The following is a 72,089-nucleotide window of genomic DNA, read 5'->3' as shown; positions in this document are numbered from 1 at the left end:
GGATGGTGTCCAGGATATAACTTTTAATTAAGAAAAAATGAACTGCCACATGCTTAAACTATTTAACAGTCATGAATGATAACAGGCAAGGATTTGTACACATTCTAAATTGCTACAAAGAAAGAACAAAAACAACTTATCAGCAATTTGAAAAGATTAATTTACAAGAACAAAACATAAAGCATGTTTAATTTCTAGTTTGAGATCTAAAACAAGAAAACACTCATTCAGAAATAATTCCAGACAAACATTTCAGATTTTACCGAAATCAGAACCGTAAGACCTCAACGTTTTTGTGTCGTTAGCAGAAGATTCTACAGCAAATAAATTCTAAGTGTACCAGTTGGGAATAAAAGTGGTTCACTCAGAAAAGGGATAAGCAGATTAGAGAAGAGATGACAAAAGCCTGGCTATGTGACAGAGAAATCCCTGAGAAGTGACAAATGATGCAAACAGGCTCTGATGTGACTAGCAGCTGTGCACACATTACTCAGAATGCAAATGCAAAATGTGCCCCATTTGGGTACAAATGCAAAGTGCTGTCTAGAGAAAGAGAAGGGTTTTTCATCATGAGATAACAGAAAGCTTTCAAGGTGTGCACAGGAGAGCCAGCAACGTAACACTGAGTTTATTGATACAGTCCTGTCAGGCCAAAATCAAACTGAAGGTTAAGAAGGACCTCACCTCTGGTCTGGAAACTGGAACTATTTGTTGTTGCTGAAATGAAACAGTATTATGAAACTAAATTGAACAATCCATAAACATACATAAGATTCATAACCTGTCATGGTTCTATGTTTTTTGTTTTTATTTTTTTGTTTTTGGGTTTCAGTATTCCACATCAAAACATCATGTAGTGTACGGGGCATTAAAGTGTCACTGCCCCAATTCCAAGTACCTATCCCTGTACATTACAGAAGTCACGGGATCTGTCCCTTCCGGGTGGGGGGGGCGCTCTCTTGCTGCCTTGCAGTGGGTGCTGGAGGGTGCTTTCCAAGCCGTTCCAAGCTTTTCAGGTTTGAATCGGTCCCGGGAACTCTCTCTCTCTCATCTTGTCTGATTTATTAATCTCAATTGCAATTAAATTGTATCTATTGTGTTATCTTGTATTCCAATATTATAGTAAAATAAGTTTTCCTCCATAGATTGTTGCCGCTGTTCTTTTCCTCCCTTCCTTCCTTCCCATTTTTGTGGGACTGGGGTGGGGGGGGGGAGGGCAGAGGCCTGTCGCCCCTGTCACGGACATAGATTGATCTGGTCAAATCCGTGACAGATTTTTGGCGCCCAACGTGGGGCTCAACTGCTTTTTAACTTTTTGAACGAATCTCTTTTTCTCTCTGCTCTTAGAGAGCTTCGTTAGGGAGCATTATCAGTAGTTCAGGTTTCTGTGCTGGAAAACCTGACCTTGAAAGATTAGGCGTACTGCCAGTGTTCTGGGATATTTGTAAACTTTGAGCACTACTTAGTCTGAGTAGTGCCTTTTTTCTTTTTTTTTCCCCTCCTCTTGTTAGCTTCAATTCATTAACCCTTTTTTAGCAAGCACCAGCGATGAACCCACTCGTTATCGTGGGGGTGCTGGGTAAAGGATTTAAAGCAATGGTGTTAGTCACAACCTACTGGCCAATAATCCATCTCACACTTGTGTGTTTTGGAATTGCATCCGTATATAACTATCTAAGGGCACTGATGGAGACACCTATGTTTTACCTATTTGCAATGTGGTATGATTTGAATTTTGACATTTACATCCCAGAAGGAATGGCTAATTTCTCAAACAACTACATCCCAGAAGGAATGGCTAATTTCACAAACAACTACATCCCAAATGGAATAGCTAATTTTACAAACAACACGATGTTCAGACCAGTCTCCAGGTTTTCTTCTCGGTTTGTCAAACGTTTTTCGAATCTTGAATTAATACTCATGTTGGTGTGCATGTCATTAAGTTCTCTGATTGTATTCATAATTGTGAATAATAAGAGGAAGGAGTCTCTTCCGAAACCAGAGAATGATGACTGGCAGGGAATATGGAGAGGTTTAGGAAAGGTCTTAGAAGCATGGGGACCCGCAGTGTCATGGGATTTTACTCTTGAACACCTGTGGGATCCTGAGAAACTAAGCCAGTATTTGAATCAGGGACTATGCGGCTTACATAAATCTAAGGAGGTACAACTTATTTGGGGTTTGGCTTGTGCTTACCGTGCCCTATATAATACCATTCGGGAGAGAGAGAGTTTCCGAGCTGAGGTTCAAGCCAAAGGGGAAAATCCCCAAGTCAAATCTAATCAATCAAAGGAGACACCAGTAACAATACCGGTTGCTCCTGTGGAGGGCAAGAAATGGAAACGAGTGTCTTCGCGTCTTGAACGAAAAAGAGAAGAGGAGGAGGAGGAGGAAGATCCAGGCGAGGGGCCCTCCTCAGAACCACCACCATCGCGAAAGGCAAAAGCGAAAACTAAGAGACATGCAGAAGATAGTGATGAAGAGGAAGTCTCTATTACTACTCGCCGGCCTCTAAAGATGACTGAAATCCAAGGTTCAAGAAAGGAGTTCACACGGCGCCTGAATGAAAGTATTGTTTCCTGGTTGGTTCGCTGTTGGGACAGTGGGGCCCATAGCTTGTCTCTGGATGGTAATGAAGCTCGCCAACTAGGTGCCATTGCCAGAGATCCAGCTATTGATAGAGGAATTAGTCGGTGTTCAGATGAGGCTGCCTCCCTCTGGGAACGAGTGTTAACAGCTGTGAAGGAAAAGTATCCCTTCAAAAATAGCTTGAAGATTGCAATGAAAAAATGGGATACAGTTGAAAAGGGTATCCAGTATTTGAGGGAAATAGGCGTGGTGGAAATGCTGTATGACCCTGACTTTGTTCCTAACCACCCACAACAAAACCGCGACCCTGAAAGAGTGAGGACAACACCTGAGATATGGCAGAAAATCGTGACAACAGCGCCGGACAAATATGCCGCTACACTAACGTCAGCGTGTGACAGATACCAAGAACAACAGAGAACGCCCTTAATTTATGAATTAATTGTTACGCTCCAAAACTACGAACAATTGCTGTCCCCAATTCATTCTGCCGTTGCTGCAATATCAAGAATGACGGAGCAAGTGTCTCAACTGATTAACCGTGACAAACCTGTAACAGTATCAGAGACGCTGGATGAAGATCAGGATAATCAAATAAGTCTAGCGAAGGAGGTGAAGGAGATGATGAAATTTTGGCGAGCCCACCTAACTAAAGACGATGAACCTTCCTTCTTACGTGCACGATCAAAAATCTCAGCTGTTAGAGGCAGACGCTCTCCGGCTCAAGCAAGGAATAATACACCGCGAATTACCTTATGGTATTACCTACGTGACCATGGAGAAGACATGGGGAAGTGGCACGGTCAACCTACTCCTGTACTACGAGCCCGGGTGAAAGAATTACAAGGCAGATCTACCACCAGTGCAGTTGCTCCAGTTACCACAGGTAATGAATAGAGGGGCCCTGCCCTCAGTCAGGGGGGGGAAAGGGATAATAGAGTATATTGGACTGTGTGGATTCGATGGCCTGGCACATCAGAACCACTGAAATATAAGGCCCTGGTGGACACTGGTGCACAGTGCACTCTGATGCCCTCGAGTCATGAAGGGACAGAATCAATCCATATTTCTGGAGTGACCGGGGGCTCTCAAGAATTGACTGTGTTGGAGGCCGAGATAAGCCTCACTGGTAAGGACTGGCAAAAACATCCTATTGTGACGGGCCCAGGGGCTCCATGTATACTAGGTATTGATTATCTCAGAAGGGGGCATTTCAAGGATCCTAAGGGGTATCGATGGGCCTTTGGAATAGCTGCTGTGGACACAGACAACATTAAGCAGCTGTCTGTTTTGCCTGGCCTGTCAGAAGATCCATCTGTTGTGGGGCTGCTGCGAGTAAAAGAGCAACAGGTACCAATTGCTACAAAAGTGGTGCACAGGCGTCAGTACCGCACCAACAGGGATTCTTTGCTCCCTATTCATAAGTTAATTCGTCAACTAGAGAGCCAGGGAGTGATCAGCAAAACTCACTCGCCTTTTAACAGCCCCATATGGCCAGTGCGTAAAGCCAGTGGAGAATGGAGGCTGACGGTGGACTACCGTGGCCTGAATGAAGTCACACCCCCACTGAGTGCTGCTGTGCCGGACATGTTAGAACTCCAGTATGAACTGGAGTCAAAAACGGCCAAATGGTATGCCACCATTGACATTGCTAATGCCTTCTTTTCCATCCCTTTGGCCAAAGAATGTAAGCCACAGTTTGCTTTCACATGGAGGGGCATTCAGTATACCTGGAACCGTTTGCCCCAGGGGTGGAAACACAGCCCGACCATCTGCCATGGGTTGATTCAAACTGTATTGGAACAGGGCAGCGCTCCTGAGCACCTGCAGTACATTGATGACATCATTGTGTGGGGCGATACAGCAGAAGAAGTCTTTACAAAAGGAGAGCGAATGATCCAAATTCTTCTGAGTGCTGGTTTTGCTATTAAGCGAAGCAAAGTGAAAGGACCTGCCCAGGAGATTCAGTTCCTAGGTATAAAGTGGCAAGATGGCCGTCGTCACATCCCGACAGATGTGATCGACAAAATCACTGCTATGTCTCCACCCACTAGCAAAAGAGAGACACAATCTTTTCTGGGTGCAGTGGGCTTTTGGAGAATGCATGTTCCAAACTACAGCCTCATTGTAAGCCCCCTTTATTATGTGACGCGAATGAGAAATGAGTTTACATGGGGCCCTGAGCAGCAGCAGGCTTTTGAACAGATTAAACAGGAGATAGCCCGTGCCGTGGCCCTAGGGCCAGTACGAACGGGGCAGGGTATAAAGAACATCCTCTACACTGCTGCTGGAGAGAACGGTCCCACTTGGAGTTTGTGGCAAAGAGCCTCAGGAGAGACCAGAGGCCGACCCCTGGGATTCTGGAGTCGGGCATACAGAGGGTCTGAAGAGCGCTACACTCCAACTGAGAAGGAGATCTTAGCTGCTTATGAAGGGGTTCGGGCTACTTCTGAAGTAGTCGGTACTGAAACACAGCTCCTTCTGGCACCTCGACTGCCAGTGCTGAACTGGATGTTTAAAGGAAAGGTTCCCTCCACCCATCATGCTACTGATGCCACTTGGAGTAAGTGGATTGCACTGATTACACAACGAGCACGGATGGGGAACCTCAGCCGTCCAGGAATCCTAGAAGTCATCATGGACTGGCCTGAAGGTAAAAAGTTTGGAACACCACCAGCAGAAGAAGTATCACGTGCTAAAGAAGCCCCACCATACAATGAACTACCAGAGAATGAAAAGAAATATGCCCTGTTCACAGATGGATCGTGTCGTATTGTGGGAAAACATCGCAGATGGAAATCTGCTGTGTGGAGCCCCACACGACAAGTTGCAGAGGCCACTGAAGGGAAAGGCGAATCAAGCCAATTTGCAGAGGTAAAGGCTGTCCAACTGGCCTTAGATGTCGCTGAACGGGAGAGGTGGCCAATGCTCTATCTTTACACTGACTCATGGATGGTAGCAAATGCCTTATGGGGGTGGTTACAGCAGTGGGAGCAAAATAACTGGCAAAGAAGGGGTAAACCTATTTGGGCTGCTGAACTGTGGAAAGACATTGCTGCCCGAACAAAGACTATGGTTGTAAAGGTGCGCCATGTAGATGCTCATGTGCCCAAGAGTCGGGCTACTGAAGAACAGCAAAATAACCATCAGGTAGACCGAGCTGCCAGAATTGAGGTGGCTCAAATAAACCTGGACTGGCAGAACAAGGGTGAATTATTTCTGGCTCGGTGGGCCCATGAGACCTCAGGTCATCAAGGGAGAGATGCAACATACAAATGGGCTAGAGACCGAGGGGTGGACTTAACTATGGATGCCATTGCACAGGTCATTCATAACTGTGAAACATGTGCCATCATCAAACAAGCCAAGAGGATGAAACCTCTGTGGGAAGAAGGGCGATGGCAAAAGTACAAATATGGGGAGGCATGGCAGGTTGATTATATCACCTTGCCACGATCTCGCAATGGTAAGCATTATGTGCTTACTATGGTGGAGGCAACCACTGGGTGGCTTGAAACATATGCAGTACCCCATGCTACCGCCCGAAACACCATACTGGGTCTCGAGAAACAAGTCCTGTGGCGACATGGCACCCCAGAAAGGATTGAATCAGATAATGGGACTCATTTCAAAAATTCTCTTGTAAATACTTGGGCCAAAGATCATGGCATCGAGTGGATTTACCATATTCCCTATCATGCACCAGCCTCTGGTAAAATTGAACGATACAATGGATTGTTAAAAACAATGCTAAAAGCACTGGGTGGCGGAACATTTAAGCACTGGGAGAAGCATTTGGCAGAAGCCACCTGGTTAGTCAATACCAGAGGATCTATTAATCGTGATGGTCCTAATCAATCCAGTTCCCTACATACTGTAGAGGGAGATAAAGTCCCTGTTGTACATGTAAAGAACATGTTAGGAAAGGCAGTTTGGGTTCTTCCAGCTTCTGGAAAGGGCAAACCTCTCCGTGGTACAGTTTTTGCCCAGGGACCAGGATCCACTTGGTGGGTAATGCAGAAGAATGGGGATGTCCAGTGTGTACCACAAGGAAACTTGATGCCGGGGGAGTGCAGTTACTAATTCTATGTATATGTATATAGCCATGTGTGCATTTTAATCATTTTTTGTTTGTTTGTATATATGTATATATATTTTAAGCATGATGTAACGATGTAGAATAAGGGGTGGAATGTCATGGTTCTATGTTTTTTGTTTTTATTTTTTTGTTTTTGGGTTTCAGTATTCCACATCAAAACATCATGTAGTGTACGGGGCATTAAAGTGTCACTGCCCCAATTCCAAGTACCTATCCCTGTACATTACAGAAGTCACGGGATCTGTCCCTTCCGGGTGGGGGGGGGGCGCTCTCTTGCTGCCTTGCAGTGGGTGCTGGAGGGTGCTTTCCTAGCCGTTCCAAGCTTTTCAGGTTTGAATCGGTCCCGGGAACTCTCTCTCTCTCATCTTGTCTGATTTATTAATCTCAATTGCAATTAAATTGTATCTATTGTGTTATCTTGTATTCCAATATTATAGTAAAATAAGTTTTCCTCCATAGATTGTTGCCGCTGTTCTTTTCCTCCCTTCCTTCCTTCCCATTTTTGTGGGACTGGGGTGGGGGGGGGAGGGCAGAGGCCTGTCGCCCCTGTCACGGACATAGATTGATCTGGTCAAATCCGTGACATAACCTCAAAATACAGCAGAGGCATCTACACTCTGCCGCTGTGTTACCCTTCCTCGCATCTCGCTGTGTGAACACATGCTAGAATGGTACGTTTAAAAACAAAAACAACAAAAACCAACACACAAGCAACACAGGCTGCCCAGAGAGGTTGTGGATGCTCCATCCCTGGAGGTGTTCAAGGCCAGGTTGGATGGGGCCCTGGGCAGCCTGGTCTAGTATTAAATGGGGAGGTTGGTGGCCCTGCATGTGGCAGGGGCGTTGGAGCTTCATGATCCTTGAGGTCCCTTCCAACCTGGGCCATTCTGTGATCCTGTGAAAAAGTCATAACCAACACCAAAAAATCTCACAGAGTCCTATTAAATAACTTATATATATATACACACATATATATACAGATTTCTTTTTTGTTATTACGCCTTGGTGGTTGTCTTCATATTTGAAATTTCCAGAAAAAATAAATAACGAAAAGAAATAAGCATTAGATCAGGAGGCCCTGTAACCTAATTTTCTAACACCAAATTTGAGAATTGGGCACTCTTCACACAATACTAATCCATGGCTTTCTGGAAAACTTCAGGTGTGGTTCTGAACAGATGGTTGTACTGGCACGGGTCAAATTTAAGTACTCAGAGATGGTTCAATTGGTACAACCATACACACAGAACAGTTCAGGTGGGAAATGACCCCAAGGCCCATCCAGTCCCAACCCCCCACCACGGGCTGGTTGCCCCCCAGCAGCTGAGGCTGCCCAGGGCCCATCCAACCTGGCACTGAACACCTGCAGGGATGGGGCACCACAGCTCTGATCAGCTTCCCTTTCAGTGAAGAGCTTCTTCCTAACGCGCAACCCAAACCCCACCGCTCAGTTCAGAACCGGAGGAGGAAGAGAGAAAGGAGGCCGCATAGCCCCCAGCCTCGGCCCTCCTATCAGACACGGCCCGGCCCCGCCGGGAGCCCTCGCAGGGAACAAAGGCGACAGACAACCCCGCCGACGTCCCTCCCCACGCCGGGCTTCCGGGCAACCGACTCGGAGACCGAGGGACCCCGCACCCCTCACGGGAGGGCAGCGGGCTGCCGCCTCAACGCTACCCGTGATTGAGAGTGCACAAAGGGACCAAAGGCTGCGGACCGGGCGAGCGGCCCCCCGTAAGGCGCCGGGAACCATACTACCTCAGACCCACCGAGAACCGCGCCCGCCCCAGGAGCCGCACACATTACTCACCTACGCCCAACTCACCCCACCGGGTCGCCGGCCCTTTAACGACCGACACCTTCCTATTGGGCGAGCTGAGTGCCCATCAGTCCTTCCCGAACGACTATTGGCTGTTGAGGCCCGTCGCTTGTTCTCTCCTGTCCCACCCTCCTAGACGCGCCGTAATGCCCCGAATAAGCTTCTGAGCGCCGTAACTCCCCCGCGGGGATACCGCTCGCGCAGCCCCATACAGCATTGGCTGCGGCCGCTGCTTGTCTTACCGATGCCTTCCGATGATTGGCTAGCTTCTGCCAGAGCCCGCCTAGCACTCTATGACTTTCCGGCGGCACGTTTCTTGTGCTTGGTGAGGCGTTGGGGCTGTGCGGTTGGGTTGTGGTGAGGATGGGTTCCCGCGGTGAGGCTCGTCCGTGGTAGGAGTAGATGTTTTGAAATTTGCTGCTTATGTAAGCAGCGATATTACTTCAGGATAGCGAGCACGCGAGTGAAATGCAGCGGAGCTGTGCTGTCGCGGCCCTTTTCTGTCTCCGCAGCCTCGCGCCTTTCCCTGTGTGCGTCTCGTTGCTGTCTCAAGGCAGTGCTTGCAGATGCATAATTAATATCTACACCTACACACGTTGCTGAAAAGCCTTGAATGTGTTCTGCGCTCACACACACATACAGACACAGCTGGCTGCAGGTCACTGCGCTCACACACACATTCAGACACAGCTGGCTGCAGGTCACTGCACTCACACACATTCATACAGACCCAGCTGGCTGCAGGTCACTGCACTCACACACATTCATACAGACACAGCTGGCTGCAGGTCACTGCACTCACACACACACATTCATACAGACACAGCTGGCTGCAGGTCACTGCATTCACACATTCATACAGACCCAGCTGGCTGCAGGTCACTGCACTCACACACACACATTCATACAGACACAGCTGGCTGCAGGTCACTGCACTCACACACTCATACAGACACAGCTGGCTGCAGGTCACTGCACTCACACACATGCATTCATACAGACACAGCTGGCTGCAGGTCACTGCACTCACACACATTCATACAGACCCAGCTGGCTGCAGGTCACTGCTCTCACACACATTCATACAGACAGCTGGCTGCAGGTCACTGCATTCACACATTCATACAGACCCAGCTGGCTGCAGGTCACTGCACTCACACACATGCATTCATACAGACACAGCTGGCTGCAGGTCACTGCACTCACACACATTCATACAGACCCAGCTGGCTGCAGGTCACTGCACTCACACACATTCATACAGACCCAGCTGGCTGCAGGTCACTGCTCTCACACAGGCCTGTGAGGTTTTATCAGCTCACAGAAGATGACAGTTCTGCTGCTAAACTATGCCCACTGTGTACTGTAAAAATTTAAGGAGGGAAATAGTGGAGAGTGGGGCAATAAGACTATACCACTTTGTTGGCGATTTTTTACACTGTATATTGTATTTAATAAAACCTATGCATGACCAAGGCTTAGTTTATGTTATTACATTATTTACGTATTTTAACAGTGCTCATAAATATGATGCAATTGTGCTTTGAAGGTGTTGGAAGCTAGTTCAACCTGGATTTAAGGGCAATAGCTGGAAAAAATATATAGAACGGAACTCATTACCAGCCTGAGCCTCTGGCAATCTGCAAAAATAATTAGTGCTAATTATAATAACATATCCCTTTTTCATACGGAGCACAAAAACACTAAATATGATTGCTGCTCATTTATATAAATTGAATAAAAGTGTGAGATCTCATGGTAGCTGTTCTCGTAATGTTAGATAGATCTCCTTTCTCCCCAATTGTTACTCCACTGTTACAGAGGCTATTTGGTGTATACCAGCTTCCTCCACAGTACAAGTCTCTAGACTGTCTTCATTCACATGAACTCTCTTGAATTTACATGTAGCTGACTGAAACAGAAGAAAACTGAAGACAGAATTATACTTCCAGGATCTGTTTCTTCTGCATGTCACTGGTAACTGTGAGAACTTATCTTCGCAGCTAGAAGTAGTAACAACAGTGGAGGATTAAAGGCAAGAGGGGAGAAAATAACCTGAAACTTATGGTTTCCAACCATAAAGTTCCACATAATTGTGCAGGGATAAAGGAAATGTGCTGGTCAAGGAAGGTGACTTAGGTGTTTAACGGTGAGCATGTTCTGTGAATATTCCCCTCGAGGTGTTTAACTTACTCACGAACTAAGAAAACCATTGAGTGTAACTTCTTAAAAATGATACGGTATCTTTTGTAAGATACTGTGGTACAGTCTGTGATACAGACTGTGCAGGTCACGGAATTTTAAGTTCTGGAGGAACATAAGAACTCACCTAATGGCACATCTGCACCCTTTGCACTCGTGTATTTTAGAGTGGCAATGTCTAAAGTAGCATGGAAGCCCACTTCAAAATAAATATATAATCATTTTCAATATTTAAACTATTGAAAATATTACATATCAATCTGATCTAGATGCATCCAATAAAAAATACCAATTTATACACATACTATACAGTAAAAAACATACAGCTTTCTAGCAGACTAAATTAATTTAGCTTGATAAGAGCAAACTGATTTACAAACAATATGCAGATAAAAAGTTCAAGGATAGTGAAAAAAAAAAAACCTGCCAATGCAGTTTTTGTGCCTGCTAATTGCTTTCTTGGTCATATCCCAATACTCAAAATGTTCGCCAGTTGGAAAAAAAATGTTAGCCCAGTTGGAAGCATTGTAAATACTCTGTATTTTGAAACTCACTGGAAACAAACAAGCAAAAACAAAAAACACTTACAGACACCTGAGAAGGATTCAGTTGCTTGGTGCTTTATTTCACAGAAGAATGAACATCTCAGCAAACATACAGTAGTGTCATACTTCCACATATCAGCAGAGCCCAGGCAGCAGCAGGATTTTAATGATCTCTATGCTTTATTGGATGTTAGAAGGGAAAAAGTAAACTGAGCACAATTTACACATACAAATATTGTCAAAATATCCCTGGTTTAATTCTGTTTTAATTAAAATAGATCTTATGCTGCCTCCTGTTGGTCAACCACAAACAGAAACACCTCAAATTAGACTCCACATTTCCAAATGCTACCAGCACATCCTACATCCTACACCTTTCCTAATACTTATTATTAATCAGAAGAGGTATGCAGATTTCTTAATGGAGTAACACTGGGAACAAATCTGACCCAATAAATCTTACTCCGTTTTTTAAATATAATGAATTTTTAACAGCAGTAAACTGACTTACTACTAACATATTTAGAATATAGAAAATAAATTAATTAATACAGAAATAATAATTATCAGGTCTGTGCAAACATAATCAATATAAACACCTGAATAATTGATATTTATTGTAACTAAACCAGTACGATAACATTAGCAAAGTGCCATAATGTTTTCAGTGCATTCTTATAAAACTATCCAATATAATCATTACTGGGTATTAAAATCTCACATGTATATTATCTTAATGTATATTGTACTGATCATGCTTATAATGTATTTTGTGACATACAGTAAACAACTATTAGAAATGTTTTGGTTACATTATTTAGGTGCAAATAATAGCATATACTTTTACATGCAATTTGTATCTTTTAAACATTTTAATATATTTCAGTGAGAACGCAGGTAATCATTATCTAGTAATGCATTATTTTCAGAGGAATGTACTTTTTTATTAAGTTCTGTGAGCTTGGAAAAGTCAGAAAAGCTGCAGAAATCACCCTGCACTAATTTTGAGATCTTTTTAAATTCTGCAATTGCTGTGTAGTCAGCTAAAAACATATCTTTGATCCAGACCTACAGAAGTAATTCATGCAAGAAACCCATATTGTTTTCAGTAGTGCAGTTGACTTTGCTGAGATTTCATCCATTGCTAGGTATATTACAAATCCTGTGATAAATAAGTCATGACATTGTATCTTAAAGCCTTGTTTTTAACCACGACTTTGTAACATACCTTCTTCTGCATTCAATTCCACTATTAGATTCAGCCCTCCATATGAATCAGAATCAGTTGAGCTGGAAGAAACCTCTAAGGGCCATCTAGCCCAACTCCCCTGCCATGAACAGGGACTCTACAGCTCCATCAGGTGCTCAGAGTCCCACCCAGCCTGGATGTCTGCAGGGATGGGGCACCACCATCTCTCTGGCCAACAAGTGCCAGTACTTCATTACCTTTAATGTAAAAAAATGTTTCTCTTACATCTAGTCTATATCTCCCCTTCCTCTTTCAGTTTGAAACCATTTCCCCTTCTCCTATCATGTTGAAATTACAGCAAATAACTTTGTCTTTTTTCCCCTCCATGAGTTTACCTACATAACAGAAGAAAATTCATTCTATTTCACAGTAACTTTTTGTAATAAATAGTAAAAAGGAACGGATGCTACTAATTAATTTCCTTGTCACCAATTAAGAGAGTGAAACACCACTTGAAATTCATGAACGATTGGTTGGACTGGGAACTGATTTTAGTTCCTGTGCAAATGTAGCGTAGAATATTAAAGAAGAATGTCTTTTTTCCCAATAAAGTTATGTTTAGGTTTATGTATGTGTGTGTGAGAATAACAAGTAATTTACCACGTACGCTCTGTTGGGTGTCATGTGGCAGAGGTATATGCATACAGCAAGTATATCAAATAAAAGAAACTGTAAGAAAATACTTGGAAGAAAGAACATCACCTGAACTTGTGACTGACTCAGTGCTGTTTATGCAGCCCAGCAATTTGCTCACAACAGAAGCAACAGAAAGTAACTTTAAGTTCTCTAATCTCTTCCAACTTGCATAGCTGTTTATACCCATATGAAATGGGCATAATGTTGTCATTGCATAAATTACATGGTCATTACTTGGGTATAGAAAGAGCACAAAACTATAAGCTAACAAGAATTGGGCCTCTGTGCAGCAAAAGAAGACAATGACAGCACCTCCTACTTGGACACAAGCACTACGGAGCAACAGAAGATAACAAAGAAGAAAAACTGCTCACTCCTTCCAATAACCAGTGATAGTTCAAGAAGAGTGCAACTTCTATCCAAGGAGATTCTGCTCCCTCAGCTGCTACCCATAAATAAGGGTGAGGAGGGATGGTCCAGGCTCCAGCCTTTCAGCCACTCAGGTGCACTGCTTGCACCCAAGCTCCCCAGGTTAGCCATGTCTTCTCACCTGATGCTCAACCACTGGTTCAGGTTATCACCTGGCAATTCTGTGCAGCCTTGTACTTCTGATGTAAAACGACAAGTTGTGATAATTAAATGAAGTCTATGCTACCTTGACTAGCCTACTAATGCTAAAATTCCTATTCTCTTGTATTCATATTTTTTCCCCCCTTCATAATTTAATAAGCTGGAATAGTATTCTCCATCTCTCCTAAACTATTCAGTATGTATCATTTTTACTAACAAGCAGTAGGCATGCTCTGATATAAAAACGATTGTAAAGGTTACCAGTCTTACTCTACTTATAATATGGAGATTCACTATGAAAGATCAAAATAAATGTGGAAATTACGTGAAATACTACTACAAGAAACTATTTACTTCTACAGAACTGACACATATCTTAATACAAATTACTGAGGGGGAAAGTTCCATTATTAATATGTTATCCAAATGTGCATAATTTTCACTTACATCCTGATGAAAATATTTATAATATTATCTAACTTTTGAAAGATATCTGATAAATTATACAAATGACAAAATTGTAGATTTCCACTGTTTACTGTTTGAAAGAGAAATGCGTTGCTAGGCAATATTAAGTCTTAAGCATTAATATTGAGTTTTACTTTTGCCAAAAGTACATGCAGCAGAGATGTGGTAGCAAACTTACAGTGGTTGTCTGAAGCCGTGTAAAAGATCATTAGGTAACTCACTAAATTTTGTTCATTTTTAAGCTGCTTGGAGAATACATGCTTAGATGTATAGAACCATTCTGTCTGGCATAACACAACTTAGTGGCCTGATTAGTACATAAGGGCTACTAAAATCTTATTTAAATATCTGGAAAGAAAGAGAATTCTCTGGCTGTGGAAGATTACAAGTGAGTTTATGAAACCTAGATAATTCCAGTGTCCTGTTGGACAGACACTTTGTATGCATCAGATCAAATTTGCTTCACGGTAGTATTAATACTGAAAATCCATTACAATTTCAACATAATAGATTACTATAGTTTCTCTAGCAATATATTGCATAGTGTTTGCCTTGTAATAGTTTATCACTTATAATTGCCATGAAGATGAAAGTGTTTTAATTCATTTAAAATACTAGAAGTTTTAAAAAAAAATGATTTATTTCCCTTAGAAATGCTACCTACTTTAAGTATGGGTTTGTGTTTTTTTTTTCTAACTTTGTATTCTGTGTATTACAAGATACGAACTTTCCCGGTAGTTAACTGAAGCAACAACTAAGACTTATTTTTGCAACTTTCTGCTGTAAGAAGCCTACTGGCTGCTCAGCAGAAACCGATGCAGACTTCAGAGATGGAAGACTTCTGTTAGAAAACATCCTGAAGTGTTTTTTCTTGCAGTGATTGAGGTGACCATCTGTGCAGCAAAGTTCCCACCTGAATCATCCACCCTGTAGAAATCTTGCTCACCCTGCAAATTGTTATCAAAGTTTGTCTTGCCACAGCGACGGGATGAAAACAGAAAGTACAGCTACTACTAAGGCACAAGGATGGAAAAAAACTGGTCCAACTGAAGAGCTGATGTAAGATGATGAGAATTTTCAGTCTCTTCAAGTTAGACACCTGGTTTTACTGCTGTGAAGATGCTGCAAAGGTCACTTTGGCTTTTTCCCTTGCTCAGGTCATTCTAATACGATAAAACTGACAATGAGGTTCTCTAACAGGTTTGTAAATATAAAAAAAAAGAGAAAGAAAAAAAACAAAAAAAGCCAGCATGACGCAGATTTCTTTAAACTTCAGTTACATAGGGAAAACAGTATCACTATCAGTTTCCTCACTCAGCAATTTATCACCTGGGGCAACTGATTATTACAGAAATAATGGCACATATTACAAAATAAATTCCTCATAACTTTTTTTCTGAAAAGTAGTATTTTCAAATTATTCAGATAATTATAGAGAAGACTTGTATACAAAACTAACTAATTTTTGATATATAATGGCTAGGATGGATGGGAATTTTATAGACCCTTTCAGAAACATTTTTATAGCAGACAATTTAAACTGAAGATTTAAAACAAAAATAAGACATATTTTTCTGCAAACTAATACTGAAAAAAATCTGTTCTAAAATTTGTGCATTTAAATAGATCATTTTGACTCAGGAATTTCAAAATTCTCCAGAGCAAATTGTCATTACAGATGACCATGGGTCCCTATATTTATTAAACTGAATGACCTGACAATAAAATTCAGTTAAGGCTCTTGGCATTGGGGAAACTTCTTCCCACTCAGACCTGTTACTGTGGTAGACTTGAACTTCGTCTGTGATTTCTTCTGGAGCATAATCACCACCTAAGATATAAATTTTGTCTTCTGTCCCAACAGCCCCTGCATTAAAGCCAGCACATTCAAAAGATCCTTCCCCTTTCCAAACACAGGTTTCTGGGCAAAAGCTGTAGACTTTGTAGGTGGAGAGATCACATATGTACAACGTGCAGTTCACTGGAACAGCTTTGATTAGAGTTGCATGGAAAAACTGCCCAAATTCTGCTACAAGCTCCGACCACTGATCAGTCATAGCGTTATACTTAAAGAAACAGTCAAGAGACGGATTAAAGGCATCAGTAATCTCCACTTCTGAGCCAAGGACGTAAATTATATTCTGACATGCACTTGCTTCTGGATAGTAGATACCTCTTGGTAATTGGCTTACAGATTTCCAGTCTTTGGAGAGAGGATTATATGATTCTACATCTAAAAGACTGCGGGTTTCTTGAGCTCCTCTGGTCTTTCCACCTATTACAAACAACTGGTTTAAGGTGACAACAGATGTGTGCATTGTCCTTGGTTTTCTCATAGCTGACACTATGGAGAATTCATTGCGGACTGGACAGTAGCACCAGGTTTGGTCAGTGGCATCATGAAACGGTTCAGCGATATGAAGCCTGACTGTCCTGTAACAATTCCCGTTGCATCCTCCAGTTATAAATATTTTCTCTCCGTAGCTAGATAAGCTTGACCCTGGAAGATCAATCATGTGTGTATGTGGTAGTTCTTTCCATTTATCTGTTTTGATGTTGTAGCAAAATGTATGCCTGTTTTCTCCGTCTTCATCAGTTTTATGAACAAATATGTATTTTTCTGTTGTTGAAGGACGTGCATCTGGAAATAGTCCGCTGAAGTCTTGCACACTTTTGACTGCATCATTGATTATTACTGAACAATTAGCACTTTTAAGTAAATACTCTTCTGAGTGCAGAAAGTCTTGCAAAGTCTTTTCGGGTAACTGGTGTAGCCTCACTTTTTTGATCAAATTAGGCAGATATTTCTGTCGTGTTTCTATGTTATGTTTGGTCCATTGAAGAACAGCATTCAACACTGATTCTTCCTCAGGGACATTTAGTTCATCAGCTTCAAGACATTTTTGCAATATCTCAAAATTCATCTCCAAAAAGTCACTTGATCTTAGTAACAGGGAAAAGTGGTGCTGTACAAAATCTAGTGCATGATCAAATAAGCGGACAGAACCATAACTTTCTGACAGAGAAAGCAACTGTAAGCAATTGACAAGATCGATACTTTTTATTAGAAAGTCACTGCAAGCTTTGGAAAGGAGTGAAACCTGAAGAAATGATGACAGCTGGAAGAGCATTTCCACGTTATCATTTGTTATCTCTGTTTTTCCCGTGTAAGCATAATCAAGAAAAGCTTTCACTGCCTTGGGTGATAGATTACTAATAGTAACATTGCCATCATCTCGTTCTTTCATATTAACTTCAAACATGGCTCTGTGAATAAAATATAGAAGATATACATAGAAATTAAGGATCTAGCAAACAGAACAGAAGGCAACAATGGTGTAGGAAGGAGGAGAAAACTGGGGGGCATAATAAGGTGGGATAACTATAAATCTAAAATGTGAAGGTTAACAATAATAAAAATACATTGACTTTAAATGCCATCAGATGAAAGGAATGGTGATAACGTACTCAAAGCAATGGTTCAGAAATGATAGCAGCTGTGTTTTCTATGGATTTTCAAAGTGAGATGAAATCTACAACTTAATGGGGCTGAAAGCTGTTAGAGGCAGCATCAGTTTCAACAGTTTGAGAAAGGCTGATTTTAAAAATATATAGCAAAAAAACCCGTTTTGATTTAGGTCATGCACTGTGGATAAATACAGAAAATTAAGAGGAAAAAGGCCTTCAAAACTGCAGGTTGGAACAAATGGCAGCGTGGATGATGGGTGCATTCTTCAGGAATAAAAGTGGGTGAGTGGTGAGAGGAGAAAAAGTATGAGGAGCAGCTTTCATTTTTTGTTTTAGAGCTGACAGACAGATATATGGATACAGGCAGATGTCATAAAAAATGAGGTTTTGATATAGCATTTGATGACAAAATGTCCTGTACAAAAAATAGATTGTGACTGACTACCAAGACAATTGTTGAAATTGTGAAAGAAACATTATTGATCGGTAGATCTGTCTAAATTTTATTGCAACTTTGAGTACTTTATTACTAAATACATAACAACCACATTTTAACTACTGCGCACAATCTAACATTATGAAACAAAATGATTAAGGTATTGCAATCTGGCAAGAGAACCATTCTGCCATGTCACTTGCCCTTACCCTCCTGGAGCATAAGCATCAGTGTCCCAGATTTGACCAAAGAAGATAGTGGAGAAAGATTTAGACAAATGATTCCAAATACTGAGTATAAAATTTGGATTAATAATAAATCATTGGTAGTTCCCATTTAAAAATAATATGAGTTTTTTTATCATAGCTCTCTTACACGATTAGTATATGGATAGTATGTGATACTTAAAATCCCATACTTTTATGAAGCCAAAGAAAATGAAAACTGCTGTGTACAGCCATACTCTTTGGAAAGTGAACATTCAGTAAAGCAAAAACTCGCCTCCTGAACAAGAATCATAGAATCACATAATCACAAGGTTGGAAAGGATCTACAAGATCATCTAGTCCAACTATCAAGAAGGTATAATTGCAATAAGAAACCTACAACCTGAAACTTTTCTACATAATAAATACTCAGTCTTTTGAAGCTATCATACAAATCTCTAAGTTGCAAAGTAACATGGAAAGGATACTGGGTGCCTACGAAATAAAGCTTCAGTTACAAGCAATAGCAACTGAGCAATGCCAGCAGAAAAGCAGGAACTTTGAATCAAAAAGCTAACAAGTAGGAAGCAAAATGTTGCTGAATCTTGGGTATACACAGTAAAACCAAAATGAAGTCCACAGGAAAGAAAGACAATCTTTTAGACAAATAACTTTTTATCTAGTGGACATAGGTACTTTTTATGCTCCAAAGGTAATATATAAGCCTTGCATTCCAACTTATGAATTTTATGGCTGCTAACACCTGCTATACACAAACTTGTCTGGCAAATTTTAATCCCAAAAGCCTATTGGTAGTGAAAACACTACTCCAGCTCTAAAAATTACTACTGGAAGCCATTTCTTGCTAATATTCCTTTCTGTCGGAGTCTCTGTGGAGCCAAGCAGTACTGTACGTTAAAGCAAAGCAAGATCTGTTGCTGCAATGAAGAAATATCTCATCTGCATTTCCTCTTTAGTCAGCAGTCCTAAGGACACAGTCTAGTCTATGTCCTGTGTCATATATGGCAGATTTATGCAGACTGTGGGATGTTCAAAGGCCATTTGAAAATAATGTATCACTTACATACAGGCAACTGAATTAAGTTCAGTTTCAGGACCCTGGATTTTCATTTTTAGAGCATCTTACTTTTGTGTTTCATTAAAGAATATATTTAGAAACAGATTTGTAGTTTGGGTTTGCACATCTCTCTCTCTGGATGCCTACCTGTGCGACCTGGTGTAGGGAACCTGCTTTGGCAGAGGGGTTGGACTCGATGATCTCTGGAGTTCCCTTCCAACCCCTACAGTTCTGTGATTCTGTGATTCTGTGATCTCAGTTTTGCTAATGAAAAGGTTAGCAAAGTTCTTCATAAATTCTGTATATGACAAATCTGTCCCTTGGGAATGTATAGCTTTAAGTATCATAAGTAAGAAGGAAGATCACAGATTTGTTTCACACTGAAAGGCTGAAATTTTAATTTGGAAAAAATACCAGGTATCTGCTTAAATAACTCTGAAGACAAACTGTGCTATTCTGATTACTCATCTTATTATAACAAAATCCAACCCAATTCCAAAACCATTAACTAGTTATCCACAATTGTTCAGTGCAGTACGTATCTGGAATCAATCTGTTATGCTTCCCAATATAAAGTACACAGACTGTTCCACGCAAAGTCAAATCTTGAAGATACACAATTTATGTCAGTTCTGCCGAACAGAGGAGTCATGCAGTTTATGGTTTAACATTTATGTTCCAGTGAACAGTGAGCAGTCCCAGTGAAATACACAGACTGCTGTCTGAATCTCAAACTCACAGGACTCTCAGATCACTCTGGAAATCTAACAGTGCAAGTATTTACTATCTGTACTACAGTGTTTGACAGCTTTGATGAAAACTCTGCAGACATACAAAAGTTGTGATGATTTCTCTTTTAATTTTTGTAATAGTATTATTTCCCTCCCTTCCAAAGAACTTTTAGTCCATTTCCTGCTAACTCATGCCAAAATTATACTTACCTGAAAAAATCACTGCAAGCTGCCAGTACACAACGATGACAAGGAATGACTTCATCTTTCACAATAATTTTAAAGTCAAAAAATATATTTTGTTCTCTGAACTTCTGTAGTACTTTTAGAATTTGTTGTCCATGACCTTCAGCCACTAAGGAATTAATTTTATTTTCAGGAACAGAAATTCCATTGCAAATAGGTCTGCTAATGTAATCTCGATTGGCCATGTTTTCTTCAATCTATTCATGAACCTGAAATGGAAAAATAAGTAATTGATTTTATGGTCGTTATTTTTTCTTTTTAATAAGTATGCCATAAACCAAAAATCCTAGTACTGAAATTGGTTTGCGAGTCCCATGCACTAAATGTAAGTGACATTTACACTGAATTGTATAATACTTTCACTTTGCAAAATATATACAAACATACTTTGAAAAGTAATGTATCCAACATAGTAGCCACCTGCAGGAATTTTTTCAACAGAATCCACAGGAAGCACACCAAGGAGCATGGTACAGATTGTAATGGTCATTTAAGACAGACTGTTCCTAGGCTTACCCTCAAAAAATCTCAACTTCTTACAATTCGATTTCTCTTTCATGGCATTAAGAAACTTCAAATATATTTTATTTACACTTATCCTAAGAGCTATTCATACTGCTACAGGTGCATAAGCTGACCTTTCAGGAAATTTTAGTCCAACTTCCCTATTTTAAAGCATAAAGAAACTTGGATTGCAGAACTCTGCATCCACAGTTCCAATTGTACTCGCAACAGATGCTGGCCCACCTGAATCAATAAAGAAGGGGATGAAAAAAAAGTTCAAGCTAAATGTGGAGTCCAGGATAAAGGCTTATCTAGGTGATCAGGTGATACACTCAGAGCAAACTTAAAACGTCAGGCAACCTTCTTCTTGGGAGGTATTTTCAGAGCAAACTGATCTATGCTTTTATCTAGTCAGGTAGTTCCACCCACAAGGAGATCACCATGTCTCCTGGAATAGAAGAGATCCATTGATCTTGATCCCAGCACTGGCATGCTTGAAGCTGGCATCTTATCATTCCCATGGACAGACAATCTCACATATTCATTCTTTCCATTTTAAGTTTGAGGAACTAGGAAAATACAGAACAAGACTACCATTTACTCTGTTACTGTATGGTCCCATAAACCCCAGCTTCTGTAATTATAAAACTTTCTTTTGTATGTCAGAATGCTCTAGAATGCCCTTTTCATATGGCCTTCAGTTCTGTTCCTCAAAAAACTATCTGCAAAAGCAGAATTGCTTCAGTAAAATCCACATCTGAATGAAAACTTGAAGTGAATCTCTATGCTTATTTGGCATTACATAAAATAAGTCTTTCTTTTTTTTTTTTTTTTCCCTTAAGGAAATGTGAACCTTTTCACAAATTTGTGGAGTTGATAACAGATAGTAGACATGTCCTCTTTTACATGTATTTTCTATAGCATGCTCTGACCTGCTACTTGCTCTCTGTAGGTAAAATCACCAGTTTCAGTAATATTCATCTTTGTGTAAGGAACACAGAAACACCTAATGTTTGGACATCAGGTCCATCTCTGCGGGCAAAGGTATCACATAATCACTTTCATAATGACAGTATATATTCAGTTTTGTTTCACCACTAATATTTGCACTAAAAGACTATTACAGTACTATCGATGCCAAGATCACATGCGTTCTTTTAAGTACACATTCAATTTATTCATGTTTACATTCATGTGATCTTCTGGCAGAATTGCCATTTGACTTAATTTTCCTGTGTGATGTTTATTCACCTGTAACACTCAAGTGAAGACGTCCTCTCCCAGCTTTTGTTGGGACTAATTAAACAACTATTAGACCTTCTAAGGCCATTAATGAGACCAAATTTGTTTTTTTTTTTTCACCATTTCTTGCTCTATTCTCTTTATGCAGTCTAGTTCAAGCTCATCTTTCTTTCACTATTATTAGATTTAGGGTTATGTGATTAATGGCTCTATGTCCAGGTGGAAGCCAGTAACGAGCGGTGTCCCCCAGGGGTCTGTCTTGGGACCAGTGCTCTTTAACATCGTTATTAATGACATTATTGATGGAATCGAGTGCACCCTCAGCAAGTTTGCTGATGACACCAATCTGAGTGGTGTGGTGGAAGGAAGGGATGCCATTCAGAAGGACCTCAACAGGCTTGAAAGGTGGGCCCAGGTGAACCTGATGAGGTTCAATGTGGCAAAGTGCAGAGTTTTGCACTTGGGCCGGAGGAATCCCAGGCATCCATACAGACTGGAAGGAGCGGTCCTTGAGAGCAGCCCTGCAGAGAAGGACCTGAGGGTCCTGGTGGATAAAAAACTTAATACGAGCCAGCAATGTGCTCTTGCAGCTCAGAAAGCAAATGGTATCCTGGGCTCCATCAAGAGAGTAGTAGCCAGCAGGGTGAGAGAGGTGATTCTCCCCTCTCCACTCTGCTCTTGTGAGGCCTCATCTGAAATACTGTGTCCAGGTGTACGGCAACTGCTGAATCATGGCCTGAACCTCTGATTGATCACCTGAGGCAAGCAATGAGTCAGCCATGGGAGCACAGGTGAAGGCAATTCACTGGAGCTAGGCTCCACCTCTCCTAGACCCATTTAAGAGCGGACTAGCAGCAGGAAAGGGTCTCTTCTGGAGATCTGCTCCACTGGAGTTTTGTAGTGAGCCTAGGATGTGGGTAAGCTTTCTATCTATTCTCTTTTTGTTATTGTAATTTGCTCTGCTAAACTCTATTGTTTATTTCATATTTATAACATCTTTATATTCATTAACTATATGCTAGGTCTCGATCCCCCAATACAAGAAACACAGGGAGCTGTTGGAGAGGGTCCAGAGGAGGGCCACAAGGATTGTTAGAGGGCTGAAGCACCTTGCCTATGAAGACAGCCTGAGGGAGCTGAGCTTCTTCAGTCTAGAGAGAAGAAGGCTGCGGGGTGACCTCACTGCAGCCTTTCAGTACCTAAAGGGAGCCTACAAACAGGAGGGGAATCAACTTTTTGAAAGGGTTGATAACAGCAGGGTAAGGGGAAATGGTTTTAAGTTGAGGGAGGGAAGATTTAGGTTGGATGTCAGAGGGAAGTTCTTTACTATGAGAGTGGTGAGGTGCTGGAACAGGCTGCCCAGAGAAGTTGTGGATGTCCACTCCCTGGTGGTGTTCAAGGCCAGGTTGGGTGGGACTCTGGGCAGCCTGGTATTAAATGTGGAGGCTGGCAGGCTGGAGCTTGGTGATCCTTGAGGTCCGTTCCAACCCAAGCCCTTCTATGAGTTATTGTACAGCATGATGGTTAAATTCTCATCAGTGTCTGCATCCTAAATCCTAATCCATTACAGCAGAGTCTCCTTATCTTGTATTGAAAGCATATTTTATCAATATACCACTACTGTTGTTGCTTGATATTAAGGAAGATTCAAATGAATACTGTTGTTTAGCCTAATTCGCTCTTCCTTCTACTCTGCTGGAAATTAATACATCAATCAATTCTCATCTTTCCTGTAGCCAATTCCCATCTCACTTGATAGTTTTTGTACTAATTTACCCTTATGGTAGATATGTTTGTGTTTTTTTTTTAAAGCCCTACAAAATACTTGAACAAGATAGCTTAAATTTGGCATGTTAAAACAGGGCCAATTAGTATTTATAATTATTTAATGCATTCTCCTACAAGGCCATATGAATTAATCAATAGTTACAGTTATACTTATAAATACTTGATTGAGTTACTGACAGCAGGGTAAAAACATAGACGGCATGAGCATATGTTTGAAGCTCAGGAAAACTGGGCAATGTGAGTCCTTATTTTTATGCTATTTACTTCCACAGATTCCAGTTACAAAGTCTATCTAAATTACCAAGAACCAAACTCTATTAGATGGTTCATTAGACTTAGGGTCTCTTTCTATTTCTTAACATAAGGCTGTGTGTCATACACTCTCTTCTAAAGGCACACAAAAGCTCTGTATACACAAGCCCTTTTCTGTCACACAACTGGCTTGGCACTTGTCATACAACCAGTCTTCCAGTACCTCCTGTATTGTTACACATTTGATCCCTAATACTAGTATGTGGTTGGGTATTGCCTGCTGGGAGATGAAATGTGTCCAAAAAAAAAAAAAAAAAAAAGGTACCTCATCACTTGACAGTGTTTCTCTGCTCGGGTGCTGAAGGTTTTCACCTCTTGCACTGATGAATGCCTACGTTTTGGTAGATGCACAACTGGTCATAAAAGTGGCAAGATTCAAAGCACCACGAAGAAAGAAACTGGGGGGGGGGGGGGGCGGCGGCATATCACAGCTACTGGAATAATTCAGCTATCTGCCATATGGTCTTATCATTGATGATGCCCTGACATATGGCAGCTGAGGGTTGCTGCGTAGGTTTGTGCTTGTGGGCTCCACATGGTCACAGCTGATGGTCTGCTATTCTTACTGTACACTTCATTCTTGCTCTGCCTTGTCAAAGCATATTTATTTTTTTCCAAATGCGTACTTCTGTGTATAGCCTTTAAGCCTTTAGCTTGGCTTTCAAAAAAAAAAAACCCAAAAAAACAAAAACAAACAAACAAAAAAAAACCCAAAAAACAACAACAACAAAAAAACACCTTCAAAGTTTTCCCTACTTGAAAGTCATAGAATCATTGAATCAGAGAATGCTTTGGGTTGGAAGGCACTTTTAGGATCATCTAGTTACAACCCCCCTGCTACAGGCAGGGACACTCCCCTCTAGATCAGGTTGCTCGAAGTCCCATCCAGCCTGGTTTTGAATGCATCCATAAAGGGAGCATCCTCAATTTTGCTGGGCAAGCTGTTCTAGTATCTCACCACACTCACAGTAAAGAATTTCTTCATAGTATCTAGTCTAAACCTACCCTCTTCCAGTTTAATGCCATTTCCCTTCACTCTGTTGCTACCTGCCTTTAAAAAAAAAAAGTCCCTCCCCAACTTTCTTGTAGGCCCCCTTCAGGTAATAGAAGGTCTTATTAAACAACTGGCCAACTGGTCACTGCAATGGCACTTAATAAAACTTCAAATTCATTAGGGTCAATCTCATATAGTATATCATTGAGGAGGCATACCTTTCAAGGTTCTCTCTTCAGACCTCCTGCTGAGGACAAGGCATTCTGCACACCAGACTGTTAATTAGCAAGAAATGGCCTGTGTGTTTGGCCACAAAGCAAACCAAAGCAGTTCACACTTGATCAAAAGATTGACTGCAGTCATTACCGTGGATGAACTAAAGAAACATCTGATAAGAGCATCGAGATTCATCACAAAGTACAATAAAAAGGACCCAGTTCTGCTTTTTACAAGACTCCCTCTGTTTTAATACTGCCCTTTTCCCAAGAGGAAAAAGAATGAAGCAGACTACAAAATAATGAGTTAGGTGACCCAGCTGCTATGTATTCATCCTGAGAAGTGTGATAACCCCATACTATGGGCACACATTCCTATTAGTAGTACCGTATGTATTGGTAAAAAGCTACAATAAAATGCTTGAGGAAATAAGGTAAGTACCTGCATTAAAAGAGCTCGTGGATGAACTCAAAGGGAAAAAGAAGGTCCATGAAATGTGGAAAGAGGGCCTAACCTCAGTCCCTGGAAAGCTGATGGTACAGCTTCTTCTTCCCAAGCAATTGGAAGAGAAGAAAACTATCAGAAGTAGTCAACAAGGATTCACCAAGGGGAAATGCTGCTTGACCAACCTAGTATCTTTCTATGATGTAATCACTGGCTGGGTGGATGAGGGGAGGGCAGCGTATGTTGTGTATGTTGACTTCAGCAAGGCATTTGATAGTGTCTCCCATGGCATCCTTAATGAAGCTTAAAAAATGTGGGGTAGGCAAGTGTACAGTGCGCTGGGCTGGAACTGGCTGATTGATTGACAGTTGTGATTGGTGACATGGAGTCTACTTGGAGGCCTGTAATTAGCAGTGTTCTCCAGGGGTTGGTGCTGGATCTGATCTTGCTCATCAGTGACCTAGATGAAGGGGTAGAGTCTAACCTCAGTAAGTTTTCTGATGATACAAAACGAGGAGGAATGGCTGACACACCAGAAGACTGTACCTCAGTTCAGTGGGACCTGGACAGACTGGAGAGTTGGACAGACATAAAACTGATGAGGTTCAACAAAAGCTAGTGTTGAGTCCTGCTCGTGGGGAGAAATAACCACATGCATCAGTATAGGTTAGGGGGTGGCCTGCTGGAAATGAGTTCTGCAGAGAAAGACCTGGATGTCCTGATGGACGACAAGTTGGCCGTGACCCATCAGTCTGCCCTTATGGCCACGAAGGCCAATGGTGTCCTGGGGTGCATTAAAAAGACCATGTCCAGCAGGTTGAGAAGGTCATCCTCCTCTTCTACTCTACCCTGGGGAGATCACGTTTGGATTACTGCATCCAGTTCTGGGCTCCTCTGTTCAAAAAAGATAGGGATCTCCTAGAAAGAGTCCAGTTGAGGGCGAAGAAGATGATAAAGGGTTTGGAGCATCTCCTGTATGAGGAAAAACTGAGTAATGTGGGTGTGTTCAGTGAAGAGAGGACTGAGATTGATTGGATCTGATTGGTGTTTATACATATTTAAACTGCAGGAAGCAACTGGTTGAGGCCAGACTCTTTTCAGTGGTGTGCAGTGATAGGACAAGGAGCAATGACCAAAAGCTGGAACATAGGAAGTTTCATGCAAATATGTGGAAGAACTTTGTTACAGTGAGGATGACAGAGCACTGGAACAGGCTTCCCAGAGAGTTTGCAGAGTCTCTTGGAGATATTCAAGATTTGTCCGGATGCCTACTTGGGTGACCTACTGTAGGAAGCCCGCTTTAGCAAGTGGGTTGGAGTCTATGATCCCTAGAGGTTTCTTCCAAACTCTGCAATTCTGTGATGATAATATTTCATTTTCAAAAGACAGCTGTAAGATGTAAACACTGTTATGAAAACTTTCTACTACTTGGCACCAACCACAATCCTTCTTAAGATGTAGTTGTATTTGGGGGAAACTGAAATGTTAATTTATTTGTACTTTTCCTTTGATTAGTCCTGCTGCTCTTCAGAATTTCAGCTTTATTCTCTGGATATTTTTTGAATCCTAGACATTACATTAAGAGACTGTAAATAAAGTATACCATTAAACTTACAAAGGAGTTCAAAACATCCAAGACAGTCATTTCAAAATACTTCAACAGCTGCACACTGTCATGTCTACACACACTAATATCATAACCACTGCAGTACAATTCTTTGAATTTATGCTGGTATCCATTCCACCATGTTTGAAATGGCAAAGCAAACAGAACTGCAAAGTGAGTGTTGAGCAGAGACATACTTTTGTTTGGGCAGTGTCTACTGTAGTTGCCACTAGAGCACTGATGAGAACACATTCATGTAATTATAAATACTAACCAGCAGCACAAATACCCTTAGATGCTGTGACTAACACATAAAATGGTTATATTTTGTGCTAAGATGAGAGTGGCTTAAGGTGTGCTACCCTAAGCAAGTAACAAGTGCAGGGTACTGTACTTGGATCAGAGCAATCCCAGATATTTATACAGACTGGGGGAAGATCTCCTTGAGAGCAGCCCTGCAGAGAAGGACTTGGGGGTCCTGGTGGACAAGCTGGACATGAGCCAGCAGTGTGACCTTGCAGCCCTGAAGGCCAACTGTGTTCTGGGCTGCATTAAAAAAGGGGTGGCCAGCAGGGAGAGAAAGTTGATTGTCCCCCTCTACTCAGCTTTGTGAGGCCCCATCTGCAGCACTGCATCCAGGCCTGGGGCAGCACAGGAAGGACGTGGAGCTCTTGAAGTGTGTCCAGAGAAGGGCACTGAGATGATCAGAGGGCTGGAGCACCTCTCCTATGAGGAAAGGTTGAGGGAACTGGGCTTGTTTAGCTTGGAGAAGAGAAGGATCAAGGGAGACCTCATTGTGGCCTTCCAGTACTTGAAGGGAGCTTATAAACAGGAGGGGGAATGGCTGTTTATGAGGGTGGATAGTGATAGGACAAGGGGGAATGGTCTTAAGCTGAGACAGGGGAGGTTTAGGTTAGATATTAGGAGGAAGATTTCCACTCAGAGGGTGGTGATGCAGTGGAACAGGTTGCCCAAAGAGGCTGTGGATGCCCCATCCCTGGAGGCATTCAAGGCCAGGCTGGATGTGGCTCTGGGCAGCCTGGTCTGGTGGTTGGCAGCCTGAATGTGGCAGGAGGGGGTTGAAACTGGATGATCACTGTGGTCCTTTTCAACCCGGGCCATTCTATGATTCTCAACAAAGGAAATCTTATACACATAAGGGAGGGGAAAAAGCATGTGTAAAAAGGATTGAGCGCAAACACTCAGATGAGGACAAGGTATATAGTAACACTGGAGGACACTAATACCAAACTATTTTGATCACTTTATAATAAGAATTTTAAAAATATCTAACAATTCTGTAACAGCTTGTTGTTTTGTGAAAGTACTCAGCATAGATAAGTACCATGCATATGCAAGTTAGAAAAAACAGGTCAGGGCCATGCCTACCTGACAATAAACATGGCTGAGCCTTCTGCAATTGAAGAGATGCCTGAGACTGTTCCCAGTACAATGGACACCCTCTTCAGCCATGTACACACAGGATAAATAACATTCTCTGTGTAGATATTTTATCTTCTATTAATGCAGCTGGCTAAAACAGTCTAAATCCAACCTTTATTTAGTACTTCAGAATTATAAGGATTTATAAAGCAATCTTTATTGGTTTTATCTGAGAGCACACTATTACTGTGCTATAGCACTCCCTGTGCAGCACTCTGTGTAAATTAAAAAGAAAAGAAAAAATAAAAGAATGTTGATTCTTATGAGTTCTTATGAGGTATCTGATGAGAAATAGATTATGATTCAAGAGAGCATTACTTCTGTCACTCCCTGCTTGGTTGGTATGTCTTACTTGACAGCAGGATTTTAAACCAGTAGAACTGTAAGCACTGCTATTTTACAGCATACTTTGTGTAAATAGGAAAAAGGATTAATACAACAAAAAGAAAGAAATTGTATACATTTTTTGCAGGGAGGTTTTCCTTTTTTAACACAGAATTCGACTGTAAACAGAGCATAAGTCTTCAAAAAATGCTGTCTCATAAATTTCATCTGCTTTAGTACAGGAACAATTAGAATGCTATAAACTCTTGGGGTGTTCAGCATGTCAAGTTCATGGTTTTAAAATAATGGTTTTAAATTTATTTTTGATATTTGACATATTTTATGTACTTACTAAGATGATTTGTTATTTTTCACTCCTGATCTGTTCCTGATCTGGGGGTAAGAGGGAGCTGAAATAAAACTTAAGTATAAATACTATGTAGAAAGCCCTGCATTTTTATAGTTTGTTATTGCTCTTTCTCCACGTTATCAACTTACTAAGATCTGTAACACTGACAGAATTCCAGGTTCCTGTCTGGAAAATGCAGTGCAACTCTGTCTTTTCATAAATAACTGAACTTCATTTTCTGTGAATACTCAATCATTTTCAGACAATCAAAAAGATGTATGTGACATTCTGAGACGTTTAGTTCGCAAAAGTGGCATTTATCAATAATATATATTGAGACAGATTGTTATAAAATGAAAAAGAGACATGGAGACTTTAAAGCTTTGAATTCTTTAGGAGTGAGTGAAAAAAAAAAAAAGCAGCATGAAAAGAAAAAAGCACAAAAAGAAACAGCATGGTACCAGCAGGAAGCGGTGAAATTGCACTGATTCCTGGAGGCAATCCCGAAGTGGAAGATTCCCTCTCTGCAAGCAGTGATCTTTGATTGCTATCCACTCACAACCACATCAATCCGTTAAGATTAAAAACATTTTCAGTTAAAAGAGTCAAACTTCTTGGGATTTATTCCAAAGCTGTATTCTTTTAGGTAAAGAAGTTCAAGAATTATAATTTTCCTTTTTGAAGAGAGAAAAAAAAAATTGCTGTGTTGTACTTCTAATTCTGGCAAATATGCAAATAAAACTGCAAATTCTGGAAGAGAAACCACTGTTTTTACTGTATTTTAGTCTCTAAATTTCTGCATGTGATTTAAAAAAGACTTTTTTTTTCAAAACATACATGCAATACTGAGCACACTAATAATCACAGCCTCTTTATAATCAAAATGCATCTTCATATAACTCATAATTACGTTACACAGCATGTAGTGCATCCCTAGCTTCAGTTTGCACTTACAGAGTCATAGAATGGCTTGGGTTCAAAGGGACCTCAGAGACCATCTAGTTCCACCCCCTGTTAATTATGTATAATTATGTGTAATCATAGAATCCTTAGAGTTGGAAGGCACCAATTTTTCAATAAACAAGCTAGTTAAAAGTACTGATTCGCTTATATCTCTGTAAGTAGAAAGCACAGCATGTCAGACTTGTTAATCAAACCTTATTTTTTTTTGGAACTGGGTAAAATGCCATTGCATTAGAGCTGTGACAAACCCTTAACTCAGTACTAGCAAGGCCCAGTTTTCTCCTCTGAGCGCACAGAACGCAGCAGTTGAAATGCAAGGGTCAGCTCCACGTCGGTACCACCGAGCAGCATCTCCCAGCGGCACCATTTGGAATTTGACGGACCGCAGCAGCCGCACGGCGCAAACTCCGGCACCGCAGTGCTGCCCCGCAGTGCCGCCCCGACCTCATAGCGCCCCGCCCGCGGGAGGCGGGAGCGACCTCAACGCTCTTCCGAGCATGCGCACCCGTCCGCGCATGCGCCCCGCGGCGTCTCCCTTCATTCTAAGGATGGACTGAAGCTCTCGCGGGTGGGGTGCTGGCAGCTGTTTTTCTTTCCTCGCAGCCCGACCGCTCGGCTTCGGGATGCGGAGGCCGTCAGCACTGCTGTCCCTCTGCGCCCGGTGAAGAGCCATTCCCCCGTTCGCGCTCCCCTCCGAACGGCGCGTACCCACCTGCAGCCAACACCAGCGGCGCTCCGACCAGTCTGGCCCACCCCCGCGCAGCAGCGACGCCAGCAGATTGGCTTCTTCCGGCGTCACTCTCCCGGCTCTTGTACTCGGAGTGGCTTCGCGGGCTGTCAGTCCTCATGAAAGCCCGCCCATCCCGCCGTGCGGGTGCGTCTCTGACGACACCGCGGGCGCAGCTCAGCCGCAAGGCACCGCCTTTCCTCTGATAGGCCGACACCTAGCGCATTCCGCTGTCACTCAGGCCCCGCCCTGACAGCGGATTGCCTGTCGCCGCTCCACAGCCTCCTGTCCTGCCCTCCTTCCCGCCCACCGGGTGGGCGGGTGCGGTTGTCCCGGCTGCGGGACTATGGGCGGCGTGCGCTGGGCTTTTCCCTGCGCCGCCTGGAGACCCCGTCGCGAGGAGTGGCTGCTGGCGGCGCGGCTGGTGCAGCCTGAGGAGAAGGAGCGCATCGGCCGCTTTGTCTATGCTCGCGATGCCAAAGCCGCCTTGGTACACACACGGGGGGGCGGGGGCGCGGTGGAGGAGCTGAGCGGCTCCCTCGGGGCCGCGCTGTGCAGCGTAACGGCCGTCCGGGCTGCGAGCGCGTCCTGGTGGCGTTACGGCGTGACGTGAGGGAGGAGGCAGAACCGGCTGACCCGTGAGGTTACTTGTGAGTGAGTGAGGGCGGAGTGTAGGAGAATAAAGCTGTTTCATTCTGAGACTTCCGCGTGATCCGTTTAGGATTTAAATCCTACGCAGCAATGCGCTACTCAAGGCTTTTTGCTGACGCGTCTGTAAGCAGTGACCCCGCGCTTTCAGCTGGTCAGCATTTCTTGTAGTGCCTGAGTCACTGGATGACTGTTCATAAAAGGAAGCTTTGGAGAGTTTTGCTGTGTATGAAGGATAATACAAAGAGTATTCATCAGTGCAGCGAAGTATCTGAAGTAAATAAGATAGAGAAGGACCGATTTTATGTCAGCCTTCAAGGCTTAGTCTCCTTTCTGCGTACCCTGTCAGGCGTTGTGCTGATAGTGATATGCATATTGCGTACCCAGCTCTGGTGAAAAGCTTTTGGTTTTTGGCTAAATTTACTTCGCGAAGGCTTTTTTAAAGGGGCAAACCTAAATGATCTGTCACAAAAGCTCGCTTTTGTTTGGCAATAATGAAAACGTACTTTTTTAGGCAGGTGATGTTTTAGCAGCTACAGTGATGTTACACATCACACAATAGTTCTGTCTGCTTTCATTTTATTTCATAGGCCGGTCGCCTGCTGATGCGGAAACTAATTGCAGAAAAGCTGTTCATACCTTGGAATGAAATACACTTGCAAAGGACGTCAAAAGGAAAACCTTTCCTGGCAAACAACATATTCAGTGTATGTTCAAATTACAACTTCAACGTCTCTCATCAAGGAGATTATGCAGTTCTTGCAGCTGAGCCTGAGCTTCAAGTTGGCATTGATATAATGAAGACTGATTTACCAGGTAATGCGTTGCTGTGACCAAAGCAGATTCTGTAATGTTTAAGTGCTGAAGACATCAAAGTTTCCCAAATAATCAATCTGTGTCCTAGCAATTTAGTGTTATCAGAAGTGTGTGTGCGCACATATTTGCTTTTTTTAAAAAAAAAAAAACTATTACACACTCTTTACTGTTTGCTTAAGGTTTCCTGTTACACCAAATGGGAATATATTTAGAAACCAGAACCCTGGAAGAATAATGTCATGAATCCTGTTGTGATGTTGACAGGATTGGCACCTGCAGATATTTTAATTGCAGGTTTGCTAACCATTGGGGAGGTAGAAACAAGGACAGCTTTCAGTGTTGGGGAGTGGGATCCAATTCTCTGAGACCTTAACAGCTTGTAGCTTTGAATATTTTTTCCCATTCATGTAAATGTGGACATTGTATGCATCAGCACTGGGCCCAGGAATGCAACAAACTGTCATGTTTGCTATGTCTGTACAGTAATCTTCAATGAGAGGGAATCATCAGAGTGTGTTAGAGGTATCCCTAGTATGGAGCTACATTCAAAAACATCTGCTATTGGTTTATTTACTTGGATGAAACTTTAAGCTAACATGACTCTTAGGAAACTAAAGGACCAAAAGCATAAATTGGAATGTATTTATTTAATACCAATTATAAATTGTTAGTAAAGGATATTTTTAAGTGCACTTTTATGAAGGTTGTTTTGTTCACAAATGCTCAGCGATGGAGAGAAGGGAGTATGCTGAGATTTAGGATATACTGATATTTTTCAGACTTTGAGAATCCTTGTCAAACAATTAACCAGTAACACAGCTGAGAAAATCTCTCTTTATAATCTTCAGTTTGTCCAGCACATCATGCTACAAAATATTTTAATGTAGTATGAAAAAAAATTAAAACCCTAACTTCATATCTTTCTGAATGCAGTATGCTTTTTTGTTTATTATTGTCAGCATTAAATTTTTGGAATGGTACATTTTGTGAATATGCACAGAAACTTTACTACTGTTCAAAGCAAAAATATCTGACTCAATTCTCTGTGTTTGCAGACTAACTCAAAAAATGATGGTCATCAGGTAATGCTGTTGCAGGAGTAGAAAGGCTCCAGAACCATGCTGGAGTGTGTGTCCCCACTATAGCCTGAGGAGGACCCCACACCAGTGCATCTGGACATTCCTGATAGAAACTGTTGGGTTTTGATAAGGCCACATTAGTGCATATGCATCTCTGAAGGGACTGGAATAATGCAGAGCCAAATACTGTGTTGTGCTTGAGCATACTGCTTTTATTGTGGCTTTTCCAGGCAAAACAAAATAAAGTGATGAACAGCGCAGCAAATTGCAGATGCTGAGTGTAGCCATTAACAAGTCCTGAAATTTGATGTACAGCAGGAGCATGCCATGGAGCAAGTAGGCACATTTGAAAGCAAGTCAGTCAGTGCTGTAGCCAGAAGCAGGAAGTAAAAGTTAAACATATGTTAAAACCGTTAATTCTGTCTAGCATTCTCCAATCAATTATGTTGTTACCTTGAGTCATTAGGCCCCAGATTGTGACTCAAAGACTGTGATGGCTGCAGCTGTGCCCTCACCCACCTACTCGCCTCCACCTCCCTCTCCTACTGGGATAGGGAAGACACTCAGAAGGTCTTTGAATACTGCATTCATTTCATACCTTCTTCAGTATCGAGAGAGGCTCCTGCCAGCATTTCCTAGTATTGCTGATGGCAGTGGTTCTGAAGTCCTGCAGTAGAGCAAATGGTTCTGCATTGTATTGAACAGCTGCAGTCAGCAGTTGTGAGGATTTGGGAACATCAGCTGCTGTGACAAAACAGTAGAGATCTGATACAGTCTTCAGTGTTTTTTCCTATAAAGAGAAAAATATTGGTTATTCTGTAGATGCTAGTAATTCCAAAGACTTCAGTGTTGAAATTAAATTGACATTTTTGTAATAAGGTCATGCTGAAAAATTATGTATCTGGATGGCCAGTCCAAAACAAGCTAGAAACATTTGAACAGGTTGCCCAAGGAGGTTGTGGATGCCCCATCCCTGCAGGCATTCAAAGCCAGGCTGGATGTGGCTCTGGGCAGCCTGGTCTGGTGGTTGGCAGCCCTGCACATAGCAGGGGGGTTGAAACTGGATGATCATTGTAGTCCTTTTCAACCCAGGCCATTCTGTGATTCTATGATTCCCATGAGATGCAGGCTGATGTGATTCCGAACATGCATACTTTCTAATGCTACTTTACCCATCGCAGTATTTTCACAGAGATCTAGGTATGTGTTAGCAGAAGATGGTGCTATTGGGAAAGTCATTGTATCCACAGTCTGAATTCATGATGACAAACTTTAACAGTGGAGTATGAAACACATCATTCCAAGGTTGCTGCTTTCATTTCCAGTTTCTGAAGTTCAGTAGTTAGCATGCTCTTCAGGAGTAATTCAGCAGTCAACATCTTGTATGGAGCACATATGTTCTATCTTATGGTAATGAAAAGAAGGAACTTATGTGCTTGTCATTCTATGCCAGAAGTGACTGTCAGGAGTGTGTCAGTGCCTGGCCTTGCGTTTTCCACATTGTGCAACTTTACATAAACGCTTGTGAATTAAGTTGAAAAATATCGTCCATCAGAATTTCATATAGGTTTTGTTTATGGCCATACAGTTTTCTTGCTGGAGTTATAATGCACATCTTTGGAAAAGATAATCTTATAGTAATGTGAATTTATTAGTAGTGTGTGGTGGGGAAGCAAGCCAGTGAATAAGCAACATTAAGGATGTAAGAATTTGTAATTGTAGTCTCTGTATTATGAACTAATGCTAGTAGTTTTTCTCACCTAAAATACTTTCTGAGAAAGTTCGTGGTAATTCTGAGAAGACAAGATCTGTTTTTATGCCATGCTGTGAATATAGGATACCTTTGACTTCACTGGTGGTGTTTTATCCTACAGTTCCACTGGATGGTGCTGTTGTCCTGCGGTTATAAAGCACGTATTTCTGAGCATAACGACTTGCATAGATAGGCTATAATCTCTGGAACAGCAACAAGGACAAAGAGTTCCGTATGTACAAAGTACATTGCAGTATTTTTTTTTAATATGCTTGCTTAAGGACAGAACACTCCATCCTGTGATGCTGTCCTACAGAATCTGGAGGTCTCCAATGTTGTTTCTTTATGTTCAACCAGTGAACAAAATATGTATTTTAAATACACAAATGAATATCATGCAGTTGCAAGTTTTGAAAAATATGCCCAGTAACTGTGTGCTGGTATATACACATAAAAATCAGTGCACGTAAACATCTTGTCTCCTCTTAATCTGTGCTATTTATTTCTGATTTATGATCAATACTGAAGGTGCCTCTTTCCGTATTACTTTTTCTGCATTATTGAAATCTGAAAAGTGAAACTACTTAGAAGGGCTGCACAAAAAGCTATTGCAGATAGAGACAGTTCTACACAAGTTCCATGGGTTTGCAACGTTTTATCAGGGTTTGTACTTTGTTCAGATATTGAAATAGATAATGTAGTGATAGCTGAAGAGGAAGATTTCCTGTTTTGGTATTGCAAATTGCAATTTCCTGAGGTGGTGAGTTTTTTTTATAATCCAGAAGGTTATTGTGGTAGGTTAAAACACAATTTAATTGACTAGCTGAAGAAGAAACACTAAGATGAAAGACTGTTTTTCTTCAGATTATTTTAATATGAATGCTTAAATTTTTGGGAAAATGCGTACTGTGTTATAAATTTGTTAGTGGAAGTAACTGGATGTCATTTGTATAGAGAGGTAACGCATGTGAAGTTATTTTAACCCTTTCAATAAAGAAAGGACTCTGTCAGAAATGTTGCAACAAGTGTTAACTTGTTTTGGGCCATGTTTGGGTAAGTCACGTTTGGAGAAACTTCTGAGCTTTTCTAATGCTTTTCTAATTTTTGCTTTCCAAAGTTTACAATAAGGATTTTTTGAAACAAGTATGAAGACAGATTTGAGTTTTTTTTGTCCATCTCGCCATACTTCATTTTCCTGTGAAGTTTTAACTGGTTTAGATTTTATTGTTTTGTTTTGTTTTGTTTTGTTTTTTTTTCTTATAGCAATCAGCATCTAATCTTTTGCTAGAATAGGTAATTGCCAAATTATTATCTAGCGATGTGACTGTAAATATATAGTTGCACTCTTTAGAGATGAAGAAATTAAACAAGGAATTTGGTTAAATGCTTTTTTTAAAAAAGATTGGTTAAGGATGTCAGAATTTATACATAAGGAAATACGTCAATTTTAGACTTACAACAGCACTGAAGTAACTAGCTCATCCTTATTGAACTAAAGTATCACAGTGGTCTGATCCCTTTTGATGAGTAAACAGGGAGGAATTTCTTTGTTCTTGGTCTGTTTGAAAATGGGGAAAAAACAGCCATTTTGAACATACATTTCAAACATAAAGAATGTTATGCAGCAATTTTATTTTTATTCTATTTTTATTCAAATTTCTAACACTGTTTTAACCTGGAATTACGTCATGTTTTGTAAAAACACTCCAGTAACTGATTAAGCACGTGCTTAAAAAATGTGCTGGTTTTTAGCTGTCAAATAGGCCAGGCAATCTTATAACTCTTGATAGTTGGCTTTATAAGTTTTATCTAATGTCTATTCTTACATGGTTTCTTTCACTGTTGTATAGCAGAAATTGATTCCCAAATTTAAAATAATGCTTACTTATTTTGAAGGAGGGAGAGGACGAAGGAGAACCATATGCACAGAAATGGGGATTTTCTAAGTGTGAAAAATTATTATACTCTTCATTAGGGAATGAACATTATAGAATGTTTATTCAATCTGCTTTGAGACTCTTATGCTAAGGCAGACTTCTATGTTGCATCTTACATTTTGCAATGAGAAGGTTTTGGTAATTCGGTGTTACAGCAGCGTAATGCTATGACTTGTCAGGAAAATGTGATTTTTATATCTGGGTGCCATTGTGCTAATAACGTGTTGAGGTTTTTGTTGTGTGGTTGTTGGGTTGTTTTTTGTTTTTTGTTGTTTTTTTAATCAAAACTCAATTGAAACATTATAGAATCATAGAATGGTCTGGGTTGAAAAGGACCACAATGATCATCCAGTTTTGGTCCCCTTGCTATGTGCAGGGCTGCCAACCACCAGACCAGGCTGCCCAGAGCCACATCCAGCCTGGCCTTGAATGCCTCCAGGAATGGGGCATCCACAGCCTCCTTGGGCAACCTGTTCCAGTGCATCACCACCCTTTTCTGTGTGCATTCATGGGTGCGTTCACCACCCAACTTCCTCCTGTCATGTTCTTAAATGTCTGACCTTTAAAGAGGTATAAGCATGTTTCACTTATTGCTTGATGTTTTCAGATCTGTAGTTGTGTTCTCAACCATACTACCTTGATAAAAGACAGCTCGTTTTTGGGGTTTATTTAGGTTTGGGGATTTTGGGTTTAATTTTGTCGTGATGCATCATAATCTCAGTGTTGAAAGGAATTGGAGTTCCTGCCATTCTGACAAAACATGATTATTGTTTTAGCTGGTCGATACCTTCAGTAAAGAAAAGCTGGTTATTATACCTTTTTCCATGGGTAATTTACATTTTTTGCTGGGATGCTGGGGCTATTTCAAGCTCAATTCGATGTGGCTGTGTAAGCTCTTATAAGCTCTTTTAAACAGATAAAGGGTACAACCATTAATGTAGACAAAAAAGGGTATTTATTTTGTTATTGATTATTGTCTTAATTGCTTTACGTTATAGCTACGAATAAATACATATTATTAAATGAATTTGGAATTTCAGAAGCATCTTTATTAATAAGATCCTGTTTATTTTAACCACTTGAATTTTCTCTACTCTAGAAGCAAATTGAAAGCAGGCAGCATATATCTGTTGCAGTCCATAAACAACCTGTCTCTGAATTGAAGTGGAATCAGATGTGATGTATCCAGATAAATAAAATTTTACTTTTTTTGTCTAGGTCACAGCCATATCAAAATTGCTATTGCTCCTGTGCAGTTCTGGGGGTAGAGCTGTGTAATCAATTACAATTCCTGGTTGTCTTTTGTTGACTGTCAGGATAGCTTGCTAGAAGTTTAATCACTGCTGGGTCCAAGAGTTACTGCAGTTGAACCCATGGCAGTTTTGCTAATGTTACAAGGACTTGGGTGGGAGGAAAATAATACACGCAATCAAATTATGTTGATTCTTTCTCCTGTTTCCATTTTTACAGTTTGGGAAAGGTTGAGTGATTCAAAAGAGGCAACCTCAATTTTTTGGCATTTTAAGGCTGGTGCTGCATTTCTGAGGTATGCCAAGATAAAAGATGATGTCACTGGTTGAAAAACAAGACTATATACTATATCTATATCTATCTATCTATCTATATATACTATAATTATATATAGTAAATAAATATATAATATAAATAAATATATATATATAATATAGTATATATATTATATACTATATACTATATCTATCTATATAAAATATCTCACTGTGAGAATCACCAGATAATGACAGGAAGGTAGAGAGATCACAGAATGCCAATCCAGTTTCCAATGAACACTAAAGCTGTGTGAGCTAATAGATTTAAAAACCATGCCCTGTTAATTTTGTGTCTGGTTATTCTAAATTAATCATTTATCTAGATAATTATTTGTCTTCTGTTCTCAGTTTCTAAATATCTGTATAAGGTTAAGATTGTATTAACAAACATCTTGGGTATTTGTTGCAGAGGGAATGTTTTCTCTGTATCATTTTACTTTGGTTTCCTTCAGAGATCACATTGCTGGGGTAGGAACGGACCTCAAGAGGTTGAGTCCTGTCCTACACCAAAGGATTGGCAGCTGAAGAGCCTGAACACTTGCTTGTTCTATACAGTTCATTAGCTTGCAGGATTTATAGCTACATTGTGTTTTACACTAAGCAGATTGATCCGTTGATACTTCACTTGCTCATTTTACTAGCCGGTACGTTTCTCATTCTCACTAGGCCCACTTGCTCTCTGAAAATGAATTTAAATGTACTGATTAGGTATTAGTTCCTGATCCCTGGGGGTTGGACTCGGTGTTCTCTGGTGGTCCGTTCCATCCCCTACAATTGTGTGATCACTGACCTGTTTTTTTCATGCAGTTCAAGGCAGGTAGGATTCTGTTTTTATTCTTTTTTTCTAGAGATTGGCTGGTCAGTAAGCTAATAATAGTAGTTTTAGCTTTCAATTTTAATTGGTTTGGCTATAGAACACAATATAAGCTAGTTTGTATCTGACCAAAGCAATTTGATTTTGACTGTAGAAGTGTTTAACAACTGTACTGAGGACATTTGGCCATTTGCTCCCCTCTGTATTCTTGAGAAGGCATGTCATGGTTTTACTAACATCGGGTATGGCAGGAGAGTTACTGGGCTTGCTAAGTGAACATTGTATTACCAAGATCTTTCAGGACTGACCTTGTGTTTGTGGAAGTGTAAACTTAAACCAGTCTAAAGATTTCTGTATTGGTAAATGCTGCTGTCTGTAGGACTATTAGTAGCATGCTCTGTATAGATCTCAATTTTATGGCTTTATATTTTCCTGCAAAGGCAACTTGCTTCATTTCATTTTTAACAGGTTGAAAAATGGAGAAAAATAGCCCTGTATTTATTTAATATTTCTGAAACCTTTTCTCAAACCGGACTTAATGCTTTGTTCTCTCTCCTACATCTTTTTAAAATTAATCATTTATATGTTATCTGAATTTTTACTGTGTAACAGGGAGGATGCAAAGCAGATTTTTGGCCAGTTGTCATTTAAGTCGAATAATTCTATATAATATATTTACATATTTCAATATAGTTTGTGCAAAAAAACCCCCAAACAAACAAAAAAAACCATATATAGATGTACACAACCATTTTCCAGATTTGATACTGGAATATTCCAGTATCACTTAGTACTTTCTTCTCACTCTTTTTGAAATTGTCACGGTATCAGATTTTTTAATGCAATACAGTACTTTACTTTTTTTTTTTTTTAATATATTGGAGACAGATTCTGAACTATTAGTCAGATTATACTTCTAAGGATGTAATATTCTTTAAAGTTTACTAGCAGAGGATAAAAGAATCATTGCATCATTAACATTGGAAAAGATGTCTTAAGATCATCAAGTTCCCTCTCCCCAGCAGGACATGGGAGAAAAACAAGATTTAAAAGGATGTGGGTCAAGGTAAGGGTGGGCAGATCACTCACCAATCACTGTCATGAACAAAATAGAGTTGGCACGAGGGAGACTAACATAATTTATTGCCTATTAATAATAGTGTAATAATAATGTACGATGGTGAGAAAGAAAATAATAGAGAACTCCTGTCTTCTGACCCTTCTGAGTTTCAGCTTCACTCCAACTCTTCTACCTCTTCCCCAGTCCTGAGCAGTGCAGGCATATGACTCTTGTGAGGCCCTGTCTGAAGTACTGTGTCCAGGTCTGGAGACCCCAGTACAAGAAAGACAGAGAGCTGTTGGAGAGCGTCCAAAGGAGAGCCACAAAGATCACTGGAGGGCTGGAGCACCTCGCCTACAAAGACAGGCTGAGGGAGCTGGTTTGTTCAGCCTGGAGAAAAGAAGGCTGTGGGGTGACCTCACTGCAGCCTTTCAGTACATAAAGGGAGCCTACAAACAGGAGGGGAATCAACTCTTTGAAAGGGTTGATAACTGCAGGACGAGGGGAAATGGTTTTAAGTTGAGGGAGGGAAGATTTAGGTTGGATGTCAGAGGGAAGTTCTTTACTATGAGAGTGGTGAGGTGCTGGAACAGGCTACCCAGAGAGGTTGTGGACGCCCCATCCCTGGAGGTGTTCAAGGCCGGATTGGATGGGGCCCTGGGCAGCCTGGTCTGGTGTTAAATGTGGAGGTTGGTGGCTCTGCATGTAGCAGGGGGATTGGAAATTCATGATCCTTGAGGTCCCTTCCAACCCTGGCCATTCTGTGGTCTCTAACACTTTGTCTCCTACCTTCCTCCTCACACTAATCCTCTGCTCTGGATGGGTTCCCTCCATGGGATACAGTCATTTAGGAGCTGCTACAGTGTGGCCCTTACCATGGACTGCTGTTCTTCAAGATCTGCTCCAATATGGGTCCTTTCCATGGAGTGTGGCCTTTCTGGAAGATATTAGTCCAGCTTGGATATTTCATGAGGCACAGTTCCTGCCAGAAAACCTGCTCTGCTGTGAGCTGGAGTTTCTGCTAGAAGCCTGCACTGCAGTGGGGTCTTCTACTGGCTTCAGTGTGTATGTCTACTGTGATGTGATCTTCTGTGGCCTGCAGTGGGACAGCCTGCACCTCCACAGGCCTCCTCAGGAGAAAGGGCTGCAGGGGAATCTCAGCTCTGGTGCTTGGAGTGCCTCATGCTCTCCTTCCGCACTGACCCTGCAGAGCTGCTTCTCTCATTTCTTACTCCTCTCTCCCAGCTATTGCACAGTGGGCTTTCTGTTTGTTTTTATCCTTTAAATATGTTGTTGCATGGGTGGAATCTCCCTCAGGACTCTGCTTGACAGGTCCCTGGATAATATAAGGCCCTGTTTTCAACAGAAGGTTGGACCAGATGGTTTCTAGAGGTCCTTTCCAATCTGAAATTTCCTATGATTCTGTGAATCTCTTTTCCTTTGATACTCAAACAAATATGGAGAAACAGACTAAGCAGTTGTAGTACTGCTAGTGGGTTCTTGAGCCACAAGGCCTGTGATCTGATCCATTCCTCAGAGCAAAATTATTGCACTGTATTAAAAAGGAAACTGGAGGGGAGGGCAGTTCAGTAGAAAACAGTGCCTGAGTTTTTCAGTGGGGGGAGGTGCCAGCTTACCATGTAAATTTGAACATGACTGTCCAGCATCTTAACAGAGAAGTGTAGTTGCACTGCTGAAGAAACGGCCAAAAAGGAATGAGGACTGGAAAGGAAGTGTGAATGGGTATGGTATACATCTTAGGTACTGAACAGTTTAGTATAATGTGCATACATCATGTTGAGTGATACAGTTTGTGAGGCAGAACAGCTTTAACAATGCAGGAAACCTCTAGATTCTGAAAGTGCTGTCTGCTGGTGTTAACAACCATGTGTTGTTGAGAGCAGGAGGAGGGAGTTCTTGAATTTTTCGTAATTTGAATGATCTGAAGAAGATGCTGTCCTTTTCTTAAATACTTGCAAAAAGGAAGAGGAGAAATTAGAGTTTGGAGTGTTTTTTAGTGCAGTCATCTGATCACTGAAAAAAAAAGTCCGTTTAAACTCAGCAAATTAAAGACCTTTCTCCAAATTGAAGTATTGTTTAGTTTATTCATTGTTTCAGGGAAGTTGGAGCGTCTCACAGATGTGTGCCTTGGTCATCCGCCATCCTTGACGTTGTGGTTGCTTTTCTTTCTTTTTTTCTCCTGAAAAGAATGTTATTTCTGTCCTGACATGGATCATTCCTTTAGCTAACTACAGCAACTGCCATCATAATTTCTATGTTGAGAAGTTTTTTCACTGCAGTCTATAAAGAAAATTGAAGGCATCTCTAAAATATCAATGCCATGATATATGTACAGTATGTCAGGTTCCATTTTGCAGTATGATCTGGAAAGGAAATAGTCAGGAAACCTGGGTCTTTCCTTTAGTGTGACTCCAAATATTGCTGCAGCCAATATCTGTTTTTATATAGTGCTTATGTACGTGTAGAAGACAACCACTTTATTAAAGAGGTTTAATAATCATTGCACACTGGGCTTGCCCATCTAACCCATGCATCAGCTGATTGTTTATGAGGATTGTGTTGGGGTTTGTATCAAAGGTCTGACTTAAGTTCAGGAAGACGATATCCACTGCTCTCATCATTCTAATCATGTTCTTATAGAAGCTTATCTAGTTGATCAAGCATAACTTCCCCCTGATAAATCCATGCTCATTCATGACTACTGCTGATGATTTTCTTCCTATTCCTGTGCCTGGAAATTGGTTTACAGGATGAGCTGTTTCTGTCAGCTGTTCCCAGGGTCAGAGGTGAGGCTGATTGGCCTGCAGTTCCCCAAGCCCTCTTTCTTGTCCATTTGAAGATGGGAGCGATGTTTGCTTTTCTCCACTTTCAGATACATCTCCCAGTTGCTACAATCCCTCTGGAGTAATTGAGAGTGGCCTTGCAGTGAGGGAGGTGAGATTAGTTTGCATTAAACACGACTAGTATTTTCCCCTTAACAAGAATATTGCGTAAGATACAAAAAAATATTGTCTCAGTATGTGGAATTTTCTCTATCCAGATTTTGGTTATCCCAACTAAAGAAAATAGATTGCTTTGTGCCACTGTCTGCTTAGCCAGCTGTAAGCCCTGTGGGACAAATAGCATGGTATTAATCAAACAGGTTGTGGGTGGTTAGTGAAGTGTGTAATGATGTCCATAGCTTCCAGTGCATTGTAGAAATGCCACTGACCAATATAACCACACAATCTGTAGTGTCTCTTGCAAAATACATTAGGACTACAGGGAAAAAGTGGTGTAGTTCCTGAAAAGCTGTGACAGCAGCACACAGCTGTGCTCATTTTTGTGGAGGCTAAAATTTAATCCGACAATTTAAGGCTTCTTTTTTTTTTTCTTTTGTCTGTATGATAAATTTGAGGGTCTGTATTTCTGCATGTGCATTAAAGTGTTTGTTTCATATCCCACTGTCTGACAACAGAAGGCAGAATAGCCTCATGAATTCTGACAAGCAGCATGCTGTTTTATAAAATGTTTTATAAAATGTAACTAGATCAAGCAGTCAAATACCAAAGATTGCATATACTACTCTTTATAGCTGGATATAATTTTTTAATGCGTATGTAATCTCCACTGGTCAAATGCTGTCTGAAAATATGGAATGTATTTGACTCTCATATCAGATTTTGTTATATAATAATTCTGCCATAGGAATGTTTTTTTTTTTTTATACTATGTTCTGAACTGTCAGCAGCATCTGCTTACTGCTTTGAAGCTATGTGAATTCCAATCGCAGAGCAGCGGGTGTTCATATTTGTTTTCTTATGAGTGAGCTTTTCTTCAGAGCAGTAAAATAATTCATGTGCTTACCTTTGCTGCTCTATTAAAATTCCTGTAAATATTTGTTTCCAATCCATAGGTAGTAGCTCAATTCCAAATTTCTTTCGTATCATGAAACGACAGTTTACTGAGACAGAGTGGCATGTAATCAAGTCTATGAATAATGAGTGGATGCAGCTGGATATGTTTCATCGACACTGGGTAATACATTTATTTCCTATTTAAAGACTACAATACTACAACTTGTAAATTGTTTAGGATGTTCTTTTATTCTTTAAATTATGAGAAAACCATATACTTTCATAGTTTAAGAACATATAGAGATTATCTATTTAACGTCGGACTATCTGCAAGAACCATAATATAGTTGATGTTTCTAGAGGGATTTATAACTAGTTTTAAACATGTACTGAGAACAAGCTAAATGATTCATATCTAGATGTTCATTTTTACACAGTGAGAAAAGTAATAACAATGATGGTAACTTTTTTCTCTTGGTAACTGTGCCAGTCTACTGTCATATTAACAGGTATAAGCCCTTAATTTATTTGACCTACAATGTCTGCTTATAAATAATGTTTATAGAGAAGGTAAATTGAAACAACCAGTAAGAACAGTGAATATTCTGATAATGGTGCTCTGTCTTTTAGGCCCTAAAAGAAAGCTTCTTAAAGGCTATTGGAGTTGGGATTGGTTTTAACTTGCAAAGAATTGAATTTAATGTGTCCCCATTGCAAATGGAAATAGGGAAGGTGTATAATGAGACCCAGATGCTGTTGGATGGAGAAAAAGAGGAAGAATGGACTTTTGAGGTATGAAATCTTCAAACTATTTTTTTTAATTGCATTGCACTTTTTTTCTTAATTGTAACTTCATACTTTTGTTCTATATAACTGCACTGAACAGATATAGATTAAAATGTAGGGTATAAATCTCTGGCATGTAAAAACATTTTTGTTGATCACAAAATCCTCCTACAAAGTACATCCATTAGAATGGCTTTTTATTTTTTCTGTTCCTGGAGTATTGTTCTGGCACTCGAGGATATTCATCCCTGGCCATGCAGGAAGTTCAGTGAAGTGTATTCAGACCTCACTTGTGAAAAGTGTAAAAAAAAAAAAAAAATTGAAATTCTTCCAAACCAGGATATTCTGTGATTCTGTGATCAGTTGGCTGAGAATGAGACTGGTGATAACTAATGTCATTAGTTAGCATTTATGTTAAACGCTTGACATGTGTCTTCATCTTTTTGGTTGAGCTTTTGTTGTTGTTTGGTTGTTTTGTTTTTTTTCCATTCACCTGCCTGAATGAATAAGAAGCACTGTGGTTACGTAGATTTGAATTTTAGAGGTACTCACTGGTTGCTGTGTGTTGGAATGGGCAGATATTACAAACAATTGCCTTTACTAAGTTGGAACATTCTTTTGGAGCTCAGTCTTCTGAGTGTCGGGTTTTGTCTTTGTTAACATGTTTGGGCTTTTTTTTACTTGTTGTTTTTTTTTTTTTTTTCCCTCCTTGAAAATTATTGAGACTTAACAGTGAAGCATCTATGGGAGTGACCAGTGGCCATCTAATGTGTTTTGAAGGACAGGGAGAGAAAGAGCTGATACTATCATCTCACAATATTTAATTAGCTAAAAAAAAATCACGGGTGCTCCAAAAACACTTTCAATCTATCACTGAAAGGAAAAATGGAGAGGACAATGTGGCTTTAAAGTTGTCTAGAAAGGGATTTCTGTTCCCGTTTGTCCCAGTCTCCATCTTCTGTTAGATTGTGCAGCATGTTGGTGGCTGGCTGGAAGTTCAAAGATTATATACTTTGCACCTCTATTGAGAAAATATTCCATTTGAGTAATCAGCCTGCAGTGTGTGTGAAACATTACATTTTGCAAGTATCTGCATTGTTGGACATGACTGCTGTGGTAGAGCTTGTGTGAATGACCAGTATGTGGTGTATGCTCGTTTTACATAGCATACGCAGTGCACGTATGGTGTGCATATAGTGAATAAAAAAATAAAATATGGCATAAGTTAACTTGTACCACTAACATTTAACCTGTTCAGGGTTCATTCCTTTCAGCATCTGTAGTCGCATTTGGGTTTCTGCTGTTTTAAAATCCACCCACACTAAATCAATTCTTATACTAATATTGCCATGGTCTTTAGGATTTGAGCATGTCATGAAATCCTATGGTGGGAGTTACAGTCTGGCAAGAAATATCTTAGGAAGGATTGTGGCACATCTTGCAGTATGACTGTTTTCTGTGTTAATGCTAACTGTACCGTTATCACAGAAGCATTTATCTCTTTTGATGAACATCTGAAGCTCCAAATTTTGATCATGCTGGTGGTTGATTGAATAAAATAGCTTGGAGGTGATGATATAGATGGCTGCCTGTAGTACTTACATGTTTTATAATTTTATTTTTTTCTTTATAACTCAGTGATACTGCTAGAAGCTTAATTTAATTTTTGTCTGAGAAATACCTCCGCTTCCATGCTTGCCCACTGCTTCCCAAGAGCACAGCCTTCTAACTATGCAGACTATATTATCTCAAAGACAAAATTTATTATCAGGTTTCATTTAAAATACTAGTTCTGCTGGGTATCATTTCATTTAAACATCTACATTAATTAAAAGGAGAAAAAAAAAAAAAAAAAAGTTTTTCAGTTGTCTGTCTCCAGACTAAAATTAAGAATCTCTGTAGTTTTAAAAGAATCTTGTGAGAACACAAAATGTTGTCCCCATTTTCTTACTTACAGAATTCTTAGTTTCGTTTGATCATTTGGCCTTGAGCCAAACTCTTAAAATAACTTTGGTAACTGCAGGCAGTAATTTTGAGAAATCTGGGGGAGTCATTCAGGAGAAATCACTGAGAATTACCTTTAAGACTCCTATTATTGATACAGAGTTTTCCTTGTGTTCTCTTTTGTGCTGAATTTACCTGAGAGGACTTTTTCTGTCAGATAGAAAGTTCAGTTTTACTTCACAGGTCTGTATGGTAGGAGATGGTCAAAGAGAGAGCAAGGCTCCAGTTATCTCATAGTTTGGATTCTCTTCCTTTGAGTTTTAAAGAGAATCTAGCTTACCAACAGTAGCAGATAGGTTGTTTGTTTGTTTGTTTGTTTGTTTGTTTTAAAGAAAAAAGTAAAAAGTTTATTTCTCAACTTAAGGTATACAAAAATACTCTGAAATCTCCTTTAGAGAATACAGTATCAACTTAAAAGCAACTTAAAAGCATAAAGACTTGAAAAAAATTTACTGCCTCTTCATTTGCAAGCCAAAAAACGAGTCAGTAGAAATAGTAGTGAATCACATTAGGGGAACATTCATTTTAATTTTCCTCACATTGTAGGTAGAATTTTCTGTGAACATATTTTTTTTCTATTTCATTGTAAACGCTAAATATATGTTGTATAGTTGCCTTTTTGCTTCCTTTTTACCTAAGGGATTAGTTTTGTACTTTTTCCTTCTGCCATTCCTCATGTATTTTTGAGCTTGGGTAGGAAGCAGTAGCTCAGGAACATCTTGTTAATGATAAATTGACTTAGTTTTAGGTGTTTGTTTCATATAGTTCTCTAGAGATTATTTCTCACATTCCCTTTAACTATTTTGGAGGTAATAGGACGAAAAATACAATAAAACTTCATTCAAAAGCGTAAATTGAGTTTCAACATTTATCTTACTATGTGTGCTAAATAAGTAGATCCCTCTGAAAGTAATGCCTCCTATTTATTTCTGTGGAAACTACAACAGATACAAAGGGGCAATAACACTAATTGATATAGAAATTTCCCAGCTATAAAACACTGATTTTCAACACAGTCACCACCATTACCTCTGCATTTTCACCAGTGATGAACAGGAGCACCACCCACTGCTTCACTGCGCAGACATCCACTGTTTGGTCTCCACAAATGGTCAGCAAACACTGATGAATGTCAGTGGGTGCCATTTTTTCCACGTGGAGGAATTCAGTTCTGCTATTTTCTTCATACGCGCTTCCATGCCAGATGCCATTCCGTCAGACTGCCTCTGCTGCCATCTGTCACACAGCAGCAGCATGAAATATTGATGAAATATTGGTGGGAAGGTTGGACCTCTACTGCCGTACCACCACCACCCGCCTCTGATGTTGTGGGCCAACACAATTTGCTGCTTTCAGAGCAGCCCTCATATGATTTGTTTGCAGTGGGCAGTGCACGTGTCTTTTTTCAGAGAGACAGAAAAAAAAAAGATAATTTCTCTAGTAAAAATTAAAATGTAAAAATTAGAAATTTAGTAAAAATTAAAACGCAGTAATCCACTGAGGTGTGGTACAATATTGTGTCAGAGTGTTAATTTAAGATGAAGACATACATTTTGATTTTTACTTTTTTATATAATTTTATCAATGAGTTTCATATAATCCATTTGCTTCTTTTGAAGAAAAATAAACTTACAGCATAAAGTACTAGTTAATTTTAATGTAGGTGAAGGAAGTTGTCAATGATAATTCTGTCAGGTTTTATAGTTCAGAGAGGGAATTGCATGTATATAATATCTATCTGCAGCAGACCTGCTACAGTTATATATATGGAAAAGAAATCCTAATGATGAATCTTAATGACGTGTATTTGTGACTTTTTCTCACTTTCATACAGTTAATTGGGAAGAGTGGTCAGATAGCAGTTTCTGGAGTCTTTATTAGATAACTCTTTTTTTTGTTCCCTACCTCAGTTTTCATATAATCAGTACACAGGGAGCATCCATTCACCCTAAACTTCAGTCAGGGTTTGAGAATCACCTGGCATCACTGCTGCTACACAAATGATTGATTGGATGTTTTGATAGCAAATACTTGCTTTGTTTGCCTGCATGCAAACACATTACTTCCAAAGTGAGATTACCTGGATTAATTTGAAGCATATTTAGTAATGGTTGTTAGCATGCAATAGTAATGGAGTCTTTCTCCCTCGATAAGAGGAGGTTGTTATGTTTTATTTTGAGGAAGAAATAGGAATTAAAGCTTGTTTCCAAGACTAGCTAATCCAACTGAATTCAGACAGCAATCAGTTCTGCTGCCTGCAAAGGTGCAGTTTACTCATAAATTATCTGTTTTAGTGAATCCAGACTGATCTGAATCCCAGACACGTCATTCTGATGAGCCTTTGAAATGAGGTAATTATAAGTCTCATTGTGCCTTTAGTTGGTTCAGAGAAAAACAAATTTTGATCTATTACATATTCTCTGTTTTATAGACAGGAATCTTCACAAAACCAGAGGAATTTCTGTAATGTTTTTGTTTCCAGTGCTGCTTCTGTTTTTGTTTAGTCATTCATTTTCATGTAAGAAGTTGGATTTAATTGATAAGATTGTGTACAGATATCTCCAGATGAATATGAAACAGATTGATATGCTGTTTTTAAGCATCTCTGTGCTGCATTAACTCCACGCTGTAAGGGTTTTGCTGGCCATTAGCAGGAGCCAGGAAAGATTTTCTTTTTGTAATTATACGGTGTGTTAGTATTTCCCAGAGAAGTGGAAATAGGAGGTTCGGTTGTACCTCCCAGGAGGGTATCCACACAAATACCTGATTTTCAGGTTAATGGTAGCATCTAGATTGTTTTGTTTTGTTTTTACATTAAATTCTTCCTATTCTTGGTTTCCATTTTAGAAAGTTTGTGCAGATACGGTATGGAAATCTTTTGATAAAGAAGCAAGGAAAATGTTTTCCCCTTTATTAAAAACAAAACAAAAACAGGATTATGACTTGACTATAAAATCAACATTCAGAAACCATACATAACAGCAGTTTCTGTTGAAATGAATTGCCTATGATGAATTCTTAGGTGTTCATGGGGTGTGTGGAACTTTAAAATAAAACTGTTAAATATAAATTATATTAAAATATTATTAATAGTATCAATAATAATATTAAAATACTATAATTAAGTAATTATAAATTATACATATGCATATATATGCATAAACTAAAGATATAAACTAAATATATAAACTAAAATATTTATATTAAAATATATTTTTGTGGAAAACTGTATTTTCACAAAGCAGTTTTCAGACCACTGTGTCAGCAGTTTGAAGTTGTGGACTTGCATGATGCCCACAGCCAAGAGCAGGAAGGTCATTGCTTTAAGTTTACACCTATGTTCTTGGTCTTTAGGATGTTCTCCAGAGAAAGCTCATAGTTCATCTCATTTGGAAACATAGAGTTAAAATAGATTATATGGCTTGTGACTTAGAAAGGTACGATACCAGAAGACTTAGGTCACAGACTGGTGTATAAATGTCTGAAAATAGGTGAGATGGTGCCCATCAACAGTAACCAGTTCATCTCTGCTAACTGTAGCTGCATCCTTGAGCTCTCCAGCAAACTTTCTAAGAAGGTCTGTTGCTTTTTCTGAATGTCACTATTCTAAAGTAAATGCTTTGGTATTTAAATATAAATTTGGTATTTAAATTCAAAATTTAAATGCTTTGGTATTGTTCTAGCCATGTTTTAACTGTGTATGTAGTCTGCTGGAAACAGAGTGAAGAAAAAATTTTTACATTGCTGTTTTTCATCTTTACTAGGAAACACGGTTAGATGACTATCATCACGTTGCAGTGGCTCTTGGGAAACAGGAGGGATTTGGACAGCAACATACTGATGTAAGAAATCACAAAGTGTTATCAGGACTTGGTATCTTGGTAACTAGTTACTTGAACATAAGCTTAGCATGATGCTTTAGATAAAATAAGACCTCATCTCAGATGTAGGGCCAAGGAGAAGAAAGCTTGTCTTAACTGCAGTATTAGTCAGATTGTTGGAGGACTGTTACGTTTAGTCTATTTGTGCCTATTTGAGAAACAGGCTAGAAGGGAGAAATGGTTTCAGAAGACAGCAGCTGATGATGTTAAATCTACAATGTATGTGCTACAGCATTCACTGTGTTTATTCAAGAGATGATTCAGTGATTTCTATTACAGCCTGCTAGACTCAAGTTGGAAAGGTGGATTTAGTAGATGCAAAAGGATACTGAAACTAATCTGAACTACTGAACTGTTGCACCAGCTCCCATTGTAATGGGAGACCGTCACTGCACATATCCAACAGCAGATCCAGTTCTCAAAAACCATTAGGACAGTTCTTGAGACAAGCAATAACAACCAACAGATTGGAAGAACAGCAGCATTAATCTTCATTCTGCATGGTCTCTTTATGGAGTGAGGCAGCAAAGCTACTTAAAAGCTTTTTGGGAGTTTCTTTATAATTTAGCAAAGACTTGGGCCATTAAAATGGCAGCAGAAGTCAAATTGGAAGCAGATTGAGAAATCATAGCCAAAATAGCCAGAGAATCAGCAAAAGGAAAGGGTGACAAATAACCAGGTTTGTCTGTGACATTTCAGTTGCTCACAAGAAAGTGGATCTGTTGTTATCCATTATGTAGCTACAAAGACTGTAGCAGGAGCTACCAAAAATACCTGCTAATGGATGAAAGTGGTTATAAAATCTATGTCTGTGTTCCTTGATAGCACAGTGAGGCAGATCTTTTAGCTTGTGTTGGTTAGATTCAAAACACAGATAGAAACTACATTTTAGGATATACTCTGTCACATGTTATTTAGGAAAATGCATGCATTCTGTTTGACAGTATGTTTATCATGCAAGCATACTACAGAATCCAGGATTAGTTGCTGACTGTTGCTATCGCTGTCAGGCACCTTAGAATTGTTACAAAAGGAACAGATGTGGTATATATTGGGAGTTATGATGCAAAGTATTTGAATCAAAAAAGTCTCTAAGGCATACTTGCTCACTAACTAAATTTATAAAGACCTAAATTTCATTAGCACGGTCCACTGAAAATAGGAAATAATGAGTAGCACAAGTGGCATTCTCTGACTCCTTGCTATGATAATGAAGTAAGAATTTCTATACATTTGTGTTCCCTTTTCAGGATGCTTTTTAACAGTAATATGGAAGAAATAAATTTGGCCTTATTTTCTATGGAAACGGTTAAAAGGGATTCAGTCTGTTGTTAAGTATGCTGAGTGGAGAGGGTGTTCTTCATCTTTGTTTAGAGAGATTGAACATGTAGACAGTATTTAGAAGAACAGCTTACAGCCTCTATCAGATCATGCAACTGTACTTTTATCCCTCCTGGAATTACACTTGCAGGTAGCACACAGCAGGCTATACAGCAAGAAAACAAGCCTATTTTTCTTTGGGATGCATTTTAACTAATGCAGAAACTGTGACACACTCATCTCCAATATCTGAGTTTGCATTTAATCTGGATTTAACTATGGGAATCATGGCTTGATTGGTAATGCTTTTGTCCCTGTGAGTTTCTGTGAGGAGACTGAGTGCACGCAGAGGAGTATGAGTAGACATTCCTCCATTGGAGTAAATCCTGATGCTACCATCTCAAATAATCACGTGTGATGTAGAATGTAATAGTTTGTTTTTTGTTTTTTTCTGAGCAGTCATTCTGTGGTGTTTATAGGATTCTTTGTCCCTAGCATTCTCAGTTTTCTGAACTGAATCAAAGCAGAACTTCTTCTGCGCACCCTGTTACATGCTTCTGTTAGTCGATATATAGCCTAAATTAGCAACAGTGACACTGGTTTTAACTGGGATCTTTTTTCTTCAGAAAGCAATGTGTAGTTTTAACTTTTCAGGATAAGTTGCAGGAAGAAAATGGAGATTTCCTGATTCATGAAAAATTAATATCTGTTTTCCTTAGGTATCTTCCATGCAGCCTCATCAACCACAGTTTACATTACTGACTTTCGAAGATTTAGTTGCACCTGGAATTCCAATTACATCTGAGGATTCTGCATATTGGGATAATTTTTGTTCTAAACAAGAGAGTCCAATGAAACACAGTTCAGATTCAAGATGAGAATGCTTAGAAAGAAAGGATCGTAAGAATACATGTAAATATGTAAATAAAACTGTTCTCTCTTATTTTATGTATTTTCCTTTAAGTCTGGTGTTCACCTTTTCAAACTTGACATTTTTCTGTCAGTATTTAAGAAGATGGCGTGCTTCCTCACTGAAGGAATTCTGAGTGAAAAGTCTAAGCTGACCACATGGATTTTTGATTCTCCATGCCTTTCGCCTCATACTTTAGTAATTACCCTTAGCAGTAACAGGAAGCAGTGCTTCAATAATGTTGTCAGTCAGTCAGCAAGAGCTTAACAAGTGGAAGTGTTTCTGTGTTTTATTTCTGCTGGACTTATATTATTTAATGTCAACTCTTATCTTAAAAAAAATCACAATTTTATACTGCACTGAAGTGAATAAAGGCAGAGGAATTGGTAAAAGTCCTATTGCTGCTACTGCATGGCACAAGTGTTGTACAAGATTGGAGGTTTAGTTGTGTAAAAACAAACTGAAAAAGTGTGAGTTGTGCTCTTGGAACTAAACCTGCATAAAATTATTTTGAGGTGGAAACTTAGCATAAAAGTATTGCATATCCTTGTCACTTAAAACCTTAATTAAAGCTTTTTGTATCTAATAGAAGTTTTGATGTTTTTACTTCCTTTTTGTGTTTTGTTGTTTTTTTGTTTGTTTTTTACATTGACTAATAGGTGTTTGCCATACAGTGGTTATATTTCCCAGGCTTGTACTTACAGGTTCACAACCCTAGAAACTAAGTCCTGTGGAGAAAACAATACAAAAAATTGCTTGTTTTTCTTCCTTTTTTTTTTTTTTTTTTTTTTTTTCCCCAAACATACCAAACAGATTGAGTCTCATACTCAGTGGAACAATTTTCATAGCTCTGAGGTGTTCATTTCTGTCCTACAGTTAAACATAACTCTTCTGTGAATTTAGATTTGTGCAAAATTTGGCTACTCCGTTCTGACTAAAGGCAAATATATTTGTTGTAAAGCTGTGCCATATTATAAAGACAAATACAAAATTTAGATAAGGCTGTAAGGTTTTAAGGTTTCACTGTAGATAATCTTGAATTCAGATATGCTGTTAAACTTTTCTAGTTCTGCTAGTTTGGGTTAATAATTTTGTATCCATTTTAATGAATCTCTCATTTTGCATGCTAATCATGGTTTTTGTTTTGTGAGCTTTTTTTCTGTTTTTCTGTAAAGCCACAAATCATTGATAGCTGTGAATTTTCTCTCCAGACTCCACAGGGGTTAAATTAGATGTTCAGCAACTTCAAATTTGAAATTGTTGGAAATATAGAATAATTTATAGAGGTAGAATAATTAGAAGTCAAACATTTCAGATGGGATTCAAAAATGAAATATAACTTGCACTAAATAACTGGAATTCCATGGAGATCAGAAAAGGCTATGCAGAGGGTATGTGCCCACATCATTTCCTGCTATGGGATATTTTTAACCACTTCAGTTGACTTAATTTTATTCTGTCCTATCTGAAGTGTTCTATAATCCAGCTGTGCAAGCATGTAAAGGTGTTTAAGAGCAGGGATAACCAGAACTATTGCCAAGCTGAAAGAATGGGCATGGCTTCAGAAGCCCAGAAAAGAAGAAGAACTGTTTGAAATAAGAGGGTCTGGAAAGAACTGAGCTTCACTACTGCCTGCTTGTTTACTGCTCCAGTTTGTGCCAGTCCTCACCAGTCCCTGAGGCTGCCAGCAGTTGCAGCTGTATGAGACAGTTTAAATTACCATCTGGTTTCTAAAGGTCTAGATGGAATCATCCATGAAGTTGCAGTTCTTCATAGTAATTTTTTCCTATGTATTTCATTTATACTGAGCTACTTGAAATCTCTTCTCTTTTAACCTTAAGTAGGTTAAGATTAGGTGATGATGGTGTCTTGTGAAAAGCTACCTGGGTCAGGTTGCTTTGTGTCAGTGCAAACTGACAGTTTTTACACTTGTATTTAGCAGTGTGGAAAAGAGCAGCTGTGCAGCTGTGGAATTTATCTACATGCTGCTAAAAGACCATCTAGATGCTCTGACATCAGAATGTTTTTCTGAACATCTGTCTGTCACAAATGCAGATATTAAAATAAATGTAGATATTATGTCCAAGTAGAGCTGTGTGATTATATTAATTCCAGGTTCTTTGGCCTCCAGCATCACATTTCCCATTATATAAAAATTGAGCCCTGTGTCCATACATGGTTATTACACTCTCTTCCTTGTGTTTCCTCAGAGTATGGTTCTTAGTGCCTACAGAGTATGCATGCTGCTTTTAGAAATACTGGTCAAACAGAGCCATAACTTTTCTCTCTACCTCAGAGTGTTTTCCCCAACTCAGTGCAGATAAGGTGACCTTTACTAGTCTCCATCACTGTTCTGTCTGCAAGAAATTTCCCAATTACATCCAGAAATTCTCCAGCCTTCAGATCCCTTCTCCAGAGCTCCCTTCCCTCATCTCTTGTTTCATCCACACTGCCCTAAATGTGACCACACCACATAACTTGGAGTCTGAAATGTAAGAAGTTGCAAAAACAGGCTCTGCTCAGCATGAGCCCTTCCCAACAGGTGCTGCAGCTGGGTTGTCTTTTCTTCTATGGAATGGGATTGACCAGCTCCCTGCAGAAGTAGAGGTTCAATCTTTGATCATATACTGCCCTTGACTACAGATCAGGCTCATGCTTCTGAGGAATTAATAGTGTCTGACCAATAAATAGTTTAACAAATAAATACACGAAAGTCCTTTTAAGCTCGTCTGTGTGAGACAAGCAAAGTACTTGAGATTGTGTTGTTACAAGGAACTTCTGGTGTAAGGACTCAGACTTCCCACCTCTATGGTGCTCCCTCATCTTCTCTCCCCTGTGTGCTTCTCCACATGGAGAACTTTGAACATTGCTGTATGCTCAGCATAAAACATGGCTGTTCAATTTGATTTTTCAGTTTTGCTCTTTAATGAATAGATTGTTAGAAACAGATGAATGTGCTTAGCTTGGATGTATTACCATCTTCTAAATCTTCATGCATCTTGCTTAAACAGCTTTGGAGTGGAATAGGAGCTTTAACTGTCAAAACTTCAAGACAAATTGCAGTTATGTGTGACAAGAGACTGGTGACATCTGATGTTAAAATATGTAGTTTTGAAAAGTGGATTATATGAATTCATTCAGGCTTTCACAAAGTCTGTAAAAATATGCAAAATATACATTGTACTGTACTGTGGAATCATAAGGCATTGATGTTAATCAAACTTTAGGTCTTATTCAGGCAAGACATAGTAGGTGTATCAACAGAGGTGGTATAAATTTGATAGTAATTTATAGGCTCTTGGTAGCACCCAGTCAGCAATTCAACTCTAACATTTACCTTTACCTTAAGCACTGAAGTAAAAACACGATGTGAAAAGAAATGCAAGATAAGAAGGAAAAGTAGCTCTTCACATGTGCATAGATATAGGGTTTTTTTTGGAGCTTTACAAGACCACAGTTCTACATTTAACAAAGAATATGAGCAGTGTTTGGTCAGTACTGTTAGAACCTAGTTTAAACAGTGATTAACTCTCCTCTTAACAGTTGTCTACCAGTGGCTCGACATGGTGCTTTCTGTATTTGTGATGCTGAGCATGTTTATCCAGAGAAAAGATGTTGCTGTACACTGTATAGAAAATGTAGGTACAAAAACAAACTCTTGAGTTCTTCACAAGAAAGCTAATATTTTATTATTTTTTGAAATAATTTTTGTAGCATGTCATGGTATCCTTGTGCTATACCTACAATTGTGTTGGGGTTGTTGTTGTGGGATTTGTTTGTTTGTTTTTAAAGCTACATGCAAAGGATGAGTCCTGTTTCTACTAAAATGGAGTTTAATTCCTTTATGGTAATAAAAAGTGCATTATTTTAAAGTTTTGATCCTATTTTGTGTTGCCAGTTTATGGCATTTCTTTTGAGTTCTTTTTTTTTCCTCTCACTATTTAGGTATAGACGTAGATAGTAATACTGAAACATTTGTCTTTTGTTATTTCTAAAAGAATTTAGAAGAACCAAAAACTGTATGCTCCTAGAGATGTCCTTCAGTTATAACGTGAAGGTCTGGACCAGCTGCCTGTTCCACGGCAGTCTTAGAAGGCAAGGTATGCTCAACTCTTTCTTTCAGGACAAGGAGACTCCCTGCCTTATTCCTGCAATTTTAATTTAATGAAATGCAACCTTGTTTCTTGATGCAAACTATAACAATGTTGTCATGTTCTAGTTACAGAGAGGGTACATGCAAGGAAGTGTCTAAAGAACTTTGAAACAACGTTGTGGAACAGAGAAGTTCTTCATGTTGTGGTAAGATCTCTTTGTCACTCCCTTGCATGAAAAATCTTGGAAAATTATTTTGGATTTATAGATTAAGGAGAAAACAATGAATATTTTTAGACATATCAGCTCCATCCTGTTTCCTTATGCGTTGTCTGAGCTTGTGCTGTGCCCTTGGTCCCACAGCCCCTCCAACACACGTGGCTCAAGGACATTTCACTGCAACGGCTTTTAATCAGCTGCTCCCAGTGTGGAAAGCTCTTACAGACAGAGAGATGCCCCAGAGCCAACAAGCAAATGTTTTGGTGTCATTTCCAGAAAGTGGTCCAGTATTCCCCCAGTAAATTCATGGAAAAGTCAAATAAAATAATTATACGTTAAAACTGTAAATGATAGGAGGAAACAAATGTGAAAGACAAGATGAAAGTGTAGTAATGCTAACATTTAACTCATGAAAAGAAGTTCTTAGTTCTATTTTGCTAAAAAGTTTTAAAGCAGCTGAAGTTATTTCAATCAGTTTTTCAGTCAATCGGTAATATAAATATTTGTGTGATTTTTTTATTTTCTTTTAAAAAGCATGCTTCTGGAGTTCCTGTTAAGATTTTCAAACTAGCGAGTTTCTGTTGTCATAGTGGCTTAAGATTTCCAGCCTTGGTTCAGTGTTCTAAAAAATTACTTTCCTTTAATCTTGCAGTAGGTGGGATTTCACTCAAGTGACCAGTCACATCCAATTTATCCAGGGAAATCTCTGATAACAGACAGAAAGCAGAAACTTGGGCTGACCTTGAATTCACATATAGGTTAACCACTCTCCCTTTTTTCTGCTCAAGTCTGCATCCAGGATCCTCTTAGCTGCCCAGGTAGGGTGTGCTTCTTCCCTTCCCACTGGGACCACAGTACCAGGGGATGATGGAGACCACAGTGACATAGGGTGTCTCAGATGTCCTCCCACAAATACAGAGCAGAAGCATGAGCCTGATAGCGCAGCACTTCAGTGGTCAATTGGTTGTTCAACACAGTCCTGTTTGGGTCAGAAGTGCAGAGTGCTCACCTGTGTTGTAACAGATCTTAAGTTTCCTCATTATTTCTTGAACTGCATTAAACTTATTATATGTTGCCACATATTAGACTCCCAATTGCCTGACTGATGATTAGTTTTTATTTTTTTTCCTACATCTTATAATGTGAGCTGGAAGTCATTGCAACAGAATATCACAGAATGGTTGAGGTTGGAAGAGCCGTCTGGGTCCCTCAGGCCCAAGCCTTGCTCCGGCAGGGGCACCCAGAGCAGGATGCCCAGGGCCACGTCCAAGTGTCATTGGAAGATCTCCAAGGAGGAAATCCCACAGCTTCTGAGCAGCCTGCCCCTGCTCCATCACCTGCACAGCACAGCAGTGCTCTTGGTGGTCAAAGGGAACCTCCTGTGTGCCAGTTTGTGCCCATTGCTTCTTATTTTAAAGCTATGCGGGTGAGCATCCCCTCCTTATAATCCTGCATTGTAATCAGATAATGCAAAATATATCTTTCTTTCCTATTTAGAAGGCTGCAAACAAGAAAGAGTTTTTTTTCTTTTTAATTTGTCCCTCAGGCAGAGTATATTAGGATTGGAGCAATTTAATTTGAGGGGATGCAGATATGCAGCAGCTAACAGTTTGACCTAATATACTTAATTTAGGTTAGGACTCAAATCATAACCGTATATTTGCTGATGTCTTTATTACTGAGTAAACTTTATTTTGGTCAGTAGAAAATTAATCTGAGTGCTGTTCTGCATCATAGGCTTCATTGGATTGGCATGTTTTGGAAAAATGCTAAAGAAATGCATTTAAACCTCAGGTGGGAGATTACTTTAGTCACTATGACTACAACAAAAATTGGTAGGCATTACAGCTTTAGATCCATTTCACGGGAGGTACTGAAGTTTTTCAAAGGCATTATGAGTTTCTAAAATGTTTGAAACATTTTGGAAAATTACACAATTAAAGGTAATGCCTTCCTTGTTTAGACTTGCTTAGAAGAAATATTAAAGAGTGTTGATCTGGCAGCATTATGAAGCTCAATTTCCCAGTAGTGCTTTAAGTGGCAGGGCATTTCACCAAATTATGGCTGTCACTAGACATTCTGAGTTGGCCATCTGTAGCTAATTAAATCTCTTCGATCCTTCCACTGCTTCTACCCCATGAATTTGCTAATAGCTGCTTCTCATCAGTGTTTGCAATTTCTGTCACAGTACCAAAAGTATCATTGGTTGTGATTTTGAGGTATAGTACCTGAATAAGCAGTGCAGAAGGGGCTGGGAAGAGCAAAAAGACAAACAAAAGTATAAATGATCTTTATAAATATGGTAATGGGCTTTATATATCTTTACATGGTACATATTGGATGCTGTCTATGTAATGTATTAAAGCAATGTCATACATTGCTTATGATGTTATTAGAGAATTTTAGAAGTGTGTAGTGTGTATTTCGAGTTTTACATATATGTGTGCATATGTATATAAATATACACACAATCCATATTAGAGTATCTTATCTTTGACTGCTTTTCTCTCTGCAGTTTGGATAAGCATACGTACCTATATGTAGTTTGAAGAAAAAAAATGTTATTTTTCATCATAGTGTCTGCTTTATTGAAATTACTGAGATTTATTTGAGTTTGCATTTGGAACAATTCACAAGCAAAAATCTGGAACTGCTAGTTGGAAAACATTTTCCCTTGAATTAAATATCTGTATTTTGTCAGCTCCAGCAGCGGCGTTTCCTGTAATGTACCGCACTTGCAGTCAGGTGATGCTCAGCCCATGTGTCAGCTGTTGCACTCCTCACCCTCGCTGAGTGCTTTTGTGACAGGTGAAGGGAGCTGCCTGTTCAGTGGGTCACTGCTCTCTTTGTAGGAGAAATGGAATTTTCCTGTGTGTATTCAGTTCCAGTACTGCATAGTGAATACAGTAATATTCCTAGTGAGCAGCGCTTGCTGCCTACATAAAGGCATTTTGTTACTCTTGTGACTTATGTGATTACAGTTAATTAGCTACCTGTAGCACACTATGAAAATGTATTGGATTAATTTTGTTTGGTACAACTGAGTGTGATTGAAGGTTGTACTTCAGCTGTGTGCTTGGTTCTGCCCTAATTAAAATTCTCATGTGGAGGAGAACAGAGTCTTACACAGACACTGATATTTCTGATATCATAGTTTCAGCCTAATTGCTTATTATGATGTTTAAATGATGGGCCTTGTTGATTTAACATGTTTTCCCTGAAGTGCAATGGAATATTTATTTGCATTTGAATTGTGGCAGTCAGACAGCTCCCACCTGCAGAAATGACTGCTGTTTCACTTCCACCTTCCAGGATTAAAGCGGCAATAGCAAAGTGCTCATCGCAGTGGGAGTACATGGGTTTCATTTGGCTTGGGTGAAGCCAGACGTGCTGGCTAAGGGACTATGAAGTGTCAGCCATGGAAATGCATTCATACAGTCTCCTGAAATAGATCTTCAGTGGAGAGGGAAGAAAGTAATGCTGGATGAAGACTACTGAAGTAGTGAAAAAGTCTTGTATGTGCCAGGAATCCATGTATATATATATATGTATGTATGTATGTATGTATATACATATATGCATCTGATTGGGGAACTTCAGAAACAGTGTGATTGATAGAACTGATAGAATGTCTTTTGGTTTCATTTTGTGGCATGACAACTTAAAGTTGACTGAATTCTCTCAATTTTGTACAAACAGCTTTTAGAAGCAAAAATGCAACTGCATTTAAATGTTAGTGTGTTTACGCAAATGTGTCTGTTTCAGTCACACTGTATATTTTAACTTGTTCTTAGTCTACAGTGAATTAATCACTGAAAAGTATCAGGGAGTTGCTGTGGATAAGTAGCATATGCATAAATGCAAACATACACATCACATATGCATATAAATGCATATACATGTATGTACTGCATATATGTAGATATATGGAGCAGGTCCAGAGAAGGGCTGCTAAGATGATCAGAGGGTTGGAGCACCTCTCCTATGGAGAAGGGTTGAGGTAACTTGGTTTGTTTAGCTTGGAGAAGAGAATGCTCCAGGGAGACCTCATTGTAGCCTTCCAGTACTTGAAGGGAGCTTATAAACAGGAGGGGGAACGGCTGTTTACATGGGTGGACAGTGATAGGACAAGGGGAAATGGTTTTAAACCAAGACAGGAAGGTTTAGGTTGGATATTAGGAGGAAGTTTTTCACTCAGAGGGTGGTGATGCACTGGAACAGGTTGCCCAAGGAGGCTGTGGATGCCCCATCCCTGCAGGCATTCAAGGCCAGGCTGGATGTGGCTCTGGGCAGCCTGGTCTGGTGGTTGGTGACCCTGCATATAGCAGGGGGTTGAAACTCAAATGATCACTGTGGTCCTTTTCAACCCAGGCCTTTCTATGTTCTACGATATATAGATATGTGTATGTATATATTATACACATAGCTATCTTTAAAAGAACTGGAAACTGACCCTATCTTTATTAACTCAATAACCTGGACATGCAAGAAAAAAGCTTCAAATGCTAAAAATGGTACAAAAGCTTTTGGCTGATGCAAGAGACAACTTGAGGTCTGGCAGTGAGGGAAATCAAAAACAGGAAAAGGAGCAGATTCAGACATAATAGCTACTGATAGGTTTTTTAAATAGGTTTTTTAAAAGTTTTTTAAAATACATGAATTCTAAAAATGTGAACAGAAGTGAATATGGTAAAATACCATTTCTATGTCATTTTATGATTGGTAATTTGCATAAGACAAATTAACAACAGGAACCAAGAAACAGACTGCATTGAATTTATTTTGCTTTAGCTGAGAGCTTTAAATGCTGTTCTAGCTTGACGTTGAGTGTGATAGAGGAAAACCAGTGGTATCATTACAGGGCATGCTTGAAATAGACTTAACTTTCTAACAAGTCTAGAAAAGATTAAGTTCCCAGATGGAACTGTTTCCGAAAACAAATGCTTCTGAAGAAGACTCTTTACAGCATAGTTCAGCAGGTAGTAAAATACCTATTAGAAAATCTGATGAGCATTTCTCAGCCAAATAACTACTGTGTCCCGCTTTAAGGAGGTGATAAGACACAGTATCAGCAGTGTAGTTTCTGTAGGTCATACCCAAACTCACTTTTTATGTTTGTATATACATATATATATATTGGTTGCAAAGATCAAGCATACCTTTTAACAGTGATCCGGATTGGGAATCACTCTTGTGAGCTCTTCCATCCCAAGATGCTGAGGATGAAAGTCTTTGGACTTGCATCCTTTCTTAAGCCTGCTCAAGAACATTTCCCAGCTCTAAGGAATCTCATTCCAAGTGCAGGGTATGGATGCTGGGCCATGGCAGTATGCAGAGATTCCCTGATGGGTTTCAGAAGGATCTCAGAGAGCCCCGAATAGCCAGGGAAAACTGTTAAGAGGAGATCAGGGACTGCAAAGCAGCCAAGCACCTCAGCTGGCATCAAACATGTCTTTGGAGGAAGAAACTTTTCTTCTTAAGGTAAGTATAACCTGATTGTATAAACAGTTGTTTATACTGTAGCTTTCACAATGAAAACCATTGCTGTAAGAGTTCAGGTTCCAAAATCAGACTCCTGTCTGTACATCCACTACCACCAAAAGCTTTTCTAATGGAAAGCAAAATTTCTGTATTTAAGGAAGTAGCTAGGAAAGAAGAATTGGGGAGTTGTCAGATTTTTGTAGTAAAACCTTTTTCTCCTCCAGATTATAACATCTAACATTTGAGTACCTCTAAAATTTATTTTCTTGTAATTCTGTATTGTTATTTGATATGGTACAATTCTAAGATGGCCTTCTATTTTAATCAAGAAATAGCATATGGTTACATTTCAGCTGGACACTCGCTAATACATAAGCGCCATTTGGACTTAGTCTGCCTGTGGCTGTACTTCTTATAATAAAATCACTTCCTGATGCCTCTGTTTCCCTTTGGCCTGCATCTTGTCAGCAGAAATTGCATGCCCCCTCGGAGAAAAAAACTGTCTCCCAGTACTTAGTACCATGGATGCCTGGTCCCAGCTGGAACCTCTTTGCATTAGTCTTACACAAATAATATGGAAATAATTGAATCCCACCAGTGACAAACCTAATAATCAACTACAACAGCAGCTTCTTCAAACTCCGATGATGCTGTGCTTATACATGGGATCATTGTGCTGACACAAGACAGGCTTTGTTGTTTGACTGCTAATACAGGCACCTTGGTGTGGCTCCTGTGAGTGGAGACATGGCTTTTGGACTTGCATACTGGCAAGCTGGGATGTTCTGTGTAACCTGTAGGTGGTTTTTGGCTGAAATTTCTCAGTAGTTCTGTGCCTTTCTACTTCTTCATTTGAATTACTAAGTCTGTAATAGAGTTACCGAATATCTATGCCAGAAATGTTTATACAGCAGGCAGCATGCCAAAGGCTTGATGATATCATAACTTAATTAAATGTGAGTGTATGTATGAATCGAAAAGATAATTCAGTAGAACTTAAGGTATATGGCCTCTGCTTACCATGCCTTCCTGCTTAGCCTACAATTTCTTGGCCAGATTATTTTTGTCTTCTGCAAAGACAAGAAGTCGTCTTTTTTATGATGCTGATTACATCCCAAGCTCGTTCACAAATACTACATTATCACAGCACATTCTCTCAGCACTTTTCCCCTCCTGATCATGTTCTTTTGCCTGCAAAAGTTGCCTTTTGCACTTTTGTTTCCCCCAAACAAACAGTGCTTCTATTTTTTCCTGATGTAATAAGTTTACATGAGACTTCCCAGATTTCTTCCTTCTCCTCTTCCTTTCTCCTACACAGCCCTTATATCTCTCTTCAAACTATGTGCTCTCACTGAGGCTGATTTTTATTTATTTCTCCCAATCCTAGGTTTTCCTTCACCAGTCCCTTTGTCCTCATCAATCTCAGACAAGGCTGCCTGCTCGTCTGCTCGCTGCAGAGGTGGGAAAGGCACCTCTGGTTGCACTGGCTACAACCACGAGATGGTACTGTTTGTGGGCAGGATGTCACCTGTCCAGATCCTTGCGGAGGTGGTGCCCCTCCTTCTTGAAGAGCAACATGACAGTGGGATTATGTTTCTAATTTGATTCGTTGGAGATCTTCAGTGTATCCTCATGAGGCAGGAGCTGGCCTTAAAATCAAGTGAGAGGAGCCAGGATTTGTGCCTCAAATGTCTCACTGGCATTGTAGAGTTCAAGCTTTGTGGACCTTACAATTATGCAGTCATACAATGGCTTGGATTGGGATGGACCTTAAAGACCACTGAGTTCCAATCCCCCTGCTGCGGGTAGTGTTGTCACCCACCAGATCAGGCTGCCCAGGGCACATCCAACCTGGCCTTGAACATCTCCAGGAATTGGGTATCTATAACTTTAATAATACTCAAGAAGTCCATCTAGCATTCAATGTTCTGTAGAAAAGCCATTTAATTCTTTATTCTCTATGCTAGGTTTCTTATTACTTTCTAATTTATTCTCCATTTGTGACTTTTAATTTTAAAAGATACCATTTAGGTTTAACTAGACCAATTTTCAGTACTGCAATGTCACATCTTCTGCTCCTGATTTTGAAATGAATTTGAGGGTGTGATAAAAGCATATGAAGAACAGGTCACATAGATCAAGCTGGGCTGAGCAGCACTGAAAATGATTCTTTCAATACAAATTCATCCTTTATTTAGTTCTAGAATGCAGTTCTAATTTAAATTGATGCAAGAGAACACTTTTGTGATGTTATTGCCAAGCAGACTGCAAATGTAACTGAGGACATCTCAGCACAGCAACAGCAGCATGGGCAGACCTTTGCACCTAAGCTCTGGCTGCCAGTGATATCTGTGTTGGATTCTGCTACTTTTGGTTAAATAACAGCTCAAAACCTGTCAGGGCATCAATTTAAATGCTTTGTGTTTTACATTCTGTCCTTGACATCAGGTAACATTTAATATTTGCTGTTTTGCAATCATGTATTCTGCTTTTTGCTTTAGGGGTGTTCCCCTGATCTACTGCTTGTTGTAAACTGGCCCACATTTATTTTTCTTTTCCAAAAAAAAAACAAAAAAAAACAAAAACAAATGCCGTGACTCAGACAGTTAGCAAGCCAGAATCAGTCTAATTCCACTGAAGTGAAAGGACTGTTGCGTACTAAAACCAGCTTATAGTCTAGCCTAGTATTTCTGAAATAATGATCCCATTCAAAATCCACGCCTTGCCTGATGTTTTCAAGGCTAGGCCTGATTCGAGCATAGAAACACAAAGTATGTATTGCAAAACAAATGTTGCATAGAAAATAATGATTTAAGTGAAGTGGGGCATTGTGTTCACTACCAGAAGCCATCAAAGAATTTCAAGAACCACTCCTGCTGAGGCTGTGTTCATATTGTTTATCTAAATGCAAATGAGAGCATTGCTATTCATACATCTGCTTGTCATTTTGTTTCATAAAGTTGATCAGGGAAAAACTTTGGTGAATTCTCTGATAAAACACAACTTTGTAAAATAAAACTCTGATCAATATGAGAAACAAGCAAAGGCTTTTTAATGAAAAACTTTTGTTAAAAAACCCTCAAGTTTTCTGTAAATATTGCCTGTAGTAGATGCGTAGAAGTGGCCCAGTACTTTGATAGGTGGTAAAATAGTAAATAAAGCTGAATTGATTGATGTTCACCCAAGTTCCTCCTGTTTGCCTTCTTTGGCATACCATGATTCTTGCACTCGGGTTGCTATCTTCCTTATAGGAATGCAGTTCCACAGTCAAAAGGTTACATTCAAAATTATGCAAAGGAGTAGGAGTGCAGTGAGATGCTGCCCCTGAATGCAGTTACTTCATGATACGAGAAGGAGTTAAACAGAAAGCACACGCTCGAGTGGACACAGGCTGGCCCTTGATGATGGCTGGTCAAGGACAGGTGTCCGCTGGGATTATCTCATGAGGACATGTGGCAGGAGATGGCCAGGGGAGCATGGCAGCAATCAGCCCATAGTATCATAGAATACCCTGAGTTGGAATGGGCTCACTAGGATTAAGTTCAACCCCTGGTTCCACACAGCACCACCCCAAATCCAATCCCAATGTCTGAGAGTGCTGTCTAACCGCTCCCTGAGCTCCAGCACTGGGGCCGTGCCCACAGCCCTGGGCAGCTGTTCCATGCCCACCGCCCTCTGGCGCAGCCCCTTTCCCTCACCCCCAGCCGCCCTCCCCTGACGCAGCTCCATGCCGTTCCCTGTCGCTGTCACACAGCAGAGCTCAGCGCTGCCCTCTGCTCCCTGTGAGGAGCTGTGGCCATCAGGCCTCCCCTCAGCCTGCTGAAGATCTGAGCAAATAGTCCCTTTATGTACTAAAGTTTTTTAAACAAACTCTTTTATTATATTCCCTATTTATTTACTCTTAAGACTGTTGTGAACATTAACTGAACAATATTTGAAGTGTCATAACAAAATACAATTATAAATACAGATGATTCTCATGCAAAACTAGCAGAAGGGATAAAATCTTGAATTCTAATTAATCTCCTCTAGCACATCTAATTTAAACATCTCAAAATATGCTTAAGGAAATCATAATGAGCTATAATGAATATGCTGTTAGTGTCTGAACACTTTCCTTTCGTCTCCACAGTGTTTAGTTTTCAAAACAGAAGAACTTGTGCAGATTTTACTATGTCTTCTCAAGATGACTGAGGAACAGAAATTTCTGGTGCTTGTTCCTTGTCAGCGCAGGCTGCACAAACACACACTGCTGCAGTACGCCAGATTTGCTTTGAGAATCAATCAAAACCAGCTGTTTAGGCTTTGGAAGTGAGATACTCTGAATAAACAGGGTACTGACCAAAAAACAAAGTTTTATAACATGATCTGATCTTGTAAACAGGCTACACACTGTTTGAACAGAGGCAGAATAAAGAGTGTAATAGCTCTTGAGCTGAACTCTGCAGATGTTGGAATGCTCATTCAGAGACTCTTGGCCAGTAAAGGACTTTCTAATTTACAGCTCCATCTCTGGTAGGACAGGCAAAGTGTTTGCACCAGCTCTGAGAAGGAAAGCTCTCAAACAACTGATACGAATGTGATGGCTGTGCTTTACTTTCAAGGCAAGATGCAAGGCATTTTCCTAAAGCTCTCCTCCTTGGCAAAACTACCAGTTCCCTTGCACAGCTAATAATCTTTCCCAGAATTGATCTCCCTTTCAGTATTTAGATAAAAAGAAGCCTGTATGGTCTAGGGATGGAAGGGAATATGTGTGAGGGTGATGCACACAGCGCCCTCCTTACTTTATTGTGCAGAACCCAAGGTCTCACCCTGAGACAGCAGGCTGCTAGAGACATCAGCTCGTAGGTGAGTCATAACATGAAAAGCATTAAAATCCAATTAGTCTGTATTTCATTGCTCTCACAAATGCAGGATATTGTTCCAGTCCTTTCTCTTGCCAATATTTTCTCTGAAGCTCAAATTTTTATCTTGAATGGGGATGGTGGCCATTCCAGACTGCATCAGGGAAAAATGGATGTCTGGTCTGAATTCTCAGCTTGGTTGTGTGGGCACCCTGGAATACAACTTCCCTCATCCCCAGACCCACCTCCAGTGGCACAATCCTTCGTGGGAGCCTGGTGGCAGTACTGCACAAATTCTGCCCTCTTATCTACAGCAGAATGAAGGATGTGGGTGAAATAAAATCACACTCCTCTCCATCCCATTTCGTCTCTCCCTTCCTGTGAATGGAGATGGCTTCAAAACCTCCAAAGATGTCTTCCTTAATTCAAATATATTCAAAGGTCCCTTTATGTGTAATAGATTAAAAATTGAAAGTGACGTTTGGGATTGAACTGCCAACCTGAATTTGCTTTTGTTAGATTACTGCAGAGTAGCCAGGATGACAGATTTCCTTACATTTTGGTAAGAAATTGTTTTTAAAACTCCTTATAAAGAGCATATTGTTTGGCTTTCTTTGCAACTTCTTCCCCTGCTCACTGGTTTCTGTAGCAGGACATCACTGCACCCTCTCTGGGTGTAGAATGCTGCAGCACAGAGCACTTTTCTGCAGCAGGATGGCAGAAATGTGGTTCAGTTAGAGCTCAAAACAGGGAAAAGGAGAGTAAACTGCTACAGGTCTCGTGAGATACAGTAACTTCTATGCTTTAGGCTCTTTGGTTTTGTATAAGGATGAAAAGAACATAAATTAAAACTACACACAGATCATCCTGCTTTTCCTGATCCTTGAGTGCTCAAGTGCTTTACCCTCATGAGGTTTTTCTTCCAGCCCATCTTTTTGTGCACAGCATACAAATGTGTTTATACAGAACCTGCTTCTTCACCTCCACAAAAGAGTTGAAAAATGCACATGATAAGAGGAGAAAGAACTGTTTGAAGGCCTGACATAAAAATGATGCGGTATGAGAGAATGATAAACAGAAAGGAAAAACAGCAATATGGATATAAAAAAGATGAGCACTGAAACTGCAATGTGCAGCCTTTGGGCCTGCAGCCCGGTGCGCGGGGCCAGGCTGCCATCAGCATCGCCTCCAGGGAGGCCTTGCCTTGGCTGCCCCTGAAAGTCTTAGTCTCCGAATAAAGAGAAAATGGGATAACGGCGAGGTGTGAGTTTCCCTCCAGGGGGATGTGCAGTTTATTAGCAGCCATTGTATGTTGTTATTTTGTTTATAATGGAAATCAGCCCTGGAAAAAGCCGCCTGCCTCATTTCCTTGAGTGCAGTGGAAGGGACCACGGGAGCAGTTAGTTAAGAGAAGCTGACCATGGAAATAAAAAAGAGCATTGCATGAACGTTGTGGAGGTCCTGCCAGCATACGATAGCGAGCAGTGGAGACTTTCCCACCAAACCCATCTCTGTGCCTGCAGATGCAGCCTGGGGAATCCTCAAGTAAAGCATTTCTCTGTCAGAAGTGCTGCTGTGCTTAGGCAGAAACGTTCTCTCCATTTTTATATCATCCTGTTTCTAAGCAAAGCTTGATTTTGTTTCGAAAAAAAGGGCTTTTGGAGTGTTTTTTTTTTTTTTTTTTTTTTTTTAAGAAGCTGCAAACACACTGCAATGATGCTTTGCTTTACCGCTTTTGAAAGAGAATATTTATCTTAACATTTAACTTGAATTTTCACAGGCTTTAATTTTAAGGAGGAGGCACTGTAAGCATCTGGAAGCCAATTCCTCATGAGGGGTTGCAGATTTTCTTCTGTATATTTCTGCCTTAAATCTGGTGCTTGGCGTAGAAGCCGCCCTTTGGTAAAACCCATGCATGCATCCATCCTGGCAGCAGCATGCATCCTGGGAAACAGCCGTCTGAATGTGCAGGATTATATTTTTCACAGTGTTTCACAGTGTTGGCTGCTCAGGGGAGTAATGCTCAACAAAAACAAACTGCACTGTTGGAATATTAACTACAGCTTCATCAGAACACTACCAGCTCCAGAAAAAATACGTATGAAAAGTTAAGTACAGCCTCTACAATAGAGTAAGCAGATGCGAAGTTGACAGAAACTCTTAAGTTACAGCAGTCTGGTTACTCGATGAATTTACCCAGAAATGAAACTTTAGATAACACAGCACAGCTGACCAGGTTATAGCAGCATTAAGAGATGTTCTGAGTTCAATTGCACAGTAATTTCCCACAAAGAAGCAGGCAATCTGTTTTCCTTAAAAAAAAAAAAAAAAAAAAAAAAAAAAAAAAAAGATCATCAGTAAGACATATTTAGAATGGACTTTTTCAAAGGACTCTGACAGGCAACCATCCATCTTCTAATTAAAATGTGACACAAGTGTCTGGTTTTTTTGAATTAGTTACAAAATCGCATGAAAAATGCCCCTATTTGTATTATATAACCAAGTACAATCATGTTGGAACAGTTACAGAATCATGGAATCGTGAAGATTAAACGAGATCACTAAGGTCATGTAGACCAGACACGTCCAACCTGCAGCCCGCGGCACGCGGCCCAGCACAGCTCACAGTGCGGCCGCCCAATGCTCCGAGCCGTCACGGCAGTGGCTCTGCCCCAAGTATGCATCCGCTGCTCAGCAACAGCCAAACATTGGTGACCGCTCAGTGCTGAAACCAGGGCAAGCTATTAATCTAATATCTTGTTTCTGCTTTCAAATTTCATTTTTCTGTTGTCTTACGAAACAAAATGTATTCTTTTTGTTCAGGTGATTCAGTTTTTCTTTTTTCCTTTTTTTTTTTTTTTAAATCCAGATCTGAATCATAGAATCATAGAATTGTTTGGGATAGAAGGGACGCTTAAGATCATCTGGTTCCAACCCTCCTGCTATAGCCAGAGACACCTCCCTCTAGACCAGGTTGCTCACAGCCCCATCCAGCCTGGCCTTGAATGCTCCCAGGGAGGGGCATCCATAACTCACTGGACAACCTGTGTCAGTGTCTCACCGCCTTCACAGTAAATAATGCCTTCCTAATATCTGGTCTAAGTCTACACTCCTCCAGTTTAAAGCCATTTCCTGTCTCTACATGCCCTTGTAAAAGTTCCTCCCGTATGAAAAAATATGAATTCGGTGCTTTGGTATAACTGTTTATTATTCATTTTTACTCATTAAATATTTGATCTGTAGCTCTTCTGAAATGACATTATTCAGAAATAATACATTTAAGGCAATAGCTATTTCCTACCTCTGATCCAAAAAAATTCGTAACTGACATTTGCATTAGAGCTACTCTCCTACTATGCATATGTCAAACTAATAACAGAAAAAGATTGGATTTATTTACAGTTTATAAATATAGGGATATAATAACCTGCCCAGTAAAAGATTTTCCAAATATGGATTCAGAGCATCCACAGAGTGTAAGTGGACCTTCATCAGCTCCAACTCAGAAGAGCACCACAAAAAAAAATCTTGAAATGTCTAGCATTGCAAACAGTAAGTTTTGAAAACGCTGGCTTTGACCTCCAGATGATGAATTGGGCTCTTCAACAGTTGGATTTCAGTGATTAGTTCCTGTTTATCAGAACTGCTCACATTTGCCATTCCTCTGGGGAACAATTCCCAAAGACTAGTAGTCTTGAGTGCCAGGAAACATTTGTACAGTATGGTTTGAGTAGGCGTTAAACTGGCAGGTCCCAAAATAGCAAGC

At 40.0% G+C, this 72,089-nt stretch overlaps 3 protein-coding genes across 11 annotated transcripts in view; 1 reads left to right on the top strand and 2 right to left on the bottom strand.

Annotated features, from left to right (window-relative positions):
• The window catches only part of MSANTD4 (Myb/SANT DNA binding domain containing 4 with coiled-coils), a 14,190-nt gene extending 5,578 nt beyond the window's left edge, over nucleotides 1-8,612 (bottom strand). Inside the window, exons 1-2 of one of the 7 annotated variants that reach the window (XM_048946633.1) lie at nucleotides 8,499-8,517; nucleotides 685-717 (exon numbers count right to left, since the gene is read on the bottom strand). The gene's annotated coding sequence lies outside the window, so the exon portion shown is untranslated. The other 6 variants (XM_048946470.1, XM_048946552.1, XM_048946386.1 and 3 more) reach the window with 6 other exon arrangements.
• Nucleotides 8,613-14,806: 6,194 nt separating this feature from the next.
• Nucleotides 14,807-31,348, bottom strand: KBTBD3 (kelch repeat and BTB domain containing 3). Its single transcript, XM_048951252.1, has 3 exons — nucleotides 31,240-31,348; nucleotides 20,307-20,551; nucleotides 14,807-17,444 (listed from the first exon to the last, which is right to left on the bottom strand). Exons 2-3 carry the CDS (start codon nucleotides 20,525-20,527, stop codon nucleotides 15,824-15,826), a joined length of 1,842 nt encoding a protein of 613 aa, XP_048807209.1. The 5' UTR covers nucleotides 20,528-20,551; nucleotides 31,240-31,348; the 3' UTR covers nucleotides 14,807-15,823.
• On the top strand, nucleotides 31,294-54,481 carry AASDHPPT (aminoadipate-semialdehyde dehydrogenase-phosphopantetheinyl transferase). Of its 3 annotated transcripts, none has more exons than XM_048951284.1 (6): nucleotides 31,294-31,401; nucleotides 32,493-32,718; nucleotides 44,846-44,967; nucleotides 45,417-45,578; nucleotides 51,341-51,418; nucleotides 53,497-54,481. In XM_048951284.1, the coding sequence occupies exons 2-6, from the start codon at nucleotides 32,508-32,510 to the stop codon at nucleotides 53,653-53,655; spliced, it is 732 nt and encodes a 243-aa protein (XP_048807241.1). In that variant the 5' UTR covers nucleotides 31,294-31,401; nucleotides 32,493-32,507; the 3' UTR covers nucleotides 53,656-54,481. The 3 variants fall into 3 exon arrangements, with proteins under 3 accessions (XP_048807241.1, XP_048807222.1, XP_048807231.1); XM_048951265.1 differs by lacking the exon at nucleotides 31,294-31,401 and adding an exon at nucleotides 31,510-31,744; XM_048951274.1 differs by lacking the exon at nucleotides 31,294-31,401 and adding an exon at nucleotides 31,828-31,904.
• Nucleotides 54,482-72,089: the final 17,608 nt, after the last annotated feature.

Source organism: Lagopus muta, chromosome 1 (genome assembly GCF_023343835.1).
Source record: "Lagopus muta isolate bLagMut1 chromosome 1, bLagMut1 primary, whole genome shotgun sequence".
Taxonomy (NCBI): Eukaryota; Metazoa; Chordata; class Aves; order Galliformes; family Phasianidae; genus Lagopus; species Lagopus muta.
The sequence above is the reverse complement of the archived record's forward strand: the minus strand, read 5'-3'. Positions and strand labels throughout refer to the sequence as shown.

Excerpts from the sequence above, each read along its gene's own strand:
- KBTBD3 (XM_048951252.1), bottom strand. The coding sequence starts at position 20,527 with ATGGCCAATCGAGATTACATTAGCAGACCTATTTGCAATGGAATTTCT. Across the intron at positions 17,445-20,306 it reads GCTTGCAGTGATTTTTTCAG|AGCCATGTTTGAAGTTAATA; the intron begins GTAAGTATAATT and ends TTTTATTCACAG.
- AASDHPPT (XM_048951265.1), top strand. The coding sequence starts at position 31,601 with ATGGGCGGCGTGCGCTGGGCTTTTCCCTGCGCCGCCTGGAGACCCCGT. Across the intron at positions 31,745-32,492 it reads GCGATGCCAAAGCCGCCTTG|GCCGGTCGCCTGCTGATGCG; the intron begins GTACACACACGG and ends TTTATTTCATAG. Across the intron at positions 32,719-44,845 it reads AATGAAGACTGATTTACCAG|GTAGTAGCTCAATTCCAAAT; the intron begins GTAATGCGTTGC and ends TCCAATCCATAG.